This window comes from Pinus tabuliformis, chromosome X (assembly GCF_031772625.1).
Source record: "Pinus tabuliformis cultivar Carrire ecotype Pingquan chromosome X, CPIR1, whole genome shotgun sequence".
NCBI lineage: Eukaryota > Viridiplantae > Streptophyta > Pinopsida > Pinales > Pinaceae > Pinus > Pinus tabuliformis.
The window spans coordinates 1,720,904,821-1,720,976,909 of NC_142308.1; the positions used below are offsets into that span (position 1 = coordinate 1,720,904,821).

At 38.6% G+C, this 72,089-nt stretch overlaps 1 protein-coding gene across 1 annotated transcript; it reads left to right on the plus strand.

Moving 5' to 3' along the window:
- The first annotated feature begins 29,075 nt into the window (after positions 1 to 29,075).
- On the plus strand, positions 29,076 to 30,413 carry LOC149146646 (uncharacterized). Its single transcript, XM_089452829.1, has one exon. The coding sequence runs from the start codon at positions 29,076 to 29,078 to the stop codon at positions 30,411 to 30,413; it is 1,338 nt and encodes a 445-aa protein (XP_089308955.1).
- The last annotated feature ends 41,676 nt before the right edge of the window (positions 30,414 to 72,089 follow it).

Here is a 72,089-nt window from a genome sequence, read left to right on the forward strand (position 1 = left end):
GCCACCCCATTCTGCTGAGGGTTATGGGGTGTTGTCAACTCCTATTTAATCCCTTCCGCTGCATAGAATTTCTTAAACTTGTTTGAAACATACTCACCACCATTATCACTCCATAGAGATTTAACCTTCTTGCTCGACTCTTTCTCCACCAATGCTTTAAACTCACAAAACTTTGTGAAATTTTGATCCTTTTTCTGCATGAAAAATATCCAGCATTTTTAAGAATAGTCATCAACAAATATAACATAATACCTATGTTTGTTCGGGGATGTTGTCGAGAATAGTCTACACACATTTGAATGGACTCACTCCAGAATAGGCTCTTCTCGTCTATCTCTGTCGTGAAAGGAAGACTTGGTGTATTTTCCCAAATTACACCCCTTGCATGTATCAACTTGCTCAAGCGTACCTTTGGGAAGATCGGTAGAGGACTACTGCAATATCTTCAAATGCCCATGATGCAAGTGGCCCAATCACCCGTGCCACGACTCGCCAATGTCTTGGCTCTGCACCCTTTCTTCTTTTATGATCAAAGAAGCACACTCCTCTACCTCAAGCTTATAGAGATTCTTCACCCAGATCCCTATCTTCTTTACTTGACCCGTGGCTATGTGTCGAAGGAACACCTTTCCTTTCAAGAGGATCGCATCATAGCCTCTATCCTCAAGCATGGAAACAGATACCAAGTTCTTCTTCAGCCTAGGCACATACATAACATTCTTCAAGGTGAGTGGAGCCACATGCTCCCTCTAAAAAGTAATCATGCCCAATCCAATAACACTATACTTCTCACCATCACCCATCTCAATATGCATCTAAAGATCTTTCTCCTCCAGGTCACTGAATAACTCTTTGTTGTCAGTCATGTGGAATGAACCCCACTGTCTAAGTATCATACACTTCCCATCATTGATGAAACCATGCATGAAATGAGGAAAAAGTCCAAATCGAATTGGGAGGCCAAAGCCTCACCCGCTGCTCCTCTTGAGGACTTCTTCTTGGACTTCTTGAGTGGACAATTTGTAGCAAAATGGCCCAGCTCATGACAATGAAAGCACTTAAATTTCGTGATGTCTTTCTTCTTACCTCCATGATGAGAATCTAATTTGGAATGGGAATATTTCCCTTTCTCCTTCTTTGCATTAATTGCTAAGGCACAATTCTCTTCATCATTAGTCTTTGATGAAGAGCCATCCTTGGTGTTCCTCCTGATCTCCTCCTGCATCAAATCTGACCACAGTCGTTACCAATCCCGTAGCTTCTCTCGACCATTGACGGAGTCGTGATAACTATGCCAACTCTTTGAGAGTCCTAGAAGAGCAAGACTCACCATATCATCCTAGGCAATCATGATTCCCACACTTCCAAGTTCATCATGACTTTGAGTGAACTTGTTCAAGTATTTTGGAATAGTCTTGCCTTTCTCCATTTTGATTTTTTGAAGTTTGTCCTTCAGTGCTAATTTACTTTGGTCACTACTGTTCTAATACAATTTCGTCAATGATTTCCACATAGCATACAGAGTTTCCTTGCCATGGAGACTCAAGATAATGTGATCTCAAACTCCCTCTAGAATTATCTGCCTCACCTTCACCCCACACTTCTTCCATTCGGCCAAATTTTGTGCATCTGATGCTACTGGCTTAGGAATTTCTTGATCAACAAATTCCTTCAAGCCATTATCCTCTAGCACAACCTCCATCTTGTCCCTCAAGGCTATAAAATTTGAACTGCCTTCCAAGGCATACTCGAGCCGCAAACCGTAAAATGCCATCTGTCGATCTTGAAGTATGTATTGCAAATTTGAATTTCACCTGTAACCCAAAACTCAAAACTTTGAAATCTCCTCTACTATATTGTTCTTAGCTCTAATACCATGTAGAAAATCCTATAGATTCACAAGCTTATTCAATGTACTAAAGCACAGGACAAGAATCTACTTCTACTTTCAGCCTGCGGAAGCTAATAGATTGATGAAAATAGCATGAAAAAGAAGAAGATAAATCAATGGCACATAAGACAAAACAATATGTATCTGGGGAAAGCCACTGCTCAAAACCCCGCTATCTGTATTTCATATATCAGAAATATGAGTGAAGATACAAAGCTTGTTCTCACTAGAACAATTCTGCACAAGTATGCTCAACTCTCTCAGCTCACAAGCTAGCTCTTGGCCAACACTTAGCCAATTCTATAGCTCTCCAAGCTCCTAATATATTGCGTAATTCCTAGGATGAATAGCATGTATTTAAAGGGAATTCATGCTTCCAAAACTGTGCAATCCAAACATAGGATCAATCTCTGATGCATGCATGATATTTACACTCCAATAAATAATACCACTAATAATACATTGTCCCTGCACTCTAGTCTCAACTGGGTCTTTCTCTGAATTGACATGCATGAGTTTCTCATGAGGGAATCTTTAGTTAAATGGAGTAGCACTAGTGGAAGCATTAGTGCACTAACTGACTGTTAATCCTCTATTAGTTCCAAAAACAATTTAGAACTAATTTAACTGAACTTAACTCAGTAAATTGAGTGATCTAATTTCCAACTCAATTTAAACTCATACTAGACCTCTAAAACTTAGGGAGAACATATACATGACTTTCAAAAGACTTCCAACTCGAAATTCCTAATCTAATTAAGTTAATTAAACTTAATTAATTATTTACAAGTTGCTATGAGAATAGAATTCGATTGTAATTCTTAGTTTAATTCAAAGACAAATTAATCTGGAATTTCTTGTCGTCATTTCTCAACAGAAACCCCATTATCGTAAATGGCATATCTGTCACCACTTCACCAATGTCAAAACCTGCTATGATTTGTATGAGGTGCATGACAATTGTGCATTCCAGAGAGTTCTCAAGAAAACTCGTATATAACAAGATAAAACCAACTAGGTGAGGAAGGCAAGATAGATGAGTTATGTGTATATATATATATATATATATATATATATATATATATATATATATAGATATATATATATATATATAATGAAAATGTATTGTGTCAGGAACCATGAAGGCGTAGTTCCGAAGCGCTATAATTATATTATATTCACCTTCAAAATAATCACCAAGGGTGAGGTCGTTAAAACCCTATAATTTAATCTATATAAATATGAATATAGCACATGGGTCAAGCCAACCATAATCTACAGTTTCGATAATATATATACTGGTAATGGAGTATGGTAGAAGAAGTAAGAAGGATATGATTCTTTGTCCCCTAGAATTGAATTAAAGGCATGCGGTGCGTAGTATAAAATTTTTTAGTAAGAATGGTATGGGGATATTACATCATTCCTGTGATTCTTTGAAATAAGATGAGCTTGCTATTACGTTTTCCACTTTAAATTGCTTTATGCAAATACCTCCAGTAATCTTTCCACATTTATCATTGCATAATTATTAAATCTTTCTATACTATCTTTTTATTAAAACATAAATATCTGTTATTTTAATTAAAATAATTAATAATTCTTAGTGAAAATTAATTTCTATTTAAATATAAAAGAAAATTTATACTAAATTGATAAGCTATATATATATATATATAAAATAAAAAATAGAATTAAATAAAAAACTTACAAAAATTTAAAATTCACACTTCACATTACCATAAATAGAAAACTTGGAGAAATTTAAAATTCACATTACCATAAATAAATAAATATTTCTTTAATATATTTTTTATTAAAAGTTTATATATATATGTGAGAATTTCGCACCTTTTTGACACTCACTTATAAGAGAAAAATATGAGAATTATAAATTTTTAATTTTACATATATTAATATTAATATTGAATTAATATATTATAATTTATAAAATTATTAAACATAAATTAAAATTATTATTTTAAATAATTTAATAAATAAATAATATATATATATATATATATATATAATATTAAATTAATATATTATAATTTATAAAATTATTAAACATAAATTAAAATTATTATTTTAAATAATTTAATATATATATATATATATATAATTTTTTATTATTTATTAGTAAAATAAATGTTATTTATTTTATAAAAAATAATGTCAAAAATGATAGCGAGAGTCGTTTAATTGTGAATATCGTGCCAAAGTTTGAGATATTACCCTTTTTGTTAAGTGGCAACTTCATCCAATATGATTATTATTTAAAATATATAGAGAAGGTTTACACATGTATATTATATTATATTATATTATATTATATTATATTATATTTATTATGATGATTTAAGAATTTTTTTTATTTTAGTAAATTTAATAATAATAATTAAAATTGTAAATTTTTTATTGTATAGTGTAATTAATAAATAAAATGATTTTATTTTTTTTAGTTAATTTTATCTAAATTTTGATAGGGATTTTTAAGGATCAAAGTTTGAAGTTGTTTAATCTATAAAATTTTAGGAGTGTTTTAAGGTGTTGAATCTATTTATGCATTCAAAAATGTATTTTAAACAAGAAAAAACTATTTTACTCAAAATTATGTTGCCCAAGTTTAACAAAAAAATTATTTCGTCTATTAATTAAAATGCTCTATTTTACATTATTAAATTTATATTTTTATTATAGAAATAGAATTCATAATTTGTATACATTTAAATTTTATAATTTTTAGCCACTAAATTTTTTTTTTTTTTTTTGTAAGCTACGGTAAAGATTCTATTAATAAAAACTATGTACATTTACATATGATCACCCGCCCAACAGGGAAACCAAGTGATTTTCTAATAGTATATGACCGTCATGATAGGGAAATAGAGAATCAGTGTATCAAAACCAGAGAAAATATCACACTAATCTATCTAAAAACAGTCTATGCACCAGTAGAGATATATCCATATTGTTCAAAAATCCATATTGTTCAAAACTGCTACCAGTATACTGCTATGAACTACTATTGTCTGAAAAAAGCACAAAAAAACTCCTTGTAAAAACCTGTGATTGTGTTGAAACTACTGTGGCTACAGATGCATGGCCTCATTCCTCACTGCATTTTCATCATCTTCTGTCTTCACAGCTATTCCATTATCTTTCAACAGCTTGATGAGCTGATCCATTTTCCGGTCCTGCATTAGAAGTGTCATTTGTATATTTTTCAATTCTCGTTTGAACAATGGAGTACCCTGTGCAAGCTCCACCATTTTTGCTGCTACCTGTTCCAGGGCCTTAGCAAGCAAACGCTTCATTCCCCAGTATACGTGCAGTGACTGCTTATAGAGGGACATCCGTCCCCTTGTATGTCCAGGATCAGGTAATAAGCTCTCCCAATCAGCCATCTCTGGATCAGATTGATCTTGCAAAGCCTCTTCCTCTAGCTTATCTATTATCTTACGGATTTTAAAATTTGTTTCCTTGGTGTAAGCCGCCTCTGCATCCTGTAATTTCTGGCGCATATCCTTCTTAGCCCGACCACGAACAGCACGGCCAGAACCCTCTTCGAATCCGCGGTGATCCTCTCGGCCGACATGCCTCCCTCTGCCCATAACACCTCCTCGACCCCTTCTCCCGCGCCCGCGCCTGCTCCTTGCTGCAACTGCCTCGTCTTCATCCTCAGAATCAATATCAGTATCTTCTTTGCCCTCCTCCGGAACTGACCGCCTCATCCACCTACCCACTTTCCCACCAGAGGAGGGACGAGGAATATCCTCCTCAAGAAAGTCGCGACTGTCATCTTCCAGCTCGTCAGAGTCTTCTGGGATATCTAAATAAACGGGAGGGAGGGACTCGTCCACCACTTGCTTCCCTTTCTCTGCCATCGTCGCACCCTGTCTGCGAGTTCGCCTTCCTTCGAAGCGAGATTGATTAATATCCATATTATCTGCTTGCTTATTCCACTGCAAACGACTTCCGATACAGTATGGGGTCCTAAAGAAAACAATGTGACACAAACCGGTAGTCTCCCACCACCTCCTCAATACCTGCAACTCGCTTACCCACTCTGAGCCTGTACAGAGGATAAATGAGACCATGTCTTTCACTCTCCCAATAGCAGGTAAGAAATTTGTGTCACTGCAACTACTATCATTACATCGTCGGAGAAGAGCATGCAGTATAAGGACCTTGCTCGGCCACCTTCCCACGTTGTGAGCAATTATTCTCCAAACCATCTCATTAATACACGTTGCGTAGCCCAAATCCTGATGGGATGCTCGCGCTGCCCTCCTGACGCCACCACTCTCCCAACGCAGTACCTGCCCTGCCATCAGCCTTGGGATGAGCAGGCCTTCGCATGCATAGATATAAGGATGCCGCCCATTTAAAATTTTGATACATATGATCCGTAAACCGCTGCTATCGTCATAAATGCTGGTACCATATTCAGTCAGAAGCATGAGGAGAAGGCCGGTAAGCAGTCCTATCCTCCCCTGTCGCCTCATAATTTCTTTTAGATTTTCAATATAACTATAACTAAAGCCTCGTATGTCTCCAGACATACAGATGTGCGATTCGTTTGAAATCATCAAGGAACGGTGTTTTAGGCGGTCCGATCCTCCCCCTTTGCCTCATGATTATCCTGGCGCAATATGACTGCCAGGTCATTCCACCTCATGTCCTCCTATAAGGCCACCCAACTGGCATCCAATAGACACTGTGAACCGCCACACGCCCAGTTTGCCAAATAATCGATGACTGTAATATAGTCGATCCTCCTCATTTGATGTTCAATATCCTGAATTATCGCGGCCGTCCGCCAGCTCTTGGCTACATGGTCCCAAGCTTTGCCTCGCTGTAATTTCCTCAACATTTCAATGACAATTTGGGAGTCCCCTTCAATAGCAAGGTTACGATAACCATTCCTCGCAGCAATCCGAACACCATGAAAAATTCCCCATAGTTCGGCTTCATTATTGGTCATGTCACCACCCCATTCTGCATATACCCACCGCGAGAGACCACCACTATCCCGGAAGATACCACCCCACCCTGCATCTCCGGGGTTTCCTTTTGATGCACCGTCAAAGGATAATTTAATGCAATCATCTATTGGGAACCTAAAACGAGTTGGACTCTGGATAGTAACTCGATTACGCCTATCATTATTAGGATACAACATTGTATATTCTAGGTTCAATTGGCATAAAATTCTTTGCTCATCCAAGTTTAACGAAAATTTATTATTCTAATAATTTATAACCAAAATTTAAATAAAATGATAAAGAAATATTGCAACATAAAGAAATATGTAATTCCTTACATCCTTAACACACACTTAACATAAAGCGCATATATATATATATACCATTCCACATTTAATAAAATAGAGTAACATGATTTTATATTAATTAATATAAAGATAAAGTAATTAAAAATTTTCTTATATTTTAAATTTTATATCAATTTGATAGTACAGATAATGAAAGTAAAACATTTCAATTATTTTTTAATAAAAAAGAAATTGTGTAATTTATTCCCCATACATATATATATATATATATATATATATATATATATATATATATATATATATTAGTAATAAAAAAATAAAAACAAACAAATTTTTCATAAATATAATATTTCACTATATATATATATATATGATTAAGTAAAATAGTATAATATCACAGTGAAAAAAGTGTTAATTCCTAATAATAAAGAAGTATATTTAAAATCATATTAATAAAAGAAATATATCTCTGTGGTAAGGTGTTTTCTCTAGGAAGAAATCCCCTAGATACCACTCTGCATCGTTAGATTTGTTGTTAGATAATTGAATAATCGTCTTCCATTAGATGATTCCATAATCGTCTCATGACTTGTTGTCAGATGAAGCCATAACAATCTCATAGATAATTAACGGTTTATGCTCTCTTTATTTAGTGATCGTTGTAGCGGCTGCAACACCCTCCAAAATTTTGGCCTGCATCCAATTTTGGAGCCTTCCTTGGGTTTTTCCTTGATGTTTGCAAGCACTCGGGCTCATCCCGTGAGCTCGTGTTGAGTCTTTGCACCCTCCTCACTTGACCATTCAATGGACATATTTTTGCATGTTGGTCATAATGTCATGCTTGCAGTCATGTTCTGCCCATGCACAAGGTCTGCCTTTGTCTATACAAGTTGTGTCTGCTATGTAGATATTCGTCACACTCACACACGAAGTTGTATGCATTGTCACGCAAGTGTCTTCACGGTCGTTCCCTGATCTATCACAAGTTTCGCGCTTGTCGCTCACACCATCGGTCAGTCACACTGAGTGTATGTTGTCTTTTTGGTTCGAGGTGTCTTGTCGTCAAGTCATGTTGAGTGTGTGTCCGTGAGGTCATGCATGTACGAAGTGACTCGTTCACACACTTGGTCATTTTGTTGAAGCTTTGTCGATCGGGCCATCCTCCAGCAGTCGGACATCCGCTAAGCTACATTGCGCAGTTTCAGCTCTTAGTGATTATGTATTGCTGCCCAGAATTGCATAGAGCTTGAGGCTACCTCCCAGGCAGTCTGCACTGTGCAACCCTGGAATCGACTCAACTGACTGCCACCCATAACAGCGCAAAAGTTTTCCAACAAACCATTTCAATCTACGCTGCCCGCAAGCACATCAACCGAGCCTCCAGCTGGTCAACTGGAGAGTTTGACCGAGTAGTGACCCCGGGACTCACTCCCCTAAAAAATTGCGCAAAAGGTGCAAAGCATGCCCGTTTCGGTGACTAAAGAAACTATGCAAACATGCCGGAAAAACACCCTGTGTCTGTCACTGTCTCCCTAAACAAATTATGTAGTTTTTCTAGCCAGTCACCCAATCAATCGACCTGCTGCTTGCCTGGAAAACTGCATAGTTTTCATGAGCAGTTCCCTAGCTTCCTAGCATCATGCTCAACTCAGAAACTGCGTAAGGATGTCCAACAGGCCAGCCTCCCAGCGTTGTGCATTTTTTGCCAATAGCACTCCTGCAACCAACACTCTAGAAAAATTGCGTAGTTTTTGTCAGCAGCACTTCTGCAGCCCGCTATCAGCTCCCCGGAGAAATTGCGCAGTTTTTCTGCCAGTTCCCCTCTTCTTCCTGCACTGCCTGCCTGAAAAAAATGTGCAGATCTGCCCTCCAGCCGAGCCAGATCCTGCAGATAGTCACTGCTAATCCGGATTGTCCATCTTAGTCTCCTAGTGACCTCTGTGCAATTTTCATCGGTAGCGCCTGGAGCCCGCATCCCGGCTTAAAATCTGCCTTGCACAGTTTCAGAGCCTTGTCCTCTCTCTAAGTCAGCTGCATCCGAAAGTGAATGACAATTCATCATGGTAGACTAGGATATTTTTGGATTTCATGTCGTCTTGTCATAAGTGATTGCAAATATAGGTACATGGATGAGACATGACATGACGACGAACGGGATGAACAAGGATAGCATGCGAGGAGATTCGTTTGCAAACGGATGAAGCAGGAATGCATGCAAGGAGATTGTTTTGTGAACGAATGAACGAGGAATACACGTGAGGATATTTTTTCACGAATGGACAAACACATAAAGCATGCCAAAGTACAAGCAAAGGAGTGATGTGCACATGCAACATCGAGTGAACACCAAGACCACTGAAGACTCCACACACCTTGCCATGTGGAGGTGAAGCTATGATACACCAAGAGGACATCCATCACTCAACAACACTACATCTTGACATGCACACAACCAACAATATGAGCATACTAGCACTATCTTGTCGAGTCATGTCATGAGTCATCTCAACCACGTCATTATTGTGGGCCACACTATTGTAATAAATGTAATGTAACGTGGAAGTCCAAGAGACCCACATGTAAATTTGAAGAGTCATGAAAGACAAAAAGTCGTGAGGGAAGTCGAATAGTCATAAGGGCCAGTTTTACCCTTGGCTATAAATACCACTCATTTTTACATGCAAAGGAATTTTTCACCTTGGCTTCTCCCACATAGCCTTGAGAGTCTGTAATCATTTATTTGAAGAGCGAGCAATGGCTCCAACACTCCACTATCGGGGCTAGTGATGTAATGGTGTATGGATGTCTCTCAGAAATTTCACTTAATTCAGAAGGCTATTAACAGGCCAACATGTTTTCACACATGTATTGTAATTCTTTGTAAGACTATTCTTTGCGAACTTGTAATGCATGTTGCTTTAACCTGTGTTAAGATAGTTGAACTATTTCGGTTGTTCTAATACATATGATTACGAAAATGTGTTGTATAAGTTGTTAACATTGTATCCACCGTGTGGGCTATCCCGCCGGACACTCGAAAAATTCATTCTTGCAAACTTGTTATAATGCTAGTCGGACTCGTGTGGACTATTCCGCTGGGTGTTGTATGTGCTATCTGTTCACCTTGTGTTTGTGACTGCTACATCCATATGGACTACTCCAACAGAAGTTGTGCATGTCCTATTGTGTTGTGTGTCTCTAATAGAGTTGGGACTATTCTCTTTCAACCTGAGACTCACTTCCACCCTCTCCCTCTACAGTGAAAGAACTTTGACACAAGTAAAATCAAAGCATTTACGAGGCACACAAACCTCGTTGTTTGAATAGAAAGCAGACCACTTTCACGTGCTGACAAGAAAGAGCTAAGGCATATCTTTAAGATAATGGCAACCAGGCCATCGTACCAGATGGGACTCCTACACCAAACCCCCACTCAACATACTTCGATGATGGAGTTGCAATCACAAGCGAACATCCTCACTGTCACAAGTGATTGCCCGCCTTCCCCTCATCAGACAGCTCTACCCCCGCAGAGTGATGTGGGAGAATATGCACACACAACTGTTCAATTGTCACATCCTCCCACCCTCACTACTCTCAATTCTTGCGTAGATTTGGTTGGGAAGCCCATGGGTTTTCATACACACTTGTTACATCAACCTCCATCTCTGCGTTCTGCTGATCCTCTGAATTGCACTGTCTTGTGTTCTTCTGTTCCAGACTCTACACCTGTTGTGAACAAGGATCAAGCCATCAACGGAGTTGATGTTGCACAATCAACCTGCGCTATCATTCATGAAGAGTATGACCGAGCATTTGAGCATGAACCCGCGGTGAAGGATGACCTCCTTCTGTCTGTGCCTCCTCCATTTTTTCCTGACATCATTGGTGATTATGTTATCTCTGATTGTCTTGGTGTAAATCCATCCACAGATGCATCTACTTTTGATCATTAGCAGAACACAGCTGATGTTAGTCCATCATTTGATAGTAGACAGGAGAAATCTTTCATCAAGAATCCACCTAATCTTTCATCTACTTTTTTTGGAAACGCATAGGGTGAACATTCTTGCTTCTCTTCTACCCCATTGTATGATTCATCAAATCATGAGGATGCCAACAAACATCTTGAATTTTATGATCATGGTTGGCATGATCTTTGTGCTTCTTCATTTGATCACGATGTTGATTCACTCGGTGTTAATATGTCTAAGCCACTGGTCTCCAATGATCTATCTATTGACGAAGTGGAAACCCTGCATACTATCGAGGCACTTCAGCCCGAGATGATGGTTATGTTAGGCTCTCGTTGTGTTGAGGTTAGTTCCACTTCCGATCAGAAAATTTGTGAAACACCTAAGGCTCCTCATCTCATATGTATGCACTGAAGATCAATCCAGCATAGATATTTCGCTTCCTCTTCCAAAATCACATTACCCCATCGCTTGCGCGCTAAAGGAATCATTCACAGCAAGCACACTTGTAAAGCATAAGTTGTCTCTTTTTCTCATGTTTGTTTTTATGCCACAGTCAAGAGAGTACACACACTTATCATCTGTACACAATGTGTCACAACACTATGGTAAGTCCACAGAGATTTTGTCTTGCGCTTTCACTCTTTTCATTTTTGTGGATGCGTGTAAACTCAGAGTGTGTTGGTGTTCATTGTTATATATTTTATGTTTGTTGGCTCACTTGACTGTGCTTCTTGAGAACCATGTGTTCACTGAGATGGACCAACCAATGCGTAGGCGGTTGCATTGGAAATATCATTTCATGTGAGTAGGCCCAGGCAGTTTTTAGCGTAGGAGTAGGAGTAGTGTTTGCTTTCTTGGTTGTCTTTGCTTTATGGTTTGCATGTTTGTTTGCTTGCTGACTTGGTTTGGTTTGTTTGCTTTCTCACTTTTCTTGCTTTTCGTTTTGTTTGCTTTTCTTACTATTTTTTTTTCGTTTTGTTTTGTTTTCTTAGTATCATGCTATTGTAGTTTTGTAAATAAGTGTTGCCCTCTACCGAGTTCTGGCTTTTGAATGAGTATGTGGTTGAGACACAAAGAGTCTTGTGACACTGCAGCACTTGGCAAGTCCTGCGTCCGTCTTCTTTGTGTTTGCTTATAACCTTTGGCCGATGAAGTCTTGACGGGAAATACGAGCCATCTGCAAGGGAAGCTTAGGTCCAACCATGAACCTGTGTTCACACTGGGAAACCCCATGCCAGCACTCAGCCTTCTGCTCTGTGTGATCAAGCTCATCCAACTAGTACAAACAAAGAAGGGGAAAATTTAAATGAGAAAACCTATGTCAGAGGTCTTACATGCTCCTCTGAAGGAACAACCTCTTCGGCTCTCAATAAGTCAGGATCCCTCTTTCGCCCCAAAAATAAAAAAGTTCCTATGCATAGTCCTCTTAAAAAATACAAAGGCGAAAGAAGAGAAAGGCTTCTTGCATAGAGAGGTGAAGCATGCAACTCCACCGGGGTACTAACGAGGCTCATTGGCAGTGGAGCAATGTGTGTGTTCTTGCGTCACTCCACCAGGGTACTTTCCAGGCTTGCTGGCAGTGGAGAAACACCAAAGAGGAAAACTTACACTCTAAATTTTTTTAATTCGCGAGCCAAACTACCCTTTCTGATTTCGAAACACTGTGATCAAGCTGAAACTTGTTGTTGTGTTTGATTGAGTTGGTGAAAGGTGAACCATATCTATCCACAGGGTAAGTGGCAAAGCTGAAGTAACCAACATAATGGTTCAATACTCCCTGAAATACCAAGACCCTATGATGTCAATAGACAAAAACAAAGAAGCTGGAGTTCAACTAGTGTGTTGCCAAGTGTTGTAGCAGCTACAACACCCTCCAAAATTTTGGCTTGCATCCAATTTCGAAGCCTTCCTTGGGTTTTTCCTTGATGTTTACAAGCACTCGGGCTCATCCCATGAGCTCGTCTTGAGCCTTTGCACCCTCCTCGTTTGATCATTCAACGAACATCTTTTTGCTTGTTGGTCACAATGTCATGCTTGCAGTCATGTTTTAGCCATGCACAAGGTCTTCCTTCGTGTGTCTAAGTTGTGTTTGCTATGTAAACATCCACCACACTCACATATGAAGTTGTATGCACTGTCGCACAAGTGTCATCACGGTCATTCAACGATCTATCACAAGTGTCGCACTTGTCGCTCAAACCGTCGATCAGTCACACTAAGTGCATGTTGTCTTGTTGGTTCGAGGTGTCTGGTCGTCAAGTCATGTTGAGTGTGTGTTTGTGAGGTCATGCATGTACAAAGTCACTCGTTCACACACTTAGTCATTTTGTTGAAGCTTTATCGACTGGGCCATCCTCTAACAGCCAGACATTTGCTGAGTTGCATTGTGCGGTTTCAGCTCTTAGTGATTATGTACTGCTTCCCAAAATTGTGCAGAGCTTGAGGCTGCCTCCCAAGTAGTTTGCACTACGCAACCCTGAAATCGACTCGACCCACTACCACCCAGAACAATGCAGAAGTTTCCAGCAAGATATTTCAATTTGCGCTTCCCGCAAGCACATCAACCGAGCCTTCAGCTGGTCAATTGGAGAGTTTGACCAGGCAATGAGCCCCGAGACTCACCTCCCCAAAAATTTGTGCAAAAGATCCAAAGCATGCTTGTTCTTTTAACTGAAGAAACTGCACAAACATGCCAGGTAGACACCCTGTGTCCATCACTATCTCCCTCAAAAACTTGCGCAGTTTTTCAAGCCAGTCAACCGGCCTACTGCTCGCCCGAAAAACTGCGCAATTTTGATGAGTAGTTCCCCAGCTGCCTAGCATACCTCTCAGCTTAGAAACTGCGCAAGGATGTCCAGCAGGCCATCCTCCAAACATTTAGCAGGTTTCTCTAGTAGCACTCCCGCAGCCTAATGCTAGCTCCCTAGAATAATTGCACCATTTTTATCAGGAGAAATCCTATAATGCACTGCCAGCTCCCCGGAGCAATTGCACAGTTTTTGTTGCCATTCCCCTTTTGTTTCCTACACTACCTCCCTGAAAAAATTTCATAGATCTGCCCTCCAACCAAGCCAAATCTCGTGGATAGTCACTACTGATCCAGATTGTCTATCTCAGACTCCCAGTGGCCTCTACGCAATTTTCACCGGCAATGCCCGAAGCCCGCATCCCAGCTTGAAATCTGCCTTACGCAGTTTCAGAGCCTTGTCCTCTCTCCCGGTCACCTGCATCCGAAAGCGAACGATAATGCATCATGGTATACTAGGAGAATTCTGGATTTGATTTCGTCTCATCGTGAGTGATTGTAGATACAGATACATGGATGAGACATGACATGGCAATGAAAGGGATGAACAAGGAGAGCATGCGAGGAGATTCGTTCGTGAACAGATGAACCAAGAATGCATGCGAGGAGATTCGTTCATGAACAGATGAACCAAGAATGCATGAGATTAGATTGTTTCACGAACGGACGAATGAGGAATGCATGTGAGGAGATTTGTTCGTGAATGGACAAACATATGAAGCATGCCAAAGTGCAAGCGAAGGAGCGACGTGCACATGCAACATCAAGTGAACACGAAGATCAAATGCTTTGCACACCTTTCAATGTGGAGGTGAAGCTATGATACACCAAGAGTACATCCATCACTTAGTAGCACTGCAATTAGACGTGCACGCCACCAGCAGCATGAACATACTAGCACTGTCATGTAGAGTCATGTCATGAGTCATCTCAGCCACATCACTATTGTGGGTCACACTATTGTAATCAATGTAATGTAACATGGAAGTCCAAGAGACCCACATGTAAACCTGAAGAGTCATGTGAAGTTGAAGAGTCATGTAAGTCAAACAGTCATGAGGGAAGTTGAACAATCACAAGGGCCAGTTTTACCCTTGGCTATAAATACCCCTCATTTGTACATGCAAAGGACTTTTTCACCTTGGCTCCTCCCACATAGCCTTGAGAGTCTCTAATATTTTCTTTGAGGAGCGATAAATGGCTCCAATGCTCCGCTATTGGGGCTAGTGATGTAATGGTGTACGAATGTGTTTTGGAACTTTTTCTTAATTCAAAAGCTTGTTAATAGGCTAGCACGTTTTCACACATCTATTGTAATTGTTTGTAATACTATCCTTTGGGCACTTGTCATGCATGTTGCTTTAACCTATGTTAAGGTAGGTGAACTATTTCGGTTGTTATAATACATATGCTTACGAAAATGTGTTGTATAAGTTGTTAACGATGTCTCGGCTGTGTGGGATATCCCATCGGACACTCGATAGATTCGTTCTTTCAAACTTTTTATAACACTCATCACACTCATGTGGACTATTCCGCTGGGTGTTGTACGTGCTATCTATTCACCTTGTGTTTGTGACTGCCGCATCCGTGTTGACTACTCTGCCGGAAGTTGCATATGTCATGTTGTGTTGTTTGTCTCTAGTGGAGTTGGGACTATTCCCTTTCAACCTAAGACTCACTTCCACCCTCTCCCTCTGTAGTGAAATAAATTTTACACAAGTAACATCAAAGCATTCACTAGGCACGCAAACCTTGTTGTTCGAAGACAAAGCAGATCACTCTCACGTGCTGACAAGTAAGAGTTAAGGCATATCTTTAAGATAATGGCAACTGGACCATCGTACCGGATGGGATTCCTACACCAAACAGTGTGAGGTCTAGATGGGACTTCATATTAGGGAGATCCCCTGAATGTTGGCAGGTCCAGCACGGTCAACAGTAACCTGGGAACTTCCCTAACTGTTTCTTCTGTTATCAAAACGCTAATGCAATCATTCTTCACTGTGAATGACTGCAACTCCCATGGATTCAATTACTATTATGAATTGAATGCTTCATTTGGTTTTCTTTTTTATCAGGTGTGAATATTTAGAAATACTATATGAGTACAATCAACGCATCCCACACTAACTACATCCTCCTGTCCAATGAAATATATTTTGCATAAAAAGTTTTTGTTCATTCATTATATCATCTATTTATATAAAAGTATTTGATAGTCATCGAACATTAGTCATGGCTACGACCTGCAGGAATCCCACCTACTGGAAATATGATAACAATTCTAAGTATTGACAGAGGAGTCCAAGGGAATATTCCAACAAATATGTCTTGGAGGAAAAGATTCAGGTATTGATTAATCTAACCCACATTCAACTTGGAAAAGGTTAGATTAGGTTTCAATAATAATGGATATGAAAACGTGTGTTGTGACAATATATAATAGAAATTTGGCTTACTTTAGAAGTAACTTAGCGGGAACCACCATTGACAATGTGATAAGACAAGTAATGGAAGCAAGACAAACTCTACGTGAAGATATATGAAGAATGCCTCAGAATCTTCAGGTTGCAACCATGATGGACAATGTTATAAGAGGAGTGATACAAGCAAGACAAACTCTGCAGGAAGATATAGATGGAATAGACTCTACAACACAGGAGGAGGAATTAGTCTTGATTATTGGGAAGAAACTGCAGATAGAGTCTTCATCGAACAATTGCCTCCATACTCATTTTAGAATAACATATGAGAAATGGAAATAATTCAATCTTCTCAATTTGTCAGGAGCACTATAAATTGGTGGAGGAGGCAAGTGCAATGCAATGCAGGCACTTGTACCACAAGAGTTGCATATTTACATGGCTAGAGAACCAGAATACCTATCCACTCTGTCAATTTAGAATGTTTGTATAGCATAAAGCTCTTTTACGCAGGGATGCAATTTAACTCTCACAAAGTGATTTGAATTATGTCAAATAAATTAGCAAAACTTTTTACTAATCGGTAAAACTTTTTACTAATCAGTAAATTTTTTTACTAATTCGTAGAGAGGTGTGGAAACAATAACTTTTGAAGGTGGTTTTGTTTTGAGATTCCTCTCTGGGTATTTAATTTTTATTTCTTTTTTGTGTTGTTTGATTATTAGAGATTTTGGAGTTTTTGTTTGAAATTTAGAAAAATAAGTTTTGGTTAAGCCACAAATAAAATTTGTGTTTTCAGAAAATCTCTACTATATTTTGAGCAATTTGAACCTAAAAATACGACAGGACTCCAAAACATTTTATAAGAATACTACTTTTTTTCTAATTATTAAATTTAAATAAAGCTTAGAATAGACTCACTAATACAATGTTATTATCAAGGTTTTAATTTATTAATAAATACTATAACCAATCCAACCCTCTTTTATCTTTAAATATGGAAAAAATAACCACATTTAAAAAAATATTTTTTCTTTGATTTACAATGAAAATAACAAGAATGACAAAGCTTTGAAATTTATTCAAGGATTGACCATCAGTCAGAGGACTAAAGTTGTTGAATGTTTGCATTAGACGAGGATTTGAAAGGTCTGGTGGGCTTTCAGAGCTATCGAGAAAGTTAAATTCTTGCACATGATGACCAAGTCTAAAACGTGTTGATCCAAATGGATTGGAATAACTCCATATGCTTTGGACATCCAACTTGTTCGCAACATCATAAGAGAAAACTGATGAGTACAACCAAGAAGGAATGCTCATCTTTGAGGCCAACTCGAAGAGGCCTAATCTGAAAATTACGAAAAGTATTTTCCAACAATTTATAGACCAACGAATGGATATGTGATCATCTACAATGAGATTACTACTCGATCAGTTCTCACTTTCCAGTGAAGCACAAAATCCTGAATAGAATATAAATAAAAATTCGATGATCACCTTAACACTTAAAGAAATAAGTTGGGATATGAAGGATCTCTTCCTCGAAATGAAAGAAAATCTTGTCGAAGACTATAAAAAATCTTAATCCATTTAACTGTTAAAAATATGGTTGAAAATTCATTTGGGAAGGTCACCGTTTATATTGATCGTGTTATCATGCTAGGAGTGTTGTTGGTGTGTACACTCTCCTACCAGTGAAGGGTAAGAATAATCGATTTCGTAATCTAGAAATTGAATTCCAATGGTCAAATAAGTGATTGTGGTATAAGTATGCACATTGTTGCCTATACTTGTAATCTAATTATTGAAAGGTCCTAATAAATGGAAAAATGGATTTTTTATTAAAGTGTTTACCTTTAAAAAATGCCCCTTACAAAAGAGTCTTGCATCCAATTGTTACAATGTCAATGTATCTTTTTCCCAGTAATCATGAGCGGCAAGAGGAACATCCTCCAAGGCTTCAAAGTCCCCATATCAACATCCAACTAGTAGTTCCATATGCCGACAACAACCCAAGCTTGTCTGAGGAGCCCAAGCTTGAAGAGCATGGATGGTCCTATAAAACTAGAGATTTCAGCCTTTGAAAGCAACAATGGAGAAGAGACAACCCCTTCAAAATGTTGCTTCTCAAGTAAGATTTCGATTTTATGTTAGTTGTCGCATTTCGTAGTGCTAGTTTTGGTTGTTTACAATTTAAATATAGTGATTTGTTTCCTTGCAATTACATTTTTAGGTTGTCTAATTTTTTTTTTTCTATGACCCTTTTCTTGATTGAATTTCAAAGACCCAAGTGATTTCTTTCATTGTGGGTCATCTTTTTTCTTTATGGGGTACCTATTGAATGAATTTCGGAGTCCCAATCAATTCATCCCCACAAGCAATTTTTTGAATTGTTTGATGAGGGTAAACCTCTTGGACTGGGCACTGAAATACATTAGGGTTTTTTTGTAACCAAATAGATCCTTGATATATAAGTTTTATCTCACTAGGAAGCTATAGGGTTTAGGCTAATGATTGAATTTTATTCTTTACAATATGTATTATCTATGTGCTCGTATGTGTTCTCTTATACATGCTTGTCTTCCCATGCTTAGAAGTTGGAAAATATTATTTCCATATTATTGTTCCCATGCAACAAGCATCACACTATCAACAAATGAGAAGGACATAGGTGTTCCAAAAATTCTAGTAATAGGGATTTGTTGAGGATGAACTTGGACTGTGGATTTGATATGTTCCTTATTAATGAGCTATGAAGGAAGGCTTGTCTCCCCATATTTTTCATTTTCTACTACATCTAACATTTCTCAATGGGAATAACTGACCTCTATTGACTCTTGAATCACATGGATTGTTTGTGGCGTGGATTTTGTGCACATCACCATGACATTAGGTGTCAAGAATGCCTCTTTCTCAAAAAATGTATTCTTTCCAAACATGAGTTGCAAGAGGTCGTGAGAATGAGGGGATTGTCAAAAGCCTTGCAGGAAACTCAAGAAATTGTTAGAAACAAACCAAGCTTGAAGTAATCTCTGGATATGCTCATGATGCATTTTAATTATTTTGATGATTACAATCCCACTCTCTTTGGTGGTGGATATCATCAAGAGTAATAGAATTAGTATCACAAAGTAGCAGTAAAGGTCATTGATTGATTGATTTATACATTTATGTCAGGTGCGAAAACACAAACCTCCCTCTTAAGACACCTTTTATACTCCCAGTTGAGTAGGAGATGAGCCATGACTTTTCATATAGATCAGTGTCATGCCCTTATGGAGGAGTAGCAGGAGCTCATGACGTAAATCAATAAAGACCCACACGTATATCCATATTGACCCCTTCTTATGACAGAGATGAATCCAATATTATGGTTTTGGTGGAGGATTTGATTATGGAGGCCCAATCCTTAGCCTCAACCTCAGCGTGCATATGGGTTCAAGGCCAATCTATATGGATATTAGTATGTGGAAAATCCTAGACGGAACATATCACTCCAAGATTAACAGTTTGGGTATTCTATTATAAATATGGACGAGAGAGTAAACTGAGTTATGGGAGGAGGCCTCACTATGGTCAATAGGAGGCCAATTTATCCATCAACTTGAAGTAGTCAATTAGAAACCCAAGCATGTACTGTAAACCTACAAGTTTTCACCATTTAGATTAATCGTGTTGTCATGCTAGGAGTAATTGTTTGTGTGTACACTCTCCTACCAGTCAAGAGTAAGACTAGTGTAATCTAGAATTTGAACTCCAATGGTGAAACAGGTGATTGCGGGATCAGTATGCACATTATTGGATATACTTGTAATCTAATTGTTGATAGGTCCTAATAGATGGAAAAAGGGATTTTTCTATTGTAGTGTTTGGCTTTAAAAAATTCCCCTTGCAAAATAGTCTTATCTAATTGTTGCAATGTGAATGTGTATTTTTCTTAGTAATCATGAGCACCAAGAGGAACATCCTGCAAGGCTTCAAAGTCCCCATATCAGCGTCCAACTGGTAGTTCCATATGTCGGCAATAGCCCAAGTCTAAGGAGTTCAAGCTTGAAGAGCATGCCTAGTCCTATAAAAATAGATATTTTTGTCTCTGAAAGCAACAATGGAGAAGAGAAAACCCCTTAATTTATTGGGGATCTAAGAAAATGGTTGAGATGATTACTACAACCAGTATATTTATTCTACTTTAGGTTGGGTTTTATATTTTAGCATAAAGTTTTCAAAAGTCTTACTAACTCAGTTCATTGAGATTCTTTGTATTGCATAAGATTTTCCAGGTTACGACACTTAGTTTTATTTTCTTGTGTTTCAGACACTAATTTGATTTTATTTTCTTATGTTTCAGACACTAATTTTATTTTATTTGCTTGTGTTTTAGACACTAATTTGATCTTGGGCCAATAACTAGTATATATGTTGTTGTACTGTCCATTGGATTAACATAATTATTAGTACACAAAGTTGTGTAGGTTCTGACTCTTCATTGTGATGTATATTCAAGTTTCCAGCTTATTTTTTAATGCAGCGAGAATAACCAGGGTAAGCACATTTATTTATTTATTTTTCCTCTAGCCTTTCCGCTCATCTAAATCAAATTTAGAAGTTCAGACTACCCTAAAAAACAACATGCATCAAGCTCTAACAACAATCATAATATTTCTAGGAGACGAGTCATTGTCCTTTTGTCCTTGTCCTTTTGTCATATGTCATTGCCTTACGACATTTAGTTTGCAACATATGGTGCAATTGCTTGTTTAAATCCCAAGTGATCTAGAGCATGTGAAGTTTTCTAATATTATTGCTAGTTGTAAAGTAGTTTTTTTTTAATTATATTAATAAAAGAAATATATTTTAAATCCCAAGGGTTAACTCAAATTGTCTAAAACCACATGTGAAGTTTTCTAATATTATTGCTAATTGTTGTTAATCTTAAGTTCCATTATCTTAAGACTAGCTCCATTAATTTACCCAATTTACCATTTACATAATAAGTAAGAAAGTAATCCAAAATTTTATTTCTTTCTTTCCAAATAAAATAAAAATAATATATATATTTAATTTCACTTAAATATATATTAAATAAAACCATTTAAACTAAAATATTTTAATAATTACTTTAAATAACATATTTCTATATAAATTATTTATATTATATAAAACCATTTAAAATAAATATTTTTAATCCACCTCTATGAAATGCATCAAAGAATCAAATCTTTCTTAAAAAACATTTCAAAAAATTGAACTTTTAAATATTTAATAAATTAAAATTAAGATAAATATATATATAAAACATACTCTATATATTCTTGGCATATATTCTTACTCTATATATCTTCGCATATATTCTTCGGTGAAAGTTTTCTGAGGCTCGGTGAAAAAGTTAAACACGTACTCTATATATTCTTTGGTGAAATTGTTCTGAGGCTCGATGAAAGAGTTAAAAACATACTCTATATATTCTTGGCATATATTCTTACTCTATATATTCTTTGCATATATTCTTCGGTGAAAGTGTTCTGAGGCTCGGTGAAAGAGTTAAAAACTTACTCTATATATTCTTCGCATATATTCTTCGGTGAAAGAGTTCTGAGGCTCGATGAAAGAGTTAAAAACATACTCTATATATTCTTCGGTGAAAGTGTTCTGAGGCTCGGTGAAAGAGTTTGCAGGTTGCGGTGGGCACGGGCGATCTGCAGTCAGTTACCAAAGATTACCAAGGGCAGACGGGCGATATGCAGTCAGGTTTTCTGATATCAGGTGCACACATTCCTTATCTTTTTCTTTTTATAATACATATTTGCTCATATAATTTCAAGTATGAATATTTCACCACAGTTACCAAAGATTACCAAGGGAAGACCTAGCACAGTTACTCTGCAAGGCCTCTATGAGTATATAGAGTCTTTAGAGAAACGTAGAGAAGAAAGAGAAGCCAAGCTACAAAAAGAGTTAGAAGCCATATTGGAAAATAGATTTGCATCTCTTGAAGACACGATCCAAAAACAAATAGAAAATAAAATAGAACTACTAGAGAATAAAATGGAGGCAATGGAGACTAGACTGCAGGTCATAGAAAAACATAACCAAGATACTAACCAACCATCCCAGCAAGGAGATGCTGATACTTTAGAAAGCCTTAAAATGAAAGACATGATTAAAGAACTAGAAGAAAAAGTTAATAGTCGTCTCACCCTAAATAATGTGGTAGATAAGTTAGATATCAAACCAATTAAAGATGAAATGAAAAAATTAATAGAATTAGACCACGAACGTAACAAAAGGGCCTTAAACCTTATAATATTTGGTTTAAAAGAGGAATTAGATTAGGATACTTTAGCCTTAGCTCAGACAGAACTACATAATAGATTACAAATTGAAACATTGTGTCTCACAGAAGCAACAAGGTTGGGGAAATTAACCGAGAATAAAGGAAGACTAATCTGCATAAAGGTGAGCTCCACTGATCATAAGCACGACATACTTAGTAAAACCTCAAGTCTAAAAGGAACGGGAATATTCATAAATGAAGATCTCATTCCAGAAGACCAAGCAGAATTAAGAAAGGAGGTTCAAAAGGTAAAAGAAGCTAGAAAGGAAGGAAAATGGGCAATAATCAGAAATAGAAAAGCCTTTATTCGAGATAGAAACCAAAAAGATAGTAATCAATAGCAATTAAACATGCTCCGGATCCTTTCTTGGAATTGTCGGGGCTTCCCATGGAACAAAGGCCCCAAGCTAAGTTGGATTTCAAATGTTGTTGATATTATTTTGCTTGTTGAAACTTGGGAGCACGAAGAATCTAAGGTCCCTAACATAAATGGCTTTACGCTATGGTCTACCTGGAACAAGCGATCCTCCCGTAGAGGCATTGGGGGAATAGCTTGTTACATTAAGAATAACATCTCCCCCCATGTTAGGATTTATAAAAACGACCCTCACAACCAATATAGTTGGATAGAGATAAAAGACATTAATAATAAAAGTCCTACATAGCAATATGTTATTTTCCCCCCATTAATTCTAACTTCTATAAGAAGAAGAATCTAGATAAAACTAACCCTTACAATGGTTTAGAGAATGATATTTCTAGCCTAAGGAATGACGGTAATATCCTTTTAATAGGTGACTTTAATGCTCGAACTTCAAACAACCAAGCTATTAATCTAAGCAATCATTCCAACCCTAATCCTCTTTGGTTAGACGAAGACCCTACTCTGGCTAGCAAGTACAAAAGGAACTCTGAAGATCTCGGGGAAAATTTGTTTGGGTCAGAGCTAGTCAAGCTCTGTAGTGCTCAGGATCTCATAATTTGCAACGGTCTAAAGAAGTGACCCAATTCTAGCAAGATGACCTGCATCCATGGACTTGGTAGCAGCGTGGTAGACTACGTTATTTCTGATCTCCCATTATACAACGAAATAATAAATTTTGACATCTTAAACGACCACGAACCTAACTCTGATCATAGGCCTTTACTTATAACTCTCAATTTTGTCATGCATAGAGTTCCCATAGAAAATAATACTTATAGCCAAAAGAACTTAATATTTGATAGAAATAAAAATGATCTCTTTCTAAATGAATTAAAAACTAATTTGCTTCCTTTATCTAATATAGACAACATAGAAGACCTCTATCATAATTTTACTACAACCCTCTCATATTCTATTAACAAGTTCTCAATTAAAGTTTCAAATAATAAAAGAAATATGAAAACCAACCCATGGTATGACAAAGATTGTAAAAGTGCAAGGAGAGAAATTAAGGAAGTTGTTGATGAATCTCTTAAAATGGACAAGATAAAAATATACAAAGCCCTAACTAAAAGGAAAAAGAGGCAGTACATTCGTCAAAGACAGGAGAATCTCTTACACCTCTCTAAGGTAGCTCCTAAGAAATTTTGGAGGCAGATTCTAACTAGGAAGACTAAGGATAATAATAAAATTGCTCTTCACGATTGGAATTCCTATCTTAAAAAGCTTTATGAATCTCTAAATGTCATGGATAATTTGGAAACCCTTCTCACAACGAAAGAAGTTTTCTCTTTAGAAGACATTAAGTTTGGGGTTAATCGCCTCGCTAATGGGAAAGCTAAGGACATTGAAGGTTACCAAGCGGAAATCTTAAAAATTGGAGGTCTTGTCCTCATCCCCCACATCCACAAGCTTTTCAATCAAGAAGTCAAGCAAGGGTTCCCTAAACCTTGGACTGAGAGCCTCATTATCCTTATTTTTAAAAGTGGGGATACAAATAACCCCTCTAATTATCGAACCATTATGATTAGCCCTCTCTTAGCCAAGTTATATGGTAGTATTTTGGAAAAGAAGTTAAGCATATGGCTTGAAAGTGAAGGTAAGCGGGCTAAAGGCCAAGCAGGTTTCAGAAGGCATCACTCAACAACAAACCACCTTGTTACGCTTAGGATCATTGCGGAGGGATGTCGTAATGATAAATCCAATTTATTTTGTTGCTTTGTGGACTTTAGAAAGGCTTTCGATACGGTTCCTAGATACAACCTTTGGAATAGATTAGAAGAGCTAAAGGTTCCTCTCGAGTTGAGAGCTGCCGCTATAAGGTTATACGAGAATGTAATTGCCAAGCTAAAGAGCAATGAAGGGTGGTCGAAAGATATTAAGTGTAACATCGGAGTTAAACAAGGTTGCCCCCTCTCCCCTACCCTATTTGGCATTTACATCGATAAGCTCGAAGGCTATTTAGAGGAAGCAGGATGTGATGGCACGATCTTAGCTGGGATAGTCATCATCCTTCTTCTTTATGCTGATGATATTGTTCTTTTGGCAAGGTGCCCATCTGATCTTAATAAGCAACTCATGCTTCTTAAGGATTTCTGCTCTACCATGGGTATGACTGTTAACACTGACAAAAAAACAGTTATGATTATCAAATCCAAGAAGGACATTTACGCTAATTTTATGTATGACAATATTAACTTGGAGGAAGTGTATTCTTACAAGTACCTAGGAATTGATATTCATCACAAGCTCAACTGGAACCATAGCATTGAGAAAAGGATTAATGGGGGGTGGAAAGCTTACTTTGGTCTTGAAAATAATTGTAAAATAGCAAACCTTGTAATGTGGGATAAAAATAAGTTCCTCTTTGAAACTTTAGTCACTCCTGTTATCTTATATGGCTGTGAGGTTTGGGGTTGCAGCATCTCCAGAGAATCATGGAGAAAGATTGAGCAAATCCAGAAGCGTTTTATAACTTATAACCTGAAAATTAAAAGTAATACACCCTATCTTATTCTCCTTATAGAAGCAGGTCTTTCCCCTATTGAGAGCCTAGCTATGCTTAGGTTTCTGTTGTACAAGCACATAGACGATCATAGAATTCCTAAGCTAGCTTTAAATTCTAGCCAAAACAACCTAAGGCTCAATCGAGGGTGGCATAAAGACACAAGGGCCTGGTTAAACTATTGGGAGATCAACGAAAATGATGCATTGCAAAACATAAATAACATTAAAGATATTGTTACTTCTAAGTTCAAAGAAAAAATGTGGTGTGAGAAAGACTTAGCGGCCAAAAGAAAATTAAGTTATTATAAGAAAGTCATCAACCCCACCCTAGAAGATAAAAAGTATCTATCTATTTTAACTAGCTCAAAGAAAAAAATTAATATAGCAAAGATTAGAACGAATTCTCATGAGCTCCATAGTGAAACAAGTCGTTGGGTAGTTCCTAAAATGCCATGGACGAAAAGGATCTGCCATATATGTGAGAATAGGAACATCGAGGATGAAAACCACTTCCTCTTAGAGTGCCCTGCGTATAACCACATTAGATCTCAGTTTCACAATCTTTGTTACAATACTGACCTTCCTAGCCTTTTACAATGTCAAAATTATAGTGAGCTCGGGAGGCTTCTCTCCAAGCTTTTTGAGCTTAGGAATAAAATCTTAAATCAAAATAGATAACTTGTTTCTTTAGGTCCGATAGACCATTATTTGGTCTCAGTGGACGTTAACCATCATCATCATCATCATCATAATAATAATATAATATTTTAATAATAAAACTGTTCATCAAAATCTGTCAATTCTCCCATAAAATCATTGGTCTATGAGACGAATGAGTAAGTGCAGAGAAATCGGGTGAGTTGATGCCATTGTTCGTTGGGCAGTCAACATTCAGTGGATTGAATTAATATCGTGCACGGCAAGACGATAATGCCATGAGTGTAGTCTAACGAGGTGGAGGACTTGTTTGGAAAGATATGAAAATTCCGGTTATATTTAGAGAAAATCCGGTAAAGATTTTTGTAAATCTAAATTATAGTTGTTAAACTTCAAAATTTTAGGTGTCTAGACGTTTTTGATGGTGCTGAATCTATTTCCATCATCAAAAACACGATTCTAGTCACTTTTAGCCGTCGGAGCATTTCCTCCACCTTGTTAGACGACTCCTAATGCCATGAGTCATGCTAAATGAATATAAACTTTTGAGGTGAGGTTCGAACTACGAAAATTTCATGGTTATATTCTTACCAAGATTAGTGCAGTTAATTTCATGATTTAAACTATGCTTTTCTTAACCTTCGATCCGCCTAAAATCAATACGCCAATGTTTATATGAAGCAAATAATTAGTGTTGAAGTTTAAAATATTGTTTTAATAAGTTTTGAAATACTTTTATAATTAATGTGTTTTTGGTCCAATACCACATTTAATGGATTAATAGATTAATCACTTTTTAATAAAAAAGTTGGATGTAATGTCTTTCCTGAGTTATATTAATGTATAAAATTTTTAACATTAATTCTTTTATTATATTTTTTTGGAAGATGTGCAAGTATAAAGGTTTGTAATTAATATTAAAAAAAATTAATGTAATATTTAATTAAAAATTTAGTAATTAAAATTAGAGTAAGAAATTGTTTACAAGGGTTTTATTAAAAGGGTAAAGGGAAGGATCTTTATACTCGATTAAAAAAACCATTTGCAACAACCTACCTTCCCACTTTCAATAAATTCTTGCAAATGCTAAGTCTTGTGTTTGGTTAAGAGATGCTCTGCTCTTAATTTGCACAAGGTTCAAGAGGTAACTTAGCACAAGGGTTTACTTGTGCACTATTTAGCGGCCGGGTTTTTGGGGAATAGTATTGTCGCCGGGATATTTTGACAGACTGAGCTTAGAAATGGACGTACGGCAGGGGAGGGGTGAAATCCCCTCCTTTCGTGATGTAATGATGGGACATTCTGGAAATAGTAAAGCGAATGGGCGACCGTCGGATGCAGGTGATCATAACCTAGTCCTCGGCAACCAGTGGCAAGCCCGCCTGGTAAATAAATGTCTTGCAAGGGCACAGAAGAAACCCAGGTACGTCATTCCGAATAACAAGTTGGAGGAGTATCGATGTTACATGAGAGACCATGCGTTAATCTGTAAATTTATTGGGTATTGGCCTTCTGAAAGGGATCTCTCGAGATGGATCCAACAACGATGGAAACCTCGTGGCCATATTGAGCTTAAATTGGGTGCTAAGGGGTTTTTTACAGTCATTTTTGCCAATTTACAGGACAAGGCAAAGGTTTTTGAGGAGGGTCCCTATTTTATGAATAATGCGGGACTATTTACACGGTATTGGGAGGATCGATACAACCCTGATGCAGAGAAAATCAAGGCTGCACCAATCTGGGTTCGTTTATTTGGGTTACCCGATGAATTTTGGGATCCAGAGATATTAGAAGGAATTGGGAATTCAATTGGTACTTTTGTGAAGGTGGCAGAGACCACGAAAAGGGGGAAATATACGTCGTATGCTAGGATTTGTGTGTATATGGATATCTCAGCCCCTTTACCGGAATCCATTGAGCTCGAGTATCAGGATGAAATTTGGCAACAGCCTATTGATTATGAACATATACCATTTCGCTGTCGACGATGCCATGTTTATGGCCACCTCGCAAGGGACTGCCCACAAAGTAACGAACAGAACGGAACAAAGGATATGCCAGAGGGTATTCGAACGACTGACAGAAGCGTCGGGGAAGTATCTGAGTTTCAAGAGGTTCAGCGACGAAAACGCCCTATGCCTGCGAATCCTAGAATCCCCACCCAGGAAAGGAATGCAGTACCAGAAAGTCAAAATCCATATACTATTCTTCAAACACAGGAAGACGAAGAAAATCAGGGGAAAGATCGTAATGAAATCAATCCAATTGTACAGAACCAGGAGAGTAATGTGGTTGCGCCGATGGAAATCATTAAGGATGGAAAGAGGAAAAGTAGAAGCCCAAGTCGAGAGCCTGAAGGAGAGGAGGAGGCACGAAATGATAAACATTCAGATCAATCCAAGAAGGGGAAGGAAGTTGTCAAAGAAGTGGGTACAGAGGAAGAAATAATCATGAAGAAGTTACTTACGGATTGGAAAAAATTGGACGAGCGGTTCATCCCAGAGAAAGAGAAACAATTATACAAGGAAACCTTTCAACGGTATAAGGAGAAGACGGCTGGTTGCTTGGAACCCAAGTTGATGCATGACAATCAGGACTCCCAAATTCTTGAAGGCGATAATCAAGGTAAGCCCGGAAGGAAAAAAGGTAGACGAACGTTGAATGAATCCATCCAAGCAGTGGGCGAGACTCTGGTAAACTCTGGCCGGGTGATACCTCTGTCTGAGGTATTTCTTCAGACTCCCCGAAAGTTTTAAATGATTGTTGTAAGTTGGAATATACGTGGACTTAATAGTCAGGGGAAACAGCGATACTTGAAGGAAAGAGTGGCGAAAGATAAGCCAAGTATTATGGTAGTTCAGGAGACGAAGGTGGCTAGTCAACAGATGGAGGAAATTGTCAAGAAAATGAAGCTAGGATATGAGGTTATGGCTTTAGATGCAACAGCGACAGCAGGGGGATTGGCCGTTTTGTGGAATCCTGAGGAGGTAATTTTTGAGCATTGGCTTTCTTTTCCTAGAATACTTTCAGGTAGGTTTAGACTAGTAGGGATGGGAGAAAGAATTTTGTTCACAGGGGTATATGGACCTCATAATCATAGTGATAGGAAGGATTTCCTGAGGAACCTCCGTACTATGCGACTTCTCATTCCGAATCTCCCATGGATGATAGGGGGGGATTTCAATCTAATTAGGCATCTAGGGGAGAAGAGAGGAGGGGTAAGGAGAGAAGATCCGAGTATGGAAGAGTTTAATGATGTAATCAGGGATCTAGGATTAGTAGATATACATACAATCAATGGTGTACATACTTGGAATAATCGCCGAGGAGGGCAGAGCCAGATTGCCTCTCGATTGGATCGATTTTTATTATCAGAGCAAATTTTGAATAGAGATGTGTTTATTGAAGCTAAAATTCTTCCTAGCATTGGTTCAGATCATTGGCCCATTCGATTGGAGGTAGATATTAAGCAGATCAAAGGGAAAAAACCTTTTCGTTTTGAATCTTTTTGGCTAAGGGATCCACAATTCATTCAAAAAATGGAAACCTGGTGGAATCAATGTACTAGTAGAGGAAAAGGGAGAATGCATACTGTTCAGTTGAAGCTTAAGGAATTGAAACAGAGAATCAAAGAATGGAATCGGAAAGAATTTGGGAACATTTTGGAAGCTAAGCAGAGACTGGAAGGAGCAATGGAGGATATACAGCAGAAAATAATATTGGAAGGCAGAGATGAACATAATAGTAGGGAGGAAGGACGGATTCTCAGCCAGTTGGAGGAACGTCGCAAACAAGAGGAGATTTTGTGGCAACAAAAATCACGGGTTCGATGGTTAAGGGTAGGCGAACGGAATACAAAATTTTTTCATCAAGCTATGATTCAACATAGACAGAGGAATCGAATTTTTTCTATCAGGAATGCGGAGGGTGAAAGAGAGGTAGAGCAGGTTGGTATTGCAAAGACTCTAGTGGATTATTTTAAGGGGGTGCTCACGGAAACTCTGAAGAATAGGAGTGGTAAAATTTTAATATGGCGGAATGAATATCTGCAGGCATGCAACGACATGCTCATCCCAAGGACGATTGCAGGGTAGGTACTGAGGTGGGAGCGCGGTGGCGTCAGGAGGACAGGGATCGCATCACATCAGGATCCAAGACCTGCAACGTGTAATAATCAGCAGGCTTGGGCAATAACGAACACTCCCGTGGGAAGGTGGTCGCGCGAGGTTATAATGCTGCATGGACGGGTTATGAGTTTGCGTGATGGTAGATGGAGAGCGGTAGATTTAATACCTGTGGCTAGTCGAGCGGGAGTAGGATTCATAGTCACTCTGAATATACGACCAGAGTGGGAAGGCGGTCTGCTGTTAGTGTTGGAGCAGAGTCCGGTGAACTGGATAACGACCTTCTTGCTTACCATTATGGCAGATAATCCAGGCCGCAGTGAGGGTAGGAGAACACGTAGTCAGGGAGCCACTCTGGAAGATAAAGGGAAGCAGGTGGTTGATGAATCCTTGCCTCCCATTTACCTGGACATACCTGAAGATTCGGAAGAGCTGGAAGTGGATATTCGGGAGTTTTTTGCAGAGGATAACCCGCACAAGACCTCGGGCGGAAAAGTTGGCAAGTGGATGAGACATTCGGTTCCAGTGGACGCCAGGGATGATACAGAGAGTGACTCGGAAAATGATGAAGAGGAAGACGATGGACGGCGAGGTGGAGGTCGAGGGCGACGGGGGCGAGGACGAGTGCGGGGTAGAGGGAAGTTTGCAGGGCGAGGAGGGAACCGAGCCTATGAGGATGGCTCAGGCAGTGGGGTTCGAGGTCGGGCAAAAAAGGATATGCGGCGGAAATTACAGGAGGCAGAGGTAGCCTACACAAAGGAAACCAATTACAAAATACGGAGGATTATAGACAAGTTGGAAGAAGAGGCAATGCAGGATCAATCTGACCCTGAGATGGCAGATTGGGAGACTTATCTCCCTGATCCGGGACATACCAGAGGGAGGATGTCCCTTTATAAGCAGTCCTTGCATGTATATTGGGGTATGAAACGTTTACTTGCCAAGGCCCTGGAACAAGTAGCAGTTGAAATGGTGGAGCTAGCTCAAGGCATGCCTACCTTCAAAAGAGAACTGAAGAATATACAAATGACTCTTCTCATGCAGGATAGGAAGATGGATCAGCTGATCCAGTTGTTCAAAGCTAGTGGAATAGCGGTTAAGACAGAAAATGCGGTCAAGAGTGATGCCATGAAGCAGTAGACATGCCAGCTGCTGACAAGAGGTTCTTTGCATGAAATTTTTGCTATTTTCAGATAGTAGATGTTTTGTTTACAGTGATGAACAGTATGGTTATATTTCCAGCTCTTAATAGTATGGTTTTAGGTAGGATAGCCGGTTTTTTAGTATGGTTTGACAAACTAAACTTATGCTTCTTTTGGATGGCGGTTATATACTTTCGAAGGCCACCCGGTTTCCCTGTTGGGCGGGTGGCACCCTGTATATGTACATAGATTTTATTTCAGTAATAGAATTTTACCTCAGCTTACAGAAAAAAAAAAGGGTAAAGGGAAAAATTGAAAATTTTAGTTTTTTTTGGAAATGTTGATTTAGAGTTTTAGGTTTATTGGAACAGTAACTTGGTAAAGGAAAAAAAAAATCAATATTTGCTATTTAAAAAAATAAGTAAAGGAGCAAAAAAAAATCATGCGAATAATTTTTATTTATTTATTTTAAAAGGTATAGGAAAAGTAAAAATTGAATTTTTATTTTTATTTTTTTCAATTTTATGGTTAATATGTATCATTAATAAATACTAACAAGGATAGTTTTAACTATTTTTATTTGTCAATTTTCTAATTTTGTGGTGAAAATTAAATTAATATAATATAATTATAAAGCATAATTAAATATATCAATTTAGTAATAATATTAAAATTAAATTAGTTTAGATTTATTTCTTGATCTATCAGCGCTCAGAGTGATTAAATCTCTTTTCACTTTATAAAAGTTTGCATCTTAAGAGATTTGATCCCTCCACGCACATGGAGATTAAATTTCTTTTCACTCTAAAAAATATGTATATTAAGAAATTTGATCTCTCCATATCCTCAATTAAAATAGATCTAAATTTACTATTAATGAGCATTTTTGTAGAACTGTGGGGATGCACGTGAATATCAGCAAAACGTAAGTAATGGTCTTCTCTAAGAAAAGAAAACATAACCAGCATAAGTTCTACTTTGAAGGCAACATTTGGAAGAAGTTGCGGATTACAAATACCTCGGAATTGACTTCAACAAAAATCTAAGTTGGAATGGTTGTAGAAAGAAAAGAACGTTGGGGGGTTGGAAAGCATTTTATGCTTTTCAAAATAGGACTCAAACTCTTTTTGGGCTTCTAGTGATTCCAGTGATTCTCTATGGTTGTGAACTGTGGGCTAGCAGTACCTCCGACATGCAATGGAGACAAATTGAGAAAATTCAGAAGTGTTTGATTACAAACAAATTTAAGATTAAAAGTGCAGTTTCTTATGAGATCTTCTTAAGTGAAACAGGGACTGCTCCTATTGAGGCAATTGCTATGGTGCGAGTCATAAGGTATTTAAAAAAAAATGAGCAAATGGAAAAGGGTAGATGGCCTAAGGTTGTCTTTAATGATAGATTGTGCAAGAGCAAAAAAACTGGGATGCAGCAAAATAAAAAATGGTTTAATATATGTGGTATTTGTTTAAACACGTGTCCCATAAACAGTGAAGAGATAAAAGCTTTTGTTATGGAAAATTTCCATAAACGTGTGTACTGGGATAAGGAGCTAGGAAGAAAGAAAAATTATATACTGAAGTGTTTAATCCCACTCATAATCATCAACCAAAAGCATACATAGAGGCCAATATCTCTTGGAGAGCCAAAATTCTTATTGCTCAGTTAAGGACTAATTATCATCAACTCGGTTGTGAAACAAGGCGTTGGAAAAGGCCAAAAGAAGTGTGGGAGGAAAGGGTATGCATTTTTTGTTCTTCCAGAAAAGTGGAAACAGAAAACATTTCATTTTAGAATGTGAAGCCTTCAAAGATAATAGGGAAAGTTATGCAGAGACGCTAACAGCTAGCTCTTAGGATAATCTATTTAGCTAAGGATTTGTCGAAAAATTGGGAGAAATCTGTCCCATAGGCCATCTTTAGCCTTCCTTCTGTCTATAATAAAAAAATAAAAAATAAAATGTTTAAGACACCTGTACTTGATCTATCTCAATGATCTATATTTCCTATACACTACTAGCGCGAGATATTTAGTGGCAATCCCTTGTCCAATGATGCAACAACCCACGACTAAAATTGTTCATGCAGGAGACCACAATTCAACTGGTGCACTCCGTCTGCGTTTCCCGTTGATAATTTTAACAGCTTGTTATAGCTCCAAATCTCACTCTTATGGTTTGTGATGCTGCACTTATGGACTAGGGCAACCCCTCCTTCCAGACCTGGTCCAAAAATTTAAAAAACAGTGTTTTATTCCCTATACGCAACATTGCCCTGAGTTAAACGCGTGTACACGCGGGTCTGTCATACCCAACCCGCGTGTATCTATTAAAACACTTAAAAAAATAATAAATTCCTCTTTTTTGGGCGGAGATCGCGGGTTTTACCTGCTGGATCACCTGTTAGTGCCCGTGGCCCAACTATTCCCAACCAACTCCTAACTAAAAAACTACTTTGGAGAGGGTATAAAAAGACATCAAAGGGAAGGCCAAGGGGGGAGAGAAAGGAGAGCAAGATTATTATGCTGAGATTTTCCCCTTAGACCAGGTCTGAAGTCCTTGGTGCTTTCTGCACTTCCCCCATTTTGCATAGGAAACCCTTGTTTCCATGTGTATTGGTGATCATTCATCCTTGATATCATCATTGAGTAAGACTTGGAAGGAGCTCTTGTTGGAGGCTTGAGGCTGGAACGAATCTGGGAGGAAGCTTTACTTGGAGCCTGCTGAAGGTGTTCAGGTGATATCTTTCCGTTATATGTACTTTATTTTCCTTTATATATAAAGAAACACGTCTTTGTTCCCGAAACAATCTTTCTTTATGCTTATGAGATTCTTGTTTTGAATTCTTATGCAAGTGGTTACTTAAAGATTTTTATAACTAACTTTATAGCATAAAGATGGTTTATACATAAGTATCTGTACATGTACTGTTGTGTTCTTTGATTTGTTTGTCTTGCAGGTCGAAGGAAGAAGAAGGGAACTCCAAGAAGGGTTTGGACCCTAAAGGCCTTCTCGAACGTAGGACCTTAGGTACATACCCTTAATGTTAGAATTTGCTTAAAAGTAAAAATGATGGTTGTGTGTGTGTGTTTCTTTGAATAAGCAATTTTCAGTCTGGTAGAGTCTTAGCCCAAAGGACCCTAGGGGTACTTTCCCTTCAACCAGAATTGGCGACTCCACTGGGGACAACACTCTCGTTGTTCCTAGTTTGGGTAGTCTTCAAGCCAATCAAGGCTCAGCCCCTCTGTTTGTTGGCTCTGACTGTCTGATCTTTTCTTGAACTCCAAGCTTTTCCAGTTTTTCAGTCTGTGTTTTTTTATTTTTCTTGAAAGACTTCAGATACGCTCTTTTCCTGGATTACAGAAGCATATATACGCAATTTGCACTAAGTGAACCCGCGTATACGCAGGTTTCCTTAGTTACAGCCGCGTATATTACATAAATTTCAAGATTTATAAATTTTCTTTTTTGCTGAATGATTGTCTGGTGGTTTGGGTCAGTGTCAAGCAGTCACTTTTCCAGTGACACTTCTCTGTTGACAGGGGGCATCTTGTTCTGAACTCTCTCTAGTCATAAGGAGTATTAGTCTTGTTTTCGTTGATTGCAAGCGTCATTGATTTTTGACACACAAGATTTTTGTTTAAGAATCTTGATTGCTCTGTTTCAGCAGAGTAGGAAGATTGGGTTCAATCTTTGTGTCCATTTTTGCTTTGATGACACTTTTGTTTGCTTAACGAAATCATTTTTGTGACCATTTGCTCCTTCGTTTCGGGAAAGTTGTTTGTTACCATTTTCTTGAAACTTGTCTTTTGATCTTTTGGGACTTTCATTGCTACTTTTGATTGTCAAAAGCGATTTCAAACACATTTATTTTTGTTGAGTTTTCATCATTTAAAAGGTGTCAATTCACAAAAGTGTTTGGTTGCCCATTTATCAATCATTGGTGTCAGTATTTTTGAGAGCTTTCCTTTGAAAAAGACTTTTTGGTTTGATCGAAAGAAAATCTTTTGAAATTTTTTGAGTTTCGCTTTCTTAAACTCGCTTCTCATTTGATTTCCTTTTTTTCGAAGTGAAAGTGCTTTGTTTTTATCTTAGAACTTGTTTTTATTGTTTGGACGAAATGATTGGTAACACATCATCTTCTATCTAAGAATTTTAGTGGCAAGACAAAATTTGGTAAAGCAGCAACTTTCCTTCTTTGTTTTTAGAGTAGTCTTTGAATCTTGCATCCACATATAGTTCTTGCATTAGGGTAGGATTTGCATCTCTTTTTAGGCATATTTAGTTTTGTTAGTTTTTGTGAGTGTGGAGTCTGAAAAGAAAAAGAAAATTTGTTTATATTACAAGTACCTCTGAACCTCATAGAAATTGCTCTTCATCGAAAACAAAAGTGCATGTCCATGTAGCTAAGTTTTATTAATTTCTTTTGCGTCCACAAAAACACCACAAGTTTCATCTCCATTACCTTGTGACTTAAAGAACAACCTAATAAAATCAAGCGCTTAATTAAAATCCACTGGAACTTTTTGTTTTAGTTATTACACCAACAAGTCTAGGGTTTTAGGGCCTTGGATTAGGCGAGTGGAGAGTTAACTCTCCAAGGCCACATAAAACGTCAAACATAAGAGTCTGATTAACGAGAGTAAATCCAATAGCGTTAGGAAGACCAGGAAAGCTCTGGATCTGGGAGTTAAGCACGAGGGTCTATGAAGACAGGCAAGAGAGATACCCCCTGTCCTACTTGTCCGAACTTACCTCACGACTGTTCCGCCTGGCTTCTGCGACGAGTTGGTACCCATAGTTGCCTCTCCTAGGGATCTGCATAGGTGGCTGCGAAGGGGAATCCCGTGGCACCTGAGGTCGACGTTGTATCACTCTCAACAGTACTACTGGAGGGCACCCTTGCGAAGCTTGGGGGCTTGCACCGGCGCAGGCTGTTGTTAGGAGGTCAGCATAACTGCCTCTGATACCTTCGCTGATAGGACTGGGACCTCATCATCCCAGACTATCTTCGGAAGGCCCTTTGATTCACTTTCTCGTATTTTGGTGTCCGGTCCTAATCACCCAGAGCGGAAATACTTGGAAGTTGTTTGACTGGCTGTATCTTTAGGAACTTTATAGTGTGTGCTCTGTGCTCCTAGTCGGCTTAGCTTTTAATTTTTTGAGTCTTTAGTTAGATCATAACAAAAAATTCAAAGTGGCTGACCAGTCTCCAAGACGGTCTCAAAGACTTCGTGGTCTCTCGCCACCTAGTTTAGAGCCTTCTCCTAGAAGGCACAGAGGGGATACTACCGGTGGGGCCCATCCCATGCCGGTTGACGCATCGGGGATTGATCCTCCTCTCGGGGATATTAGCAGCCAAGCAAGGCCTGGCACTTCTGAGTAAGAGAGGGACACTCCAGTCCTTTCTCGAGTTCGCTTTCAAGCGGAGAATAACGTAGAGGTAGAAGAACTTTCAGAATCTCTAGTGATTCCAAATTCTCCACTACCATCTAGTTATCCGGACGTATTGCAATACGTTGGGACTCCGTCACATAGACCAGCGAGTCCAGGTTACGCTACGCGCTTACCATTTATGATCACTACTGGAAGCATGGCTTCTACGAGTGCTGCGACTATGCAAACCCCAACATCGGTGCAAGGGGGAGGAACCATTTCCATCCCCTCCGCTTCCTTGTTCGGATCTTTTGCTAGCACGTCTTTAATTGGGTCTACCTCCATTCCGTCCACGAGTGGAAATGCCCAAACCAATGCTTTTAGTACTGGTTCCTTCCTTTTTGGCACCCAATCACAGGGTATTCCATTGGTTCCGTTCAATGCCGCTACGTCCATGATGGGCGGATCGGCTTCATTCCAGGGTTTTCCTTTTGGAAGTGGTCATATACCACATTCCAACCCGACGGTAGGATCCATGCCTTTTTCTTCAATAGGACAAAGCAGCAATCCTTTCCAAGGTTGGAATAACCCTGGGGTTAGTACTGTAGGAACTGCGAATCCATTTATCGGCCAACAAGGAAGTAGGCCGTATTCCACGGTTAGCATGTTTCAAAGCATTCCTCCCCTTGCTTCGGCTTGGAACCCATATTAGGGGTTATCAACTCCTTACCATTCTTTAGGAGGAAACTTTGCGGGCTATGGAGGTTATACGGCAGGAGTTGGTCAAACTCCGAATTTTGCTGGACCACAAGGCTTGCCTTTTGGTTCAGCCGGTTCTACTGGTCACTTCGGGCAGCCTGGTGCCTCCCAAATCCCAGGACAATCTTTTCAGAACTTTGGGAGTTCTGCCCAGTCTGGGTGGAATCCCCTAGGTCCTCTTAGGCTTCCGTTTCTGGCAACGTTAAACTTGCCAGATCTCACTAAGCTAACGAATGACCCTATCAGATACAATCCAGCCTGGCCTCCGGTCCCAACCAAACTCCCTTCGGATATACCAAAATTCGAAGGGAAGAGTGGTGAAGATCCGGGCGATCATGTAACCACATTCCATTTGTGGTGCTCATCCAACTCCCTCATCGAGGATTCGATTAGGTTGAGACTCTTTCAGCGCACCTTGACTGGTAATGCGACTAAATGGTATATAGAGTTGCCAGGGGGCAGCTTTACATCGTTCGCAGACTTAGCCAATATCTTCTTGAATCACTTCCAGTTGCCTGTCCGCTATGATGCGGGAACTGAACTTCTGGCTACCTTTCGTCAGGATAAGGCAACCCACATTTCTGATCACATTCAGGAATGGAGACGGAGAAAAAGGCTCATTAAAGCCGAAATCCCTCTGGAGTACCGTCTAGAGTGGTTTTTGAAGTCTTTGCAACCCGAGATCTCCAAGGATGTCTCCATGTCTGGGGTCTATTCTGAGGAGCAAGCCATGTATAGGGCCCAGCAGTTAGAACTGATTTACTCTCAGTCTGGGATCCTCAAAAAGTACTTGCCAGATGCTCCTGGATCTAAGGTTGATTTAGCTAAGCCAAAGCCAGGTCCGCACGCGGATGGTATCGTAGGGTCAATAAACTCGACTACAGTGAACTTGTTGAATCAATTGCAGCAGTTGTCATTACAAACTGCTCCTAACAACCAAGTCACAATGTCTAATCCTCAAGCCTCCCAAAATTCTTCCATTAACGCCGTCCAATCCGATAACCCCAAAGGAAATCAAAATTCCAATGGGAAAAAGAAAGGACGTGGTAAGAAGAAGAACTCGGATGGGAAGCCCGATGCAAATAAATCCGGCAACAACGCTGGTGGTGGTAAAAGTGAGTCGAGAAAGAAAGTTAAGTTCCCTTGCAAGTTATGCAGTGGGGACCATCTAACTCATCTTTGCCCTAGAATTGAAGACGCTCAGCGCTTGTTAGGACAGCAAGGGACTTCTAGTTCGCAAGCTGTGTTAACTAACCCGTTTCCCCAAGGGCAGCAACTTCTTGCTGGCGCAAATTCGAATCCTGGGACCTCCTCAGGGGGCAACCAGGAAGGGGAAAAAGCATCAAATGTTTTTATGATGGGTTCAAACGTTAACGTGACTACTCGGTCACGTGATTATGGTGAAGCCGAAACATCTAAGGATAAAACGGTTCCCGGAAGTAATGACCTTCATATTGAGCGACCGCTTGTTGAGACTATACCTAGGATACCGAAAGGTTCCGCCAAACGCGCGACGATTAACCCTAATGCTAGGGCCGCCCAAAATTACTCCATTGTGGAGGATTTGGCTCAAAGCCCGTGTGCTATGTCCGCTTTGGAAGTTCTCCAATCGTGTCCGTCTCAGAGAAGTGCTTTACTCTCCGCCATTGGAGCAGTCGATCCAGCTAACTCTTTAGTGCTCTCTTTTGACATGTCAAATGTCAAAAAGAGACTCCCTCATCATATGGCTTTTCAGGTAAAGTCAACATATCGGAAAATCAATATTTTTCGCACCGTTATAGATGAAGGAGCTTCCACATGCGTCATGTCCATGTCATGTTGGAAGGCTATTGGTTCACCTTCGGCCGTTCCTTCACCAACCGTCTTAACTGCATTTGATGGCCATTCTCACAAGCCGCATGGGATTATCCCTGCCTTTCCTATATGTGTTGGAGGGAAGGTCGTTAATATCGAAGTTGAAGTCGTAGATGCTAACCTAGACTATAATCTCCTATTAGGAAGGAACTGGGTGTACGAGATGGAAGCCGTCGTATCGACTCTGTTTCGTGTCATTTGCTTTCCTCATGAGGGGAAAATCGTTAAGGTTGATCAATTGGACTATGCTCCAATCGATCCTCAAGCAACCTCCGACTCTACTGTTCCTTTGGTGGATAACCCTCGCCCGCCGACTGAGAATTTAGGAGTAGGGATGTATTCCTCATTGATGGGTACGTTTGATCTTCCCTCTCCTTTTGCAAGAATCAATGCGATTTCATCATCCAAGGAGTCTTCTCGAGAAGAGTTCTTTCGTACTCATTATTTTTCCGACCCTTGGACCTTGCCTTCACCTACGACCACATTAGTTGAAGGACAAGTGAATGGAATGGCGTTTCCTATATCTGCAGCTGAGCTTAGATATCAGTCTATCGTAGACTCTGCAGATAACCATTCTACTCCTTTTTCCGAAGAGGAGTTAGATGGTCATGTGGCCCCAGCTTGGAGCTTTGATTCTACCTCTGCCTTGGACTGCTTAGATTCGGTTCTACCTTCTGAAGAAGCAATCCTCGAAGTAATGATGGGTATAGATCGACCTTGGGAATACTTACACCATCGCTCATATTTTCTTCTTCCATTGCAGGAAGTAGAATCTAGATTCTCCGAACTCGTTGGTAGTGATGTTTGTACGGTGTCGAACCCTTTGGCTCCAACACACACACGTGCTGAAGGTAATATGTCGGTAATTTCAAAGACGATACCTATAAACATCTCTAAGGATCCTAACATCATTGAGAATATCTTCATCGGAATTGAGTGTTCCCCTGAAGAAATTAAAATTTACACCGACCTATTCAAGGAATATCGTGATGTATTTGCTTGGTCTTATGAGGAAATGCCCGGCATTGATCCTTCTATAGTCCAACATGAGATCAAGACGTACGAAAACGCAAAACCGATTCGTCAAAGGCTTCGGCCGGTTAACCCTAGGAAAGCAGCGGCTATCAAAGCTGAGGTTGAGAAGCTGCTAAGGGCGGGTTTTATATACCCTGTTCCGCTTACGGATTGGGTTTCGAATCCAGTCCCTGTGGACAAAAAGCAAGGAACAATCCGCGTATGCATCGATTTTAGGGACTTAAACAAGGCTTCTCCAAAAGACAATTACCCCACGCCATTCATTGATCAGATTATCGACGAGTGTGCGGGTAATGAGATTTTCTCCTTTATGGATGGTTTCTCAGGTTATAATCAAATCTCTATTCATCCTGAGGATCAGCATAAGGCTGCCTTCATATGTCCCTGGGGTACCTTTGCATATCGAAAGATGCCCTTTGGTCTTAAAAACGCTGGAGCCACGTTTCAGCGGGCCATGTCCTACGCTTTCCACGACATCAAACATGTCATCGAAGCATACTTAGATGATCTCGTTGCTCGTTCTCGAAAGAGAACAGATCACCCTAGTCATCTTCGATTAGTCTTTGAGCGATGTCATTTCTATAAAATCCGGTTGAATCCCAATAAGTGCATTTTCGCGGTTACATCCGGTCGGTTGTTAGGGTTTATAGTGTCCAATGAAGGGATTCAGGTTGATCCCTTCAAGGTTGAGGCAATAGTTCAGTTGCCTCCCCCGTCCTCAATCCGTCAACTTCAAAGTCTTCAAGGGAAGGCCAATTTCTTGAGACGGTTTATAGCAAACTACGCCGAGATCACTAAAGGGTTCATGCGTTTTCTACGGAAAGGAGTTCCATTTGTGTGGGACGAATTTGCGCAGCGGTCGTTTGATGCTTTGAAAAAGGCATTAGTCTCTGCCCCGCTTTTGAGTCCACCGGATTATGGTAGAGACTTCCTTTTATATCTCGCTGCAGCAGAATCTACCATTGGTATGGTTCTAGTTTAGGAAGACGATGCTCTTGTCGAGCACGTGATTTATTATTTGAGCCGAGGCTTAATAGGCCCTAAACTCCGCTATTCTCCGGTTGAGAAGTTGGCCTTGGCAGCTGTCCATGCTGTCCAGAGGCTCCGTCATTATATTTTGCTACGCAAAACTTTTGTCCTAGCGGCGGTCAATCCATTCCAATTTGTCCTCAGTAGGCGAGTGATTGGGGGCAAATATAATAGATGGATAGTCATTTTACAAGAATTCGACCTCGAGTTCTTGTCCGCCAAGTCTAAGAAATCTATGGTCTTCGCGGAGCTAATTTCTGAGCTTCCTTGTGGAGAGGATATTGTTTATGAGGAAAGTTTACCCGACGAACATATATTCCTCATCTCTTCACAAGACCCTTGGTATGGAGATATCATTGTTTATCTCCAGACTTCGAAGTTTCCCTCTACTTTCTCCAAGGATGAACGTCGCAAGTTACGTCACCTGGCTAAAAACTATGTTATCATTGGTGACACATTATACCGTCGAGGGGTTGATTCAATTCTTCGACGTTGTTTAACCTTAGAGGAAGCAGATTCTGTTCTTAATGATTGCCACAGTGGAGCTTGTGGTGGTCATCTATCCAGGCTTGCTACAGCCCAACGCATCTTACGTGCCGGCTACTTTTGGCCTTCACTCTTTAAGGACTGTGTGGAAGCGGTCACACGCTGTCACCCGTGTCAAATTTTTACTCGCAATATGCGCGCGCATCCAGCTCCCCTTTTTCCCGTTGTCACCGTCGGTCCCTTCACTAAGTGGGGTATTGATTTTACGACTTGTAATCCGCCTTCAGCGGCGAATCACAAGTACATTATCGTGGCTGTAGACTACTTCACGAAGTGGGCTGAGGCCATGCCTACTTATAAGAACGACAGTGACACGACAACTTTGTTTCTTTTCAATCAGGTTATCTCAAGATTCGGTATCCCAAGAGAGATTGTCACTGACCATAGCAGTCATTTCCAAAATCAGCTAATGTCCGAATTGGCTCTTAAATTAGGTTTCCGTCAGGAGCATTCGTCTCCTTACTATCCTCAGGCCAATGGACAAGTCGAGGCGGTCAATAAAACTCTTAAGACGATACTCCAACGGACAATCGATAAAAATCGGTCCAATTGGCACATTATGTTGTATCCGTCTCTTTGGGCATATCGAACCTCCGTCAAAACGGCTACTGGTTTTACTCCTTTTCAGTTGGTTTACGGGATGGAATCTATCTTTCCGGTCGAATGTGAAATTCCATCTCTGAAATTGGCTGTTGAGCTGCTTCCTGAGACTTCGAGTCTCGAGGAGCGCCTAGTTCACCTGGAACATCTCGATGAGCAGCGTCGAGATGCCGCCACGATGAATGAGGCCCATAAGAAAAGGGTCAAAACTCAGTATGATAAGTCTGTCCTTCCTCGTGTCTTTTCTGAAGGTGACCTTGTCTTGGTCTATGACCAAGATAAGGACGCCTTGGGGGCAGGCAAATTCAAGCCTATGTGGTACGGTCCTTTCATTATCAAACGAGTCTTAGAAAAAGGATCGTATGAGTTAATTGATTTCGAAGGAAACAAGCTGGCAGAGCCCCGAAATGGGCTCTATTTAAAGAAGTATTTTGCTTAGTTTTACCAGGCAATGACTTCTTTGTATTTTATGTATATTTGTACATATATTATCGAGCGTTTTCTGATATCAGCACTTTTTGGTCTGCTTTGGCAGGTGTTGATGGATGATTTGGTTTATTTTGGGTTCGCCGATGGTGCTAGTCGGCACACTCGGAATCTTGCTTCCGCAGCTTGGGTACTTTATTACCCAACTGGTCAGTTGATGATATCGAGAGGCGTGTGTATCAGTCCTGCTTCGAACAATATGGCCGAATATACAACTGTTATCAATTTATTATCCGGGGCAATCTCTTATGGGATCGACTCGTTGGTAGTATATCTTGATTCTCAATTGATAGTGTCTCAGTTAAATAACATTTATCGGGTTAGAGATCCATTATTATATCGCCAATATTTAAGGGTGAGGTTGTTGCAAAGATCATTTATTTACATTAATTATTTGCACATTCCAAGATCTCAAAATTGGTTAGCTGATTCTATCGCTAATCAAGCATTAGACTGGCATATCAATCATTCATCATCATAAAATCATGCATCAAAAAGTCAAAATATATATATATATATATCGCAAAGCGTCTCGAGTGTACATATGTGTGTCCAAAAATATACAAAATTGGGACTCAAATGCCCATAATCATGTCAGGCATATCTAATGCCTCGGCTCTAGATGAGCAGCTAAATAAGTAACTATAGCATTGGCCACGCACCGAAAGACGCGAACCCAGTCACGTGGCATCCCAACCACGTGACGCTGCATATCTGGAGGAAGGTCCTCTATCTCGGCCATCGGTACTTGGTAGCTCAGTCTCGCCAAGTGTCGCTGGACGTTATTGAGGGTCCTTTCCGCATCCGCAGCCGCCTCTTCGGCTCCTCGGCCACGCCGTCCATGCCGCGGGAATCCATCTGGTTGCACGGGCCCAATGTCTGGAACATGATCATCATATTAGTCATTTGAATCTCATCAAAAAATATTTTTCAAAATTTATCATTATATTTGAAAAATCCAACAAAATTATATAATCATAAAAATCAAAAATCTTACCAATCTCGCCCCATGTTGCATCCGGTGGTAACACTAGATCAGGATCTCCTCGGAAATCCAGCCCAGCATAGGGGTAGTCATCTATGGCAATGATCTGTTGTTCCCACCAAGCAAGAAAGTCATCGTCGAATGCATTCCTAGGTACTTCCCCACCCCCCAGACGTTTCATCAAGTCAGCCCACCGGCCCATGCGTGGATCACGTGGACTACTGATGGGAACTGCTACCCTGGGGCGGAGTGCGGGAACCTTCTCGAAGAAGAAAGTGCATAAAATGGTTCCGTACCCAAAGTTCTTGGTCTGTCCCCTCCTGATAGAAGCAAGTTGTTCGTTCATGTTGGCGAGTAGAGGAGTACACCAGTCAAACACCGTGGTGAGACAGTCCACTGCTACGCTCATGTTTACCCGTGATGCCTGATGTAGTGAGGATGATCCGTTCACTCGAGCTATGGTGAACAAGATTATCCGCAGTGACAAACTCGCCACGTGTGGGATAGAGATCTGGCTCCCAACCTTCCGATGACCTGGGCAGTAAATTTGAACATAGTCGTCTACACTGAGACTATTCCGGGTCCTGCCCTGGGAGTGTACTACCTCTCCCCTTCGGGAAAGGCCCGTGATAAAATATATATCTTCCACTTCTACCCTGAGTGGCATCTGATCAATCACAAAAGCTTCCTCCTCGACATCCCAATAATCAATGAGTCTCTCGAGCAGACGCACGTTTGCTTTCATATTTGGCAACTTGAAGAATTTTAACAATCCGCATCCCCGTAGGGTGTCTAATGCCTCATCATTGTTCATAACTTCATTATCTACAGCTGAGTGCTCTCTTTCACGCCATGTGAGAGTCATCCTGGAAGAAAAAATCACTTTCATCCGTTAGTTTTGTTAGTTTGCTGCGCACACGCGGGTTCCCTTGTATACAGTCGCGTGTAGGGCCATCGTATACGCGAGTTCTATACAGCCAACCCGCGTGTATGCCGCAGAGCAATTTTTTGCAAAAGTCTAATGGTGAAACATTAATTAAACTTCCTAAAAACTATCACAATTAATTGCAAGACAAGTTTAGTGCTTACCTGGAAGTTTTCGGCAAGTTTGAACGGTTGAATAAGTCACAGGGAAGTTTGCTCCTTTTGCTCCACAATTTTTGCTCTCCAAGTCAAACGGTGAAAATGGTAAGTCCAAAATTTCTTTTTATAAGTTTTGAAAATGCAAATTTTTTCAAAATTTTATTTTGTTTGGTTTCATGTCTCTTTTAACTTGGGAGCTTGGAATGTCGAGATTCGGTTGTTTTTCAGGACATTCTAGACATTTTTCGACGGTTCGAGACGGTTCCATGACTGCTGACCCGTCATGGCAGGTATCGTGTTCTCACTGGCATATAGGTTAGGGACACCTTTTTTCCGTTGCATTATGCATACTAGCCTCCATTTGACCGATACATCTGCCGTAGGGTCGACCCCATCATGTTATGGTTCGTAAGCCATTTTCACTCGTCGATTCTTTAAATCATGACATGATGGTAGAGCCATCCTTTTACATGGGCATCCTAGTTAGCACCTCACTAACATTTGTTGCCCATGCTGCTTCGTTTTGAGTAGGCTCGGGAGTCCTCTGTAGTCCCGCCATGACTTATGCGTTGAAGACTCATTCCTCTTTGCTTCTTCGCTTCATTCTGGCCTTATACCCTAGAGGCTCCTATGTGTGTTGAGTTGTACTTCTGCATTGCATGTTGACCATTTGCACCTTTTGGCCTATAGCCGGCTTCACTTGGACTCGTGTTTAAGCCAACTTTTGACCATGACGTCTGCAAAATCAACCTTGCGTACCCTTGACTTCTGCAGCTTGACATACACAGATCCGTGGAAGGAACTTACCTCTGAGTGTCACTGACCAGTTTTTCACCTCCCTGCATTGAGCATAGGAACGTTCCTTTCCCAGGAACTAGATCATCTGTTTCACCGACACTCGTTCTTTCCACTGTACCATAGCATTCTTTTATTCTTTTTCCGGCTTATCAGAAAAAGACAAAAAAATTAAATATTCCAAAAAAGAGCGGGAACAGGGACATTATTTCTATTTATTTTTGGCAGCTAGAGTCAGTCGTGTCGCCCTTGAACAAATCACTCAAAAAAAAGTCTCCTCCGCATGGGTGGGGTTTAGTTTGACTTAGGTACGCCATAACCTTGTTATCGAGTCAGTTCTCCCCCGATTGGTTATCTCTTCCAATCATATGGAGGGTTCGTTTGTGCCTCCTGCATGACGAACTTATACAGATTCATCATATGCTGCCACATAGTCACATTGAGTCGTGCTTTTGTTCAAGGGAAGTTAGCCTGAGTTGGCCTTTCTGCGGTGTCTCTTGACTCATTTTTCAGTCGACCATCCCTGGTTGTCAGTGTCATGTCTATCATCACATCAGTTATATTGGTCCTTTACTCGTGCCAGTTTGAGAAGGTCCCCATTGACTTCTTGCTGGCGGGTCTTGTCCTTATCGACGACAACACCTTGCTCTGAGGACAGGCCTAGAGCCGCACCCTGGCCCTATTTTCATTATTGATAGGTCACCTTGTGCTCAGCATCGATCAGTATCATGGGTCTTTGACTGAGTGGTTTCCCTTGTGTTCGACATCAGCATACATTATCACACATTGGGATTCATGCAGTACCTTGGTTTCCATTTGACCCTATTGGTGGATACCTCGCCTCTGTGTCGGCTTTCATTATTGGTTGGTTCAGAGGATTTCTGCCGTGCACTAGCCACATCTTGTGTACGCCGGAAACGTACTTCGGTTGGGTTACTACATCTTTTTCGTCTGATTCCTCCCACATTATTGGCCTACGGGTTACACTCGCGCTAGATTGATGAAGGATGCCTTAATGCCTTCCTTCTAGCGGATCTTTCCCTATCGACTCCGACTCATTGCTCTGGGGCAAAGATCTAGAGTCCATTTGGCAGTACCTTGGGGTTTGCAGTCATTAGTGGCAGATTCCTCGCTATCGACAGTGGGAAACCATCATTGTCTCCTGATTGATAGATTCTTACAGGTGTTCGACTTCAGCTCATCTATTCACACTTGTTAGATTGTACTAAGTATCTTGATGCTCATTATCATTATCGGTGAGTAGTCTCGCGTTTGTTAACGGTATACATTAATGACCGGTAATTAAACGATTTCTCACATGGTCGACTTCAGATCATTTATTCCCATGATGTAGAAATGTACCACGGCGGTCGGTGAAGACCTCAGGTTGTATCAGCATTCATTGGTTCACTTGACAGTTTCTCCTGTTACTGCTAGTTGATACCACTCCACTTTATATGTTGCAGTCAGTCATGGCGACATTCTATATGCTAGCACCTGAGTTTGCAGTGTAGTACCATCCTATTCCATCATGTTCAGTTGGTACCTTATGGGATCAGTCTTTGATTTCAGTGATCCGTTGCATCTTTCAGCATCATTGACAGTCTTATATGTGATATTCAGACATGTACTTACTCATTATGATCAGATGATCCATTATGTATTTTCCAGTCATTTATACTTGTATACTTAGTGGATCCACTTGTACTTGATATGCGGACATGCTTTACTTTTCCTGAGCATGGGTATGCCCGCCTCAGACAGTGTTTCTTTCTAATCTCCTTTCGGTGGCTTGGCAGGCTGAATTCTGGTGAAGTCCTCCTCGGTTTTTCGGCAGAGTTCCTTTCCTTGTACTTACTTAATATATTTCGGCCATCATGTTCCCCTTCTGACCTCATACATTAGGGGGCATCTGTTATAGCTCCAAATCTCACTCTTATGGTTTGTGATGCTGCACTTATGGCCTAGGGCAACCCCTCCTTCCAGACCTGGTCCAAAAATTTAAAAAACAGTGTTTTATTCCCTATACGCGACATTGCCCTGAGTTAAACGCGTGTACACGCGGGTCTGTCATACCCAACCCGCGTGTATCTATTAAAACACTTAAAAAACTAATAACTTCCTCTTTTTCGGGTGGAGATCGCGGGTTTTACCTGCTGGATCACCTGTTAGTGCCCATGGCCCAACTGTTCCCAACCAACTCCTAACTAAAAAACTACTTTGGAGAGGGTATGAAAAGACATCAAAGGGAAGGCCAAGGGGGGAGAGAAAGGAGAGCAAGATTATTATGCTGAGATTTTCCCCTTAGACCAGGTCTGAAGTCCTTGGTGCTTTCTGCACTTCCCCCATTTTGCATAGGAAACCCTTGTTTCCATGTGTATTGGTGATCATTCATCCTTGATATCATCATTGAGTAAGACTTGGAAGGAGCTCTTGTTGGAGGCTTGAGGCTGGAATGAATCCGGGAGGAAGCTTTGCTTGGAGCCTGCTGAAGGTGTTCAGGTGATATCTTTCCGTTATATGTACTTTATTTGCCTTTATATATAAAGAAACACGTCTTTGTTCCCGAAACAATCTTTCTTTATGCTTATGAGATTCTTGTTTTGAATTCTTATGCAAGTGGTTACTTAAAGATTTTTATAACTAACTTTATAGCATAATGATGGTTTATACATAAGTATCTGTACATGTACTGTTGTGTTCTTTGATTTGTTTGTCTTGCAGGTCGAAGGAAGAAGAAGGGAACTCCAAGAAGGGTTTGGACCCTAAAGGCCTTCTCGAACGTAGGACCTTAGGTACATACCCTTAACGTTAGAATTTGCTAAAAAGTAAAAATGATGGTTGTGTGTGTGTGTTTCTTTGAATAAGCAATTTTCAGTCTGGTAGAGTCTTAGCCCAAAGGACCCTAGGGGTACTTTCCCTTCAACCATAGCTATCTGGTTTGATAACTTTAAGCGTTGCCTGGATTTTGCATTCACTATTCTTTACACGTTAGGCTGGTGCTTTAAAAGCATACGGCTCCTCACGTATTAGGGGATTGCTTTTGTATGGCAATGTTAAGTGATTTTTAATACTGTAGTTTTAATATTGTGTTTATTATATTTATTATTAAATAAAATTTTGGAATAATGTTTTGAATTATTTATTGTGGTTTATTTTCAGTATAAGGATGAAAAATTAGATTTGAAATCAGGTATAAATAACAAAAATGTCCAAGTAAATTAAATAATTTTAGTTGGAGAAAATAATATTAAAAAATAAATTAGTTAGAAAAGATATTAAATACTAATATAAAACTAATAGAATAATTATTAATATTAAACATAGATAACCGTTTAAAAAATAAAATGATAAAAAAATAGTAAAATCAATAAATGAAAAAGTAAAAAAATAATAATGCTAATAATAATCCATCAATAAAATTTATATGTAAATAAATATGGAAAATAAAATGAAAAAACAAAATAAGGAGTGAAACATATTAAAAAACATAGAAGTCAAGAAGAAAGAATAGGAACCCAACTCCTACTTAATATCCAACCATCATCCCTATTGAGATTCCTCGGATGCTTTTCATTTTCAATGGCCTCACCTAACTTCCTACGATGAAAGTGATTAATCCTAGTGATGACCTAGGAGTTCTCAATGCACACATGATGAATAGTTTTCTCTGCATGCTCAGCAATGGCTGAGGAACGGTAACGCCTATGCCTGAGGTCAGCGATAACGCCTATGCCTCAGCACCATGTTCCTGAATACGAAGATTAATGGAACGACCCGTTTCCCTAATGTAGGGAATCCTACAAGATCAAGGGATTGAATAAACCCCTTTCATGTCTTTAAGGTTAACTCGGTCCTTAACAGATATAAGGGAGCTTCTGATGGTATTAAGGGGGTTAAAGGTAGCCAAGACTTTATGTTTTTTTAAGGATGTGAGCAATCTTGTCTGTGGTTCCCTGGATAAAAAGAAGTTTAACCATGTGAACCGGATCATCCATACCTTTTTTAAGCCTTAAGGCATTGCAAATTGCTAAAACCATTCTTTTTAAAAACTCTCAAAAGATGAGATTTATCCTCTTCCAGGTGACTAACATCCGAAATTCTTAATGCACGAGTGGCTAGAGTGTTAAGAAGAACTCCAATCCTCTGGGCCAGAAAGTGGTGCGAGCTCGCATGAAGATATTGCTCCATGTGAGTTTGTTTACGAAAAACACGGTGCTATAAGGAGCCACCATCCAACCTACATAAATGAACATCGAGGAAGGGAAGGCACCTCAACCTCAATTGTGAATTTGATGGATTCAGATTGAGAGTTAAGATGATGAAGGAAGAGGTCCAAATTCTGGCGCTGGTGGGACCAAAGGACACAAGTTTCGTTGAAAAACCTTTATGTTTTAATATTGTATTTTATATTTTAATATGAGGGTGATGTGTAATTTCACTTGTGTTTAATATGGAGTTGATATCAAATGCCCACTATAATATTGATTAAAAATGAATATATAGTTAAAACCATTGTAAAACATTAATAATCTTACTCTCACTATTTACATATTGGTTATCAGTTTTACAACTAATAATCAAAGAGATGAGGTACTTAACATAGTAAAAATATTTATTTATATTTTTCATATATATATATATTAGAGAAGAAGAAATAATAAAAGGTAAAATAAGTCAATTACTTCTTATTAAATTGAAGCTGTGTAATTCATTTTATTGTTAATAAAATTGATATCTCATATTCAATGTGAGTAATAAATAAAATATTTCATTATGCGAGGTTAAATAATAAGATCATTTATTTAGAACTATATTGATAACATAAAAACATTTTAATATGGGCCATATGTTTCATAAATAAAATATTTTAATGTCCATATTAAATAAAATATTTCAATGTCATTTATGCATATATGTATATATTATATAAAGAAAAAAATATGTTAAAATATTATAAAACATTTCAAGTTATTTTACATTTTTGTCATTTTTCAAATATATTTAAAGGTCAATTTTATCATTTTTCGATTAAATTTAAAGGTCAATTTAGTATAAAATTTAGCAAAAATTTGTTAAAATTGAAAATTTAAGTTGTGTACTCTAAATAATCTAAATATTCAAGAAAACTTCCAAAATATTATATCTATTTATACATTCAAAAATATAATTTGAATAATAAAAAATTATACATAATATATGTAAAGCTCTTAAAATATAAACTTTTTTCCAAATTTTATTTTTAAAAAAAATGTTATTAGAAATTTTGATGTTTCCAAACCTAATAATTTTTGGTTAACATAAATCTATATTGATAATGTGTAACAATATCAATAGTAGTCAGTTCCTATTATATGCATGTCATTACTTTAGTGCTAATGTTAGATTAGAATGCTAAATAATATACTAAAAATAAGTTATTATTCTATTGTTATTGTTAGGTTATTGTGTTATTATTAATATTGAGATATTTTGTTAGTGTTCATAATTAGATTTAAATGATGAGCGGTTTATAGGTATTAAAAATTTTATAAACTTAACTATTAAAAAGAATTATGATAAACTGTAAAGAAGAACTGTGATAAAATATAAAAAGAATTCTGATAATCTGCAGAAGGAATTATGAAAGTGGTTGAGTTTAAAAACGTGTAGCGTGCTTAAAAAACGTAAATAATATAATAAGAGGTTCATTTAAATAATGATAAGGGTATAAGAAGTTATTGCTCTCTTTTGGTAATTTAGTGTCTTTTATATGTGGAAAAATTTTCCATTTATATTTAGTTATTTAAATAATTTAAGTTTATATTTGATAGTTTGTTTCAGTTATATGATTAATTCATTTAGATTTGGTTTTGGTGGAAATATAATTTGTTAGATCATGTGAATTTGGTTTATTTATTTGAGAGAAAGATTAAAAGTATGGAATAAATGTCAATATTCATGAAAAGTTCAAGAGATTTTTTGGAATATGAAATCAAGGTTTGTACAATTTGAATTAATATGCATCATGTGAATGAGAAATGCATTTCATGCTTTACGTAAATTATCTTTCAAATTTCATGACTTTGACATAGTATTAGAGTGGCATATACTTGTTGTATTGAAAAGTTTCAGTTACTAGTTTTGTGGCTTTTACTTGGGTGCCCTCACCAAAATCATGCTCTTTCTCTGTGTGCCTGTTTTGCATGTTAGGTCCACTAGTTCTTTTCTCTGTAGTTTCTCTACACCTTTCTAGACTTTGCTTGAGCACTAGTAACTTGTCTCTACCATGTCTCTCAAACCTGTGATATCACAACAATGCCCTTTTAGATTCTTTCCTAAACATTCACTCCATCCCTAACATTTTTCTCTTTTAGTGATCAACCCATGCTTTAACCCATTAGAAGAAACGAGTTATGAGTTTCCTCACTCGTCAACATTGACATTGAGCGAATTTTAAAGGAGATTCCCCTTGATGGGAGGGTTCCATAGGCCCATATTTTGTGTATGTTGGACCTTGTTTCTAGAATTTCAAATGATAGGGAAACTGCTAAGGGTGGGCATGGATGTTGCCTCATTCAACTTCTCTCATTGCTCACATGAGAATCACTAGGAGACACTTGATAATCTCAAGACTACCATGTATAACATGTAGTTAAAGTGAAATATTATGCTTGACACCAATCATCCTTGAACGATCCTCAGAAGCTTTACATCCATCACTTGGTGAGGATCAAAGGTAATTGTCCTTGACTTTCTGTGAATAAACAGGAAACAAATCAAAGCTTATATGTCTTCATCTCAAGTTTTGTAATCGTGAAAACACTCTTATGTGATCCGAATGGAAAATGGCATCAATCCATGGTATTCATCCACCCATGGAATTTCCCCATAGTATTGTAAGTGGCATCCACCCATGGTATTGTAAGTGACATCCACCCATGGTATTGTGACATCCACCAATGGTATTCATTCACCCATGGAATTTATCTGTGGTATTGTAACCGAAAAATACTATAAGTAACAAGTCGCATTTTGTAAAAGCACAGATTGTCGACCATAATGTAGTCCTTACAGTTATTATCTGTTTTAATAAAAAGTTTATTTGTGGTTTTGTTATTATGTGTTCTCTCATTTTCTTTCTGGCATTGCAATTTTTGAGATCTTGGGGGCCTCCCCCCAAGACCTGGATGAGTGGTATCAGAGCATGTTATGGTTCCATGGGGTTTGATGCATATTTCCGTTTCAAATTTTGCAGCAATATTCAACAAGCTTCAGGCATGTGTCGCGTCCTCCACAGAGCATTTTCTTGGGCCAATCGGGAAGAAATTTTATTTTTTCATTTTTTTGCAAGAATGTTTTTGGGCAGCGAGTTTGCAGATCAGATCTGAAAATTTTGGTGCAAAATTTACAAAGACAAATAACAGATCTGGATTCCTTGTGAAAAAAATACGCAAATTAAAAAAAAAATAAAAAAGAAAATAAAAAAAGAAAAAAATCGGCCGAATTAGAGTCCGGATGAGGGAGATATCGCTGATTTAAAATCAGCTATGTTGCAGAAATGTTTCTGACAACAATTCGTGGATGGCGGATCTCCTATATTTTTTTGCAATTTTGGTGCAAAATTTCAGAAAAGTGATTGTAGATCTGAGCTCCTCTCAAAAAATCGCTCAATTTCAAAAAAAAATGGGTCGAATCGGAGTTCGGATGTGGGAGATATTGTTGATTTAAAATCAGCTATTTTTTCAAAAATTTTGTGACGGCGGAAAAGTTGCAGTGCAAATCTGAGATTCTAAAGTGTTCAGATAAAGATTTCCAACACATGGGACGATACAAAATGGTCCTTATGTTTCCAAAAGCAAGTCATAATAAATATTCTGAGTTATATTGGCCAAGTTACGTCCATTTTAATTCTGGAGCAACATTCGAAGCGGGTTCCCTTTGGAGACGTTCCCTCCCACCTCGCTTTAGTAGGCATCTGCTTCACATTCATCGGTTTCAGCATAATAGCATTCGGCTTGGGTTCTTTGGAGACATGCCCTCCCACCCCTTATGGGTCAACCGCACAAAATACTTGTCATCGAAGTCCATTTGTTAGGCTTCACATTGTTAGTATCACAATTGGTCACAAGCATTACAGGGTATCTCTATCCTCGGATCTTCGTTTGTCATGGTTATGGTTCAAACTTCATCCACAAACCAACACTTCATCGAAGTCCATTTGCTAGGCCGCACACTACCAGTATCACAGTTGGTCACAAGCATTACAGGGTATCTCTATCCTCGGATCTCTGTTCATCATGGTTATGGGTCATCCACAAACCCACACTTCATCGACGTGCATTTGTCAGGCTGCACACTGTTAGTATCACAGTTGGTCACAAGAATTATAGGGCATCTCCATCCTCGGATCTTTGTTCATCATGGTTATGGGTTAACCACATAAAACCATTCTCTTCAGTGGCTCTTCATATCCAACAAAAGCTTCGCAGGAGGGAACTTCACGCAATGGGGACCATTGCTTGTTAAGGAGGGAGGAATGATTCGAATGGAAAATGACATCAACCCATGGTATTCATCCACCCATGGAATTTACCCATAGTATTGTAAGTGGCATCCAACCATGGTATTTATCCACTCATGGTATTGTAAGTGACATCCACCCATGGTATTCATTCACCCATGGTATTGTGACATCCACCAATGGTATTCATTCACCCATGGAATTTACCCATGGTATTGTAATAGAAAAATACTATAAGTAACAAGTCGCATTCTGTAAAAGGATAGATTGTCCATGATCCAAGTGGATATTGGTGGCCACCCGCCAATTCCACTTGGACCCCCACAATTGTTTCTTTCAGTTTTTCATTTTCCTTAATTGTAGCACAGTTTACAATTTTTAGTAGTTTTTCAGGTCCCAAACTTCTGGAGTCATTTTGAGGCCCTAAACAATGTTTTTTTTGGCAATCTACCGCCAACAATTTTTCACTAAAATTGTCTTTTCTGTCGTAGTCCTCAGAGAGATCTTTCCAACGGGTTATCATGCGCATCAATAGAGATAATATGACCAAGTTGCGACCCTGGGAAGTTGGTTGTCCAACTCACCCCAACAGGGCCCATAAACTCTTGGTGTTACATCTCCTCAGGTTAGGGTTTTGGTTGTTTAGGGTTTGCTCTTATTTTTCAATAATAAAAAGGCCCTTGAGCCTCATTGTAACACAGTTCAAAGGCATGTAGCCGCCACATCTCTTCTCAGAGATAAGCTACCATCACCCGAGCTAGTCTTATTTCCATTCTGTTTGTAAGCATATTTCAGTATTTGATATTAATGAAATGAAGTGTTATTTCTACTGCATCTTTGTATTTATGGTTATATCTATAATTTGTTGTGTTCCTGTTTAAATCTGGATCAGTGGTATTAGAGGCATTTTCTCTTTCTCTGTTTTTCTTTGCATGTCTCCAACGAGGTCGGGATATAAGGAGTTAGGGCTTGAACTCGTTGAACCTTTTCAAGACCAGCCTAACAAATCTCGATGACCTCCCATGGCGGATGAAAAGAAAGATGAGGGCGCAGGAGATCCTATAAAAATCTTGCTCGAGGAAGCCCTTGAGCGATAAAGGAATGCGATGATGGACAACTTTTCCCAAATCCTTCAGCGGCTACCCAGGGGCGATGCATCTACTTCCGACATCTACTCTGGAAGCCCCACACCCTTTAAGGTACAAGTTAACTTTGACATTCCCATATTTGAGGGTCAGATAGATGCAAACATTGTAGATAAATGATTAAATTTGTTAGAAGGTTATTTTTCCGTTCATGATTTTTCCAGTCGGGAAAAGATCACCTTTGCACTTCTCAAAGCAGCCCCCTACATCAAGGACTGGAAATACTATGAGCAGAAGGATGAAAGTACGAACTCACTGTCTTTAGCCACACCCACTTGAAACGCGTTCCGGGATGCCATCAAGGAGCAGTGCTACTCTGTTAGGAGCTATGAGGATAAATACATAAAGTGGACAACGCTGCGACAGGGAAGGGACCAAGTTGTGTCGGAGTTTACCAATGTTTTTCATACCCTTCACACGAAGTTGGGTATCAAGGATTCTTGGAATTATTTGGTTCTTAAGTACCTTCGCTGCTTGCACAGGTACATCCAGGATGATATGGAATTCCTGGACATCTCCTCGCTCGGCACGACATGCCGATATGTGTTCAAGATCGAGCAAAAGTTTAAACAGAAGAAGCGAGACTTTGAATTTGCAAATCTGAAGCAAGGGAAAGGCGTCGCCAAAGCCGCAAGCAAAGAACTAAGGATATTGTTTTTTATGGACAAAGCTTCCTCAAAAGATGCTCACATATTATCTTTCTGGGCTCTCTTCACCCACATGGCAATTTCGGTAGGCAAGGCTTTTACATAGTAGGCAACAATCAAATTATGAGCAAGCACAAATTCAATAGGAATTTTATTTTTTAGTGAAAGGAACATAACAATGAAATATTTTACCTTCTCTATGTTTTCCATTTTCATGTTTGACAATTCTATGACTAAAACCTATGGGGGTTTATCATCTCCAAATTTATCCAAAAATGTGGTTCAAATTACTCCAATGAAATAATTCTTTGAGGGGGTTGAGCAAAGTACCAGGTAATATCCTTCCCCTCAAATGTGTAAGGGAAAAATTTGTATATACGTCTTCATGAAGGATGCTTTTTTTTTTCTAATAGCCGGCATAAATGCTTTGATATGATCCTTAGTTGGTCGCTTAGAATTGGGGTCGTATTTGGGGAGAAACTTGTGAGGGTTTCTAGGCAAGTGATGTTGTACACCAAGAACATTGACAACATCCTAATCAAGCCAGGGGGTTGCAAGATTGTTTTTTTAGCTTCCTTAGTTATTTCCAGGATTGCCTTGGTTTTTTTAAATTCTTGGGGATCCTTCAAATTTCGATAACTTAGGAGAGTCTTCTTCACTAGAGGAGTCTCTGAAAGAAGAAGGCGAGCTCAATGGGGAAGGAGGAGAAAGAGAACCTCAAAAAATATTCAATTAATTGGACTCACTAGTAGGTATTTTAAATGTAGACTAATTAAGATCAATGATCTACTAGTCAAAATATGATGAAATCTATCGTTGAGAATGGTAGTAATATGAGGGATGTCTGTGTGGGGATCCATTACTGTGGGTTCTTGTAATTAAAGATCAAGATGAGTGATTAGGTGTTGAGATAGTCTTATTTGAATAGATCTAGTTCATTCCAATCTCTCCTATGTTCTAGAAAGAAGCTCACGGGATCTTTGGAGAACTTCATCAATTTCAGATCGAATGTGTCTTTGTGTTGGAGTGGTAGGTTCATTGTTGGTTTATTCAGGTTGAGGCAATTCTCAACAGATGGAGAGTCTGTGACTTCTCGTGACAATAGGGGACCTTACAATATGTCTCTTATAACTACCCTTTACCATTTAAAATCGTGTACACCATCCTTCTAGTGCCATTTTGTTGACGAGGGTTTTATGACATTTGTCAACGAGGGAGAAGTGACCCAAACCAAAGCTCTTTAAATAGCCCAAGTTATTAGGGATGGTCACTCTCAATGGGTTTTAAAGCTTCGTTAACCTTTGGATTCCTCCTCTTGTGAAGAAGAAAACGAAGGGAGAACTAATCCTAACCTATATTACCTATGTAAAACTTAAATTGTTGTTAATATACCTAAAGCTACTAGTTAATAAATGATAAAATACAATCTACATGCTAACTAATATGTTAAATCTAAACTACTAATTATACACATAAAACTATCATATATACTATATAGAAATCAGGTTATCGTTAGTAATAAGAATACAATAAAATCTATATAGAAAATAACAAGATTATGGTACAACAAATGAAAAGAACATAATAAAATGTAACTAATTCAAAAAAAATGGACTATAATTATCTTTGCAAGAAATATTAACAAAATAAATCTAATTTTAATTTATATATGTAATTATAAATTAAAACTAAAACTAATTCTTCATGCAAATAAATAAAAGGCATGTAACTACAAAAATGCAAGTTCCTTATCCTTTTAAATGAACACAGATCAAACTGTGTTTGCTTTAATAAATGGCATCAAGAATAAATGCAGAAATCTAACTAATGCATTCTAATTCCTATTTCTTGGCTGAGGCATACATAAAGGGTAATTGTAACAATGTCTTTTTAGCTTAACAAATTTCAATAATTAGTTTATGAATCAAACCAATAAACCAATAATCAAAATAATGATATAGATGAGAAATCATTACAGCAGAGACATTAATTCAATTTGCATACAGAGAGTGACATTACTCTATAATATAAATCTCTGGAATAAAATCAAAACAATTTAGACCAAATGAAAGTCCAAATCAACTATCAATCTCAGGACACAAGTCACTGGAAAGCGATATCAATCGAGTGTAAAAAAATACAAAATTGAAGTAATGTAAATTAGAAAATAAATGCAATAAACATTGCTAGTTGTTTATGGAATCAAATCACAAAACAACAAACTTCTATCTTCTAAACCTTGAGAAGTCAAATTACACAAGATGAAGAAGACAATAAAAATGACCATGGAAGATATAAGCAGTATAAGAATATGCAACTAAATCAAACCAAGTCCATAAAATTATGATTATTATTAATGGTATTCCATAGTCACAAAATTAACCAACATTTCTTTCTCCAAAAATCACCCCTTCCCTACTTTCAAAATGAGAGGTTTATATAAAAGTACCTCTACTAACCATGTCTAAATTTGAACTATAAAATCCAAACTATTTTTAACAAAAAATACATATTGCTCACTTGGCCTGTTGGTCGTATCTCAATTGATAAAAAGAAATAAACAAAGAAAATAACAATAATTCCTCACTAGATTTGCGACAACCGCATGTATATCCAGAGTAATTTGTTCCATAGAAACCAAGAAAACTATTTTAGCCAATAAGGAGGCCTATTACAAATAAGAAAAATGACAAGAGAAATAATTGATATTGTTGAAAAAAGAGGGTTGTTACAAAATATTAGGTTTTGTAACAACCTTTTAATTTTAGCAATAAAAATCATAATGAGAGCATACCTTCAAATCTTCGAACCTGAAAAATAGATTAACAATAAAAAGTTTTATTTATCATGATTCAAATCATCTAAATATGGAGAGATTATCACTTTGAAATTGGATGACTTAAAAATAATGTGTATTAGAGGACTGTGATTCTCTTTCCAGGTTGGAATATTTTTGTGATTGATTTGATGCTTCGAGCTGTTCATTTTCATGTAATAGCTAGATGATACGACCATTCAAACGAGACATAGTCAATAAAATTTTTTGATGCCAATACATATTTGATAAGTTTTCATTTGAATGCACATCATCCTGAGAACCTTTCCCCGAAATACTATCGATATCAGGGGCATTACTTCTATTAACATTAGGAAAATTAAATTTGTCTTGAGTTTGGAGTTTGACATTTTTTGGTACCGTATCAGTGTTTGTTTCCATATCCACAAACACTTCTTTGATCGGGGAGTTCTTTCACCTATTATGTCTCAACCTAGATATTTTCCTTTCTTTCTATTTAAATTTAGTCCTAAACTCAAAATATTGATTAAACTAGACTTTTGGCTTTTGATGTGCAGATTCTATGCGAGGGTTAAAGTCCGAGAAATTTGAATTGTACTCATGTTTCTTAGATTTTGTTTTCAATTATGTATGGTGAAACAAGGTGTCTTTAATCGTTCTCTTGCTAATGCAAACAAGTGGAGTCTCGGGGTTTTCAACCCTATCATTATTGGAAAAATCCAGTTGTTCCTCATAAACATACTACTCATGCTCATTTTCCTCAATGGCACCAAAGTCGAATGAAGCCAAGTTAGGGGATGGAGGATTTTGTGAAACCCTTGGTGCCACACCAGGTTGGTTAGAAGCCTAGGGTTCTTGGTAACCATTTCGAAGAAGGAAAGTTTCCCATTCATGGGCAATCTTAGATAAATGATGTTTCACTAAAATACATATGAGACCATGGTGAAACAATGACTTATCAAGGTTTGGATGCTTTGACTGGTACACCTTTGCCATTTTGGCTAGGCTCTTATACAAGAAATAAGGAAAATTAAGCTTATGACTAGTGAAAACCATCAATAAATGGATATGTTATAAAAATACTAGAGCATAACAACCCTCACAGGTTATATAGCGATGCAAAAAATACAACAAATCCCTCCACTTTAGTTTGAGATAGGATACTGACATACCTTTTACATCATAGGCATAATCCTTGTGTGCTAGAAATTTCCGCCACTAGATGTCACAAACAAGGCAATTGTTAAATGAACGTTCATCGTTTGTGGGGAGACAGGTGGCTTCAACTATAGAATCAACATTGACCAACATTTCCATATCACCAAGCTTCGCCTGTTTCTCGTTAAAGGTGGAAGTGAAAGCTTTCACCACTCCTTTATTAAACCCTTGGAAGAGCTGGATAAATTGCCACTAGCCGACCTATTGGAAGAGTGACATACATTCATCATAGGCCTCGACAAGATCATTTCCCACCAGCTCAGTTCTAATTACTAGTGGCATAGCTAAAACCCTAGTAGAATTCTGGTTGGATTCGAGCTTGAAAGGAGTAAGAATGAGCAAATGAAATTCTAAAACCTAGATAGTTTGCAGAGAAAATAGGAAAGTCGGAGCAAGAGACGAGACTGGAGAAAATATAGGAGGTAAACCCTATGGCATGACTTGGTTAGCCAGTATATGTAGTTTCCATAATGAACCACAAAATAATCATTATGACTAGAGGGTATTACGACCTAGGGATTTGAGTTATGACCAAAATCTCCAATGTGAACAGGTGTCACGAGCTATGAATGCCATGTCAAGTATAAAGTACCATGTTATAAAAAACAAATCCCACTTAATCATTTTCACCCCATCATACATCATTTCAGACATAAAAAGCGAGGAAACTTACATTATCAAAATTAAATTATACATAGAGCCATATGTTATATCATTAAATGTGATATAATCAAACCATAGCCGCATTGAGTGTAATATCACCAAAGGTTTGTTAATCCCAAAGTTATAATATGATCAAATTTTGCATGGTGAAAAAGACCTTCATATCAAATATATTATAATGTTATAACACGACCCATGACATTAGTCCTTGTATCAAAACGATACCAACAATATGACATGTACATCCCAAAAACCATTGCAAAGGAACATATCAACATTTAAATGATTTTCCAAAACCATGCAATCCCATACAATGTATAATGGGCAATCAATAAAACTCACAAAAATGTTAACACCATAATATATAAGAATACAACCCTTAATAAATCAATATTGTTACAAGACAAAAAGCCAATGAAAATTCATAGAACCAACTGAAATGCAACATGATCAATATGAATATATGTACACAAACCAAAATCTAGACTTTCATAATGGAGATTGGCTAGGTTATTAAGATGTGTAACCACATAGGATAATATAAGAACATAGGTTACATTATTGCTATAGAATCAAGATAAATAACCAAAATCAACATATGAAAAACAAACATCGAATTTTGTTTAATGTGCGAATAAAAAATAGGTGGTATTATTCAATTCCAGATTAGGATCCATGCTTCAAACATTAATTATAAAAAATGAAATCAAAATGAAAATAAAAAATAGAGGGGCCCATATCATTTCAAAAATGAGAGGGGATTCGGTTAGGTTGCCAACATAGTGGAATTAAATTTAAGCTTGTGAGTTAGGCTTCTTATATGGACATAACTCCTTGAGTGATGACCCCCATGCAGTGATCTCAGACGATCAATTTTGCATCAAAACAAACCACCATTGAAGGCCTAATCAATAGATATGGTAATAATTGTGGCCATGGATTAAGATTTGTTATTGTAGCTTGAGCCAAATTATTGTCACCATGCCAAAAGGGGTTGGGTTTCAACCCGATTCACTAAGAATAATGATCCACCCAAGATCTAAAACATTGAAATGGATTTTGAGGGAGCGGCCCCCAAGATCTCAAAAATTGCAATTCCAGAAAGAAAATTAGAGAACACATAATAACAAAACCACAAAGAAACTTTTTATTAAAACAGCTAATAATTGTAAGGACTACATTGTGGTGGACTGATCCGGATTTAAACATGAACGCAAAAATTATATATATAACCATAAATACAAAGATGCAGTAGAAATAACACTTCATTTCATTAATATCAAATACTGAAATATGCTTACAAACAGAATGGAAATAAGACTAGCTCAGGCGATGGTAGCTTATCTCTTAGAAGAGATGTGGCGGCTACATGCCTCTGAACTACATTATAATGAGGCTCAAGGGCCTTTTTATTATTGAAAAATAAGAGCAAACACTAAATAACCAAAACCCTAACCCGAGGAGATGTAACACCAAGAGTTTATGGGCCCCATTGGGGTGAGTTGGACAACCAACTTCTCGAGGTTGTGACTTGGTCATATTATCTCCGTTTGACGTGCATGATAACCCATTGGAAAGATATATCCGAGGACTACAACATAAAAGATGATTTTAGACATAAAATAGTTGGTGGTAGATTGCCAAAAAAAACGTTGTTTAAGGCCTCAAAACGGCTCCAAAAGTTTAGGACCCGAAAAACTACTAAAAATAGTAAACTGTGCTACAATTAAGGAAAATGAAAAACTGAAAGAAACAATGGTGGGGGTCCAAGTAGAATTGGTGGGTGGACACCAATATCCACCTGGATCATTCCTCCCCCCTTAGGAAGCAATGGTCCCCATTGTGTTGAGTTCCTCCATGAGATGAGGAAACTTCTGCTGAACTTGATCCCTGGTGAACCACTTGCCCTAGTGAAGGAGTTTGCCTGCTTTGACAACTCGATACAGTTGGATCTTATGCTACCGAGTATTCTTGATCTGTGTGTCCATGATCTAATCAGTTTTGGATTGCTCCATGCATTCTGGATTTAACTTTGTAGGTGTCAGTTGTTCTGCAATGTCTGATGTGTCCAGCAACGGTGAGAAGTATGGTCGAAGGCAATCCACATTGAACACTGGGTGCAGGCCAAGGAATGGGGGAATGCTGAGCTCAAATGCATTTTCACCCACAACCTTGGTAATGGTGTAAGGACCATATCGGAGTGGTCTGAGTTTACGATAGGCTCCGGTAAGGCGTTCCTTTTGCAAATGCAACCAAACTTTATCGCCCACCTGAAACTTGTGTGGCACCCGATGTTGATCATGTCGCTGCTTGTACTTGGCATTTGATTTCTCCAGAATGTCATGGACCTACTGGCAGATATGTTGGATGTGATCAATGAAGTTGTTTGCCTTATCGTCTTCTGACTGGACATGAACCGAATCTTCCCGAGTAACTGCAAATGGTATGGCCATATCAATGGGACATAGTGGCTGGAATCCCAAGCCCACCTGAAAAGCGTTGTGGCTAGTCGAGCTGTGGAGAGCTCAGTTATAGTTGTGCTGGACATAGGGAAGGCTCTCATCCCATGTGTGTGGATGCTTTGAGTTGTACATGCGCAGAATGTGTATGATCATCCTGTTGACGACCTCTGTCTAGCCATCAGTTTGGGGATGGAAAGTTGTGGACTTAGTGAGCTTGGTGTCCATCATCGACTAGAGACTGGACCAAAATGTACTGAGGAACCTATTGTCCCAATCTGAGATGATATTCTGTGAGATCCCAAAGTGTACACACACTCGTTCAAAGAAGAGTTTAGCAGTGGCTTCTGCTGTGATATTTTTCTTTCAAGCCACCAGAATGGCCATCTTCGAGAATCTGTCAACGACCACAAAAACATAGTCATTGCCATGCTTAGTAGAAGGAAGGCCCGACATGTAATCCATGGATATGGATTCCCAAGGTCAACTAGGGGTAGGCAGCGGAGGTTAGAGGCATTTCTTCTTGATGGTCAGTTTGGCAATGGTGCACTCAGTGCAGGATCTAATGTACTTCCCGACATCTTATCGAAGATTCGGCCAATAGAAATACTTCTGCAGTACTACCACTATTTTCTCGACCTCGAAATGCCCAGTGACCTGACTGTAGTGCGCTTCCCAAATCATCTTGGCTCGCTTGCTTGAAGGAACACAAAGGTGTCCCAGGTGGCATAACAGGGCATCCTGAAGGTGAAAATCTGGAACTTGCTAACCCTCCATGAGCCTCTAGTCTGTGTGGTTGAACTCTAAGTCACTTTTGTAGAGAAGTGGAAAATCAAAAGTCTCGTGCCCACAAGAGTTTATCACGGTGGTTAACGCCATGATCGGTGGTCGGCTGAGGTAGTCTGCAACATTATTGGTGCTACCCTTCTTATACTTGATATTCAAATGGAACTGCTATAGGTATGTGGACCATTTTTTATGGCAATCATTCTACAATTTCCCTTGCATCTGTATAAACTGCAGGGGTTGGTGGTCTTTGTGGATGACAGTTTCCTTCCCCAAAATGTAATGCTTCCATTTTCGGCATGCCTACACAATGGAATACATCTCTTTGTCATAAGTGGGATACTTCCGGATTGTGTCTGAAAGTGTCTCACTGTGATATGCCATTGGATGCCCCTGTTGAGTAAGGACTGCCCTAATAACATAGTCAGAGGCATCTGTCTCGATCTCAAATCGATGTTGCAAGTCTAGTAAAGTGAGCACTGGTGTAGAGCAGAGGCGATGTTTCAACTCTGCAAATTCCTTCTGTTGAGATTCAGACCAAAAGAATTTTGCTTTTTCTCCTCCCTTGGTGACTTGACTCAAGGGCCAAGTGATATGAGAGAATCCCAACACGAACCTGCGGTAGAAATTGGCAAGACCCAGAAAGCTACGAAGCTCTGTCAGAGTGGTTGGGGCTGTCCAATTTCAAATGACTTGGATCTTCGCTGGATTCACATGCACCCATTTTTCATCAACAATGTATCCCGGATACTAAACCTGGGTCATGCCAAAAGTGCATTTCTCCAAATTGGCAAATAACTTGTGTTGCCACAGTGTTTGGAGAACCTATCGGATGTGGTGGAGGTGCTCTTCCCAACTTTGGCTGAAGATCAGGATGTCATCCAATAATACCACTACAAATGAGTTAGTGAATGGCCGCAAGATGTCATCCATCAGCCTCATGAAGGTTGCAGGAGCATTTGTCAACCCAAAAGGCATAACCAACCATTTGAAAAGGCCCTCCTTGGCTTTGAAGGCAGTCTTCCACACATCGAAGGGTTCAATTGGTACCTGGTGATAGCCGAACTTCAAGTCGATATTGCTGAAATATTTTGCCCCTTCAGTTGGTCCAGAAGGTCATCAATCCGTGGGATCGAGTTCCTATTCCAGACAATGATCTTGTTCAGCGCCCGCTAGTCAATATAGAGTCTCCAGGTCCCATCCTTCTTCTGTACCAACACAATCGGGCTCCCGCAGGGTGATGAACTCAGACGAATGTGACCTTTCTACAGCAACACCTGAATCTGCCTCTTGATTTCGTAATTCTCCATAACGGAGCACCGATAGATTGGTCCATTGGGCAGTGGCACACCTGGGGTCAGATCGTTGGAGTGCTTGTCCTGACAATGCAGAGGCACCCCTGTGGGGGAGGTGAAGATGTCCTTGTACTCCTCCATGACCTTGTCCATTTGTTGTTGCCGCACAGAGGGGCCCTGTCTGGAGGTTGTGACCACCGTCTTCTTCTTTCCTTGAGGGCATATCATCAGGAAAATAAATTTCCTGGTTTTGGAAATGAGCTTACTGCATTGTTTTGCAATAACCAAGGAGATGGCAATAGGTAATGCTACCTCTGGTATCATGTACAGCTTATTTCCCAAAGTAATAATAAAAACATGAGGCCTTGACTCATACACAACATGTTGCTTCCATAAGTATGGTTGGCCTAATAATACATCACAAAAATCAAGGGGAGAAATGTCACATAATACCTCATCTGTGAAGGGCTTGATGTTGTATGGATGGTGACACTGCTGGCTCACGCGAAGATCCTGTCCTTGGTGAAGCCACCCGATGGTGTACAGTTGTGGATGTGTTGTGGTTGGTAAGCCAAACTGCTTCACGAACTCTACCGAAATGAGGTTCTTTTGGCTCCCGCTGTCAACAATGAACTATACCAAGGAACCCTTTACCCACATCTAGGAGTGGAAGAGGCACTCCTCCTCCTATGGATCTTCGGGTTCCTCCTTCTGGATCTTCGTGGTGGCAACGGCGGCGTTGGGCTCCACATCGATAACCTGCTTCCCTTTTTCATTGCCCTTGTTGGGTTCTGACTCAGAGTCGTAACATGCATCTGATTCCGAAGCCTTTAGCTTGAACACCAATGACTGCTTAGCCCAACACTCACTTGTGTTGTAAGTGGAGCCCTTATGGAACTCACACCACTTTCCCGTGTCCTTCTTCAGCTACGCAGCGTTGTTCTTTTCTTGCGGCTTTGGCGACGCCTTTCCCTTGCTTCAGATTTGCAAATTCAAAGTCTCGCTTCTTCTGTTTAAACTTTTGCCCGATCTTGACAACATATCGGCATGTCGTGCCGAGCGAGGAGATGTCCAGGAATTCCATATCGTCCTGGATGTACCTGTGCAAGCAGCGAAGGTACTTAAGAACCAAATAATTCCTAGAATCCTTGATACCCAACTTCGTGTGAAGGGTATGAAAAACATTGGTAAACTCCGACACAACTTGGTCCCTTCCCTGTCGCAGCGTTGTCCACTTTATGTATTTATCCTCATAGCTCCTAACAGAGTAGCACTGCTCCTTGATGGCATCCCGGAACGCGTTCCAAGTGGGTGTGGCTAAAAACAGTGAGTTCGTACTTTCATCCTTCTGCTCATATTATTTCCAGTCCTTGATGTGGGGGCTGCTTTGAGAAGTGCAAAGGTGATCTTTTCCCGACTGGAAAAATCATGAACGGAAAAATAACCTTCTAACAAATTTAACCATTTATCTACAATGTTTCCATCTATCTGACCCTCAAATATGGGAATGTCAAAGTTAAATTGTACCTTAAAGGGTGTGGGGCTTCCAGAGTAGATGTCGGAAGTAGATGGATCGCCCCTGGGTAGCCGCTGAAGGATTTGGGAACAGTTGTCCATCATCGCGTTCCTTTATCGCTCAAGGGCTTCCTCGAGCAAGATTTTGATAGGATCTCCTGCCCCCTCGTCTTTCTTTTCATCCGCCATGGGAGGTCATCGAGATTTGTGAGGCTGGTCTTGAAAAGGTTCAACGAGTTCAAGCCCTAACTCCTTATATCCCGACCTCGTTGGAGACATGCAAAGAAAAACAGAGAAAGAGAAAATGCCTCTAATACCACTGATCCAGATTTAAACAGGAACACAACAAATTATAGATATAACCATAAATACAAAGATGCAGTAGAAATAACACTTCATTTCATTAATATCAAATACTGAAATATGCTTACAAACAGAATGGAAATAAGACTAGCTCGGGTGATGGTAGCTTATCTCTGAGAAGAGATGTGGCAGCTACATGCCTTTGAACTCCATTACAATAAGGCTCAAGGGCCTTTTTATTATTGAACAATAAGAGAAAACCCTAAACAACCAAAACCCTAACCTGAGGAGATGTAACACCAAGAGTTTATGGGCCCCGTTGGGGTGAGTTGGACAACCAACTTCCCAGGGTCGCAACTTGGTCATATTATCTCTGTTGATGCGCATGATAACCCATTGGAAAGATCTCTCCGAGGACTACGACAGAAAAGACAATTTTAGTGAAAAATTGTTGGCGGTAGATTGCCAAAAAAAACATCGTTTAGGGCCTCAAAATGACTCCAGAAGTTTAGGACCTGAAAAACTACTAAAAATTGTAAATTGTGCTACAATTAAGGAAAATGAAAAACTGAAAGAAACAATGGTGGGGGTCAAAGTGGAATTGGCGGGTGGCCACCAATATCCACTTGGATCATGGACAATCTATCATTTTACAAAATGTGACTTGTTACTTATAGTATTTTTCTATTACAATACCATGGGTAAATTCCATGGGTGAATGAATACCATTGGTGGATGTCACAATACCATGGGTGAATGAATACCGTGGGTGGATGTCACTTACAATACCATGAGTGGATAAATACCATGGGTGGATGCCACTTACAATACTATGGGTAAATTCCATGGGTGGATGAATACCATGGGTTGATGTCATTTTCCATTCGGATCATTCCTCCCTCCTTAACAAGCAATGGTCCCCATTGCGTGAAGTTCCCTCCTGCGAAGCTTTTGTTGGATATGAAGAGCCACTGAAGAGAATGGTTTTATTTGGTTAACCCATAACCATGATGAACGAAGATCCGAGGATGGAGATGCCCTGTAATGCTTGTGACCAACTGTGATACTAACAGTGTGCAGCCTGACAAATGCACGTCGATGAAGTGTGGGTTTGTGGATGACCCATAACCATGATGAACAGAGATCCGAGGATAGAGATACCCTGTAATGCTTGTGACCAACTGTGATACTGGTAGTGTGCGGCCTAGCAAATGGACTTCGATGAAGTGTTGGTTTGTGGATGAAGTTTGAACCATAACCATGACAAACGAAGATCTGAGGATAGAGATACCCTGTAATGCTTGTGACCAATTGTGATACTAACAATGTGCAGCCTAACAAATGGACTTCGATGACAAGGATTTTGTGCGGTTGACCCATAAGGGGTGGGAGGGCATGTCTCCAAAGAACCCAAGCCGAATGCTACTATGCTGAAACCGATGAATGTGAAGCAGGTGCCTACTAAAGCGAGGTGGGAGGGAACGTCTCCAAAGGGAACTCGCTTCGAATGTTGCTCCAGAATTAAAATGGACGTAACTTGGCCAATATAACTCAGAATATTTATTATGACTTGTTTTTGGAAACATAAGGACCATTTTGTATCGTCCCATGCGTTGGAAATCTTTATGTGGACACTTTAGAATCTCAGATTTGCGCTGCAACTTTTCCGCCGTCACAAATTTTTTGAAAAAATAGCTGATTTTAAATCGACAATATCTCCCACATCCGAAATCCGATTCGACTCATTTTTTTTTGAAATTGAGCGATTTTTTGAGAGGAGCTCAGATCTACAATCACTTTTCTGAAATTTTGCACGAGAATTGCAAAAAAATATAGGAGATCCGCCATCCACGAATTGTTGTCAGAAACATTTCTGCAACATAGCTGATTTTAAATCAGCGATATCTCCCTCATCCAGACTCTAATTTGGCCGATTTTTTTTCTTTTTTTATTTTCTTTTTTATTTTTTTATTTTTTTTTTAATTTGCGATTTTTTTCACAAGGAATCCAGATCTGTTATTTGTCTTTGTAAATTTTGCACCAAAATTTTCAGATCTGATCTGCCAACTCACTGCCCAAAAACATTCTTGCAAAAAAATGAAAAAATAAAAGTTCTTCCCGCTTGGCCCAAGAAAATGCTCTGTGGAGGACGCGACACATGCCTGAAGCTTGTTGAATATTGCTGCCAAATTTGAAACGAAAATATGCATCAAACCCCATGGAACCATAACATGCTCTGATACCACTCATCCAGATCTTGGGGGGAGGCCCCCAAGATCTCAAAAATTGCAATGCCAGAAAGAAAATGAGAGAACACATAATAACAAAACCACAAATAAACTTTTTATTAAAATAGATAATAATTGTAAGGACTACATTATGGTCGACAATTTGTGCTTTTACAAAATGCGACTTGTTACTTATAGTATTTTTCGGTTACAATACCACAGATAAATTCCATGGGTGAATGAATACCATTGATGGATGTCACAATACCATTGGTGGATGTCACTTACAATACCATGGGTGGATGCCACTTACAATACTATGGGGAAATTCCATGGGTGGATGAATACCATGGATTGATGCCGTTTTCCATTAGGATTACATAAGAGTGTTTTCACGATTACAAAACTTGAGATGAAGACATATAAGCTTTGATTTGTTTCCTGCTTATTCACAGAAAGTCAAGGACAATTACCTTTGATCCTCACCAAGTGATGGATCTGAAGCTTCTGAGGATCGTTCAAGGATGATTGGTGTCAAGCATAATATTTCACTTTAACTACATGTTATACATGGTAGTCTTGAGATTATCAAGTGTCTCCTAGTGATTCTCATGTGAGCAGTGAGAGAAGTTGAATGAGGCAACATCCATGCCCACCCTTAGCAGTTTCCCTATCATTTGAAATTCTAGAAACAAGGTCCAACATACACAAAATATGGGCCTATGGAACCCTCCCATCAAGGGGAATCTCCTTTAAAATCCGCTCAATGTCAATGTTGATGAGTGAGGAAACTCATAACTCGTTTCTTCTAATGGGTTAAAGCATGGGTTGATCACTAAAAGAGAAAAATGTTAGGGATGGAGTGAATGTTTAGGAAAGAATCTAAAAGGGCATTGTTGTGATATCACAGGTTTGAGAGACATGGTATAGACAAGTTACTAGTGCTCAAGCAGAGTCTAGAAAGGTGTAGAGAAACTACAGAGAAAAGAACTGGTGCACCTAACATGCAAAACAGGCACACAGAGAAAGAGCATGATTTTGGTGAGAGCACCCAAGTAAAAGCCACAAAACTAGTAGCTGAAACTTTTCAATACAACAAATATATGCCACTCTAATACTATGTCAAAGTCATGAAATTTGAAAGATAATTTACGTAAAGCATGAGATGCATTTCTCATTCACATGATGCATATTAATACAAATTGTACAAACCTGGATTTCATATTCCAAAAAATCTCTTGAACTTTTCATGAATATTGACATTTATTGTATACTTTTAGTCTTTCTCTCAAATAAATAAACCAAATTCACATGATCTAACAAATTATATTTCCACCAAAACCAAATCTAAATGAATTAATCATATAACTGAAACAAACTATCAAATATAAACTTAAATTATTTAAATAACTAAATATAAATGGAAAATTTTTTCCACATATAAAAGACACTAAATTACCAAAAGAGAGCAATAACTTCTTATACCCTTATCATTATTTAAATGAACCTCTTATTATATTATTTACGTTTTTTAAGCACGCTACACGTTTTTAAACTCAACCACTTTCATAATTCCTTCTGCAGATTATCAGAATTCTTTTCATATTTTATCACAGTTCTTCTTTACAGTTTATCATAATTCTTTTTAATAGTTAAGTTTATAAAAATTTTAATACCTATAAACCGCTCATCATTTAAATCTAATTATGAACACTAACAAAATATCTCAATATTAATAATAACACAATAACCTAACAATAACAATACAATAATAACTTATTTTTAATATATTTGTTAGCATTCTAATCTAACATTAGCACTAAAGTAATGACATGCATATAATAGGAACTGATGATTATTGATATTGTTACATATTACTCATTACTATTGATATTGTTACATATTATCAATATAGATTTATGTTAACCAAAAATGTATTAGGTTTGGAAACATCAAAATTTTCCAATAACAATTTTTTTAAAAATGAAATTTGGAAAAAAGTTTATATTTTAAGAGCTTTACATATATTATGTATAATTTTTTATTATTCAAATTATATTTTTGAATGTATAAATAGATATAATATTTTGGAAGTTTTCTTGAATATTTAGATTAAGTAGAGTACACAACTTAAATTTTCAATTTTAATAAATTTTTGCTAAATTTTATACTAAATTGACCTTTAAATTTAATCAGAAAATGATAAAATTGACCTTTAAATATACTTGAAAAATGACAAAAATGTAAAATAACTTAAAATGTTTTATAATATTTTAACATATTTTTTTCCTTTATATAATATAAATATATGCATAAATGACATTGAAATATTTTTATTTAATATGGACATTAAAATATTTTATTTATGAAACATATGGCCCATATTAAAATGTTTTTATGTT

Coding starts and splice junctions, on each gene's coding strand:
- LOC149146646 (XM_089452829.1), top strand. CDS start 29,076: ATGATTGTTGTAAGTTGGAATATACGTGGACTTAATAGTCAGGGGAAA.